This window comes from Lucilia sericata, unplaced genomic scaffold (assembly GCF_015586225.1).
Source record: "Lucilia sericata isolate MDLA Ls3-8-SP2 unplaced genomic scaffold, ASM1558622v1 Contig001356F_arrow, whole genome shotgun sequence".
Taxonomy (NCBI): domain Eukaryota; kingdom Metazoa; phylum Arthropoda; class Insecta; order Diptera; family Calliphoridae; genus Lucilia; species Lucilia sericata.
The window spans coordinates 7,335-79,423 of NW_023995300.1; the positions used below are offsets into that span (position 1 = coordinate 7,335).

The following is a 72,089-nucleotide window of genomic DNA, read 5'->3' on the forward strand; positions in this document are numbered from 1 at the left end:
TATACTCAATGCACAGTTTTTTTTTTATAATTTAACACATATTGTAGTAAAAATCGTTAAAATTGTATTAAACAATTTATGTATTTTACAAAAAATTATTTTAATTTTCTTTTTAATTTCATTCGTTATGATTAATTTTCACAAACTCATGTTAATTAACAGAAGAAATAATATAATTTTAATGATCAAGTATTTTGTTGTTTTGAAAAAAATATGGTTGCTATAGGTATAGTGAGTGACGTGTTAAGCAAAATGTGGTTAAAATTCGGAAAAAAATATGGTTAATATAACTTTAAAAGCCGGCTAAAAAAAGAGTTGTTTACTTTTTTTTATATAACTCGTGTAGGAATATTTTGTATTTTTTTTTATGTAGCAAAATATAAAGTGAGGCTACAGTGAGGTGTAAATGTATTGATAATCAAATGATCAAGTTAAAGATTTTGTACGATCACTGTGAGTTAACTCCTTGACTGGATGTATAGCTTTATCCTGTATTCAAGATAGTTTCTTTTCTTCTTATATAGTCGTCATTACGGTGGCCAATTCATAGAAACGTAATTTATGGATTTATTAGTATGAGAGCTAGAGTCAATTATGAAATTGGAAATGTTCAGCTTTGTAGCTCATTCCATTTGAAGCTATAATTTTTTGAATAGACAGACGGACAGACAAACAGATGGACAGACAGTCGGACAGACAGAAAGACAGACAGACAGACAGACAGACAGACAGACAGACAGACAGACAGACAGACAGACAGACAGACAGAAAGACAGACAGACAGCAGACAGACGGACAGAAGACAGAAAAACAGATCAGTATTTTTTAGAATAATACCCAATAATAGCTTCTGAAATTATTTATAATGAATCATAGAGTCAATTATGAATCAATTCCCATTAAATTTTGCAAAGAGTTGTTGGTCCTTAAAGGACTTGTTTGTGTCGAATTTCATTGACTGTTATTGTATTTTGAAGCCAGTTATTTGTATTAAAGTCATTTTGTGAAAGGGGACTTTTACGGGGTGTATAAAACTTTCATGGGTTAAATGTTATCATTATCACTTCATAATTATTATATTAATGAGCATGTATTCAGTATTTCGGAGAGTAACTTGTATGGGGTTTAGGTGAAATCGTGAACCAATAAAGCCCTTTTTCCACAAGTTGCATTAATAGGGAATATTTTTGGAAATGTTCAGCTTTCTAGCTCCTTCCATTTAGAACCTATCATTTTATGAATAGACAAGCGGACAGACAGACAAACAGATAGACAGGCAGACAGACAGACAGACAGACAGAGAGACGGACAGACAGACAAACAAACAGATGGACAGACGGACAGACATACAGACGGACAGAAAGACAGAAGGCAAATCTTTTTAGAATCTAATAAGAAATCAGAATATACATCCCAGATAATCTATCGTAGTATCAATTTTCAATTGAAAAAGATTTAATTCCTCTATAGATCTGATGCTAATTTAATACAAAAACCCAATATGAATAATTATAACACAATATAAAAATATACACTAACTAAAAAATTAAATACTCATATGAAAAAGTACATAAACAAATACACATGTATTTGTATATTTATTCATGTTTGCAAGATTATATTTTAGTATGAGTGATTTCCATATAAAATGTATCATTCTAACTCAGTAGTTTTCGAAGGAGTCGAGGTACCTCTTTTCGTAAAGGATTTTTTCTCAAATAGCGAAAAATTTCGAGAACTACTAAGCGAAAATCAATAGCGCTAGAGTAATGAGATCACCACTTTAATGTCACCAAGTAATCTGAAGAGTGGGCTTTTTAAATCTCTTTTAAAAGTAGTTTGTTCACCCATCAGAAGTAATTTGTTGCAAGATCAATTGTCTAGTTCTAATCTGATAAAAAGCACCGACTACATTTACTTTTATGAGAGTGAAAGTCTATCGTCACTTTAGTGTCCCCAAGTAATCTAGAGAGTAGCCAATTTAAATCTATTTTAAAATTAGTTTCTTAATACTCCAGCAATAATCTATTGCAGTATAAATTATCCATTTTAAAACCTAGTTTTTAATAGTTGTCGATCATTGATTTGTTTCTTAATTAAAATCTCCAACTTGAGACAATCACCCCTAACTGCAGGGTCACTGCCACTCGTTTATTTGCATTTGTGTCTGTCATATCTATGTATGTGTGTGTGTGTGTTTATTTAATAACCACACACATGTTTATTTTTTTTTATTTATTCATTTGATTTTATTTTCAAGTTAAAAAAAAACAAAGTTGACAAAAGAATAAAAACACAGTGTTTACCCTGAAATTCACTTGCACAAGTTTATTAATAAAATAAATAAAAATACAAAAACACCTGAGTTGTACTTGTTCGTAATGTTCTTTCGCCTTCTTTTTTTTGGAAAAATTATTAAAAATAAAACTACAATTAAATGAAAATTTGTAAGTAAAACTAATTTTTATTTTGTTATTTTATGGTCTGTTGCGATTTGTATGAAGTTGTTTGGCTCTAGGGTGTCGAAAATAGTAAAACATTTTACCAATTTGTAGTTGAATTTGTTAATATATATTTTTTTTGTGCTGGCAAGTACATTAGGGAGGCCTTAAAAGGGGCCAGTCGAAATGAAAATATTGTTCATTCTAGTTTCATAAACATTTTTGTTCTTCACTCAATATTTGTTGAGCAGGATGAAAGGATAACAATGTCCTTTATTGAGGTTTTAATGATTTCTCCACAGAAAATATGAGCAAATTATGTTGTACCAAACATGAAATATGAAAGATCTTTGAACAGGACCTTTCTGTCCTTTGTCCCACCTCACCAAATAGTCATATCAGAGATTATAGATTGTCAAAAAATCAGTACCTTCTTTCTGCGCCATAAAAACGGAGCCTATCTAATGCACTTATTTACATATGTCTGCGTGTACTTGTTGTTTTTGCTAATTTTGTGAACTTTGTCATTTTACATTATGCCCTCAATTGACAAATATGCTTATGTAGTTGTATGTACATACATACATATACATATGTATTGTTTTTTGCGTGCTCTACACTTTTATAGTGGGTATTATATGATTCCGTTGATTATGGAATGCTTAGGTTAGGTTGATAGGAGGATGTATACTACAACAAGTAGGAAAGTATAGTGGGGCATGGCCGACCATATAACACCCTACACCATGAGTATATTTAAAAAAATTTTATTTTTCACAAAGAAACTTTTATGTTGAAATTTACCTTAATTCCAAAGTATTTAAGCAATTTATTGATAAAAACCTAATTTTCTAAATGAGACTTTTTAAAGGAGTATAGGTCAAACATGGGCCGATCCTCATTAAATTTGGGAAAAGGATATATTTTAAAATAATAGTTAATTATGTTGAGTTTCATTGCGATGCAAATGGTTACAAGTCAATTTTAGACTTTTAAGACATTTTTTGAAGGTTTGTATGGGGGCTAGGGTCAAATAAGGGGCGATCATTACGAAAATCTGCAGTGTCATTTATACTTATATAGAACTTATTTGAGCCAATTTTTAGAGAGATAGTAGTATATTTGACGTAATTATGGCATAAAAAGCCCAAATCGGGAGGTACGGTTGTGTGGGGGCTAGGTGAAATAATGGACCAATTTCAACCATTTTCAATAGGCTTCGTCCTTGTGCCAAAAAAAAACATGCTTGGTCCAAATTTCATCAAATTATCTTGAAAATTGCGGCCTGTACCTTGCGCACAAGGTTTACATGGACAGCCAGCCAGCCGGACAGACGGACGGACGGACATGTCTTAATCGACTCAAAATGTGATTCTGAGTCGATCGGTATACTTTGTGTGTTTCAAATATCAGCACAAACGTATAATACCCTCCCCACTATAGTGGTGTAGGGTATAACAAATCCAAAGAAATACACCTAGGCCACTATCGGGTCTGTTGTGCGCGCCTTATCATGCAAAAAAAAAAGTTCACTAAATGAATTATTTTTCAGTGTTCAGAAACTCAGTTTCCTGAACGTAATTCTTAAGAATCTTCCAATCAGTGTTAGTCAGGAATATTATTTTCGGAATAACATCACTTCCAAGATACTTGGATCTATGGAATGCTTACAACGTTAGACTTTAAATTCGAATTCCAGAGTCCAAATTACAGCATACGATATCGATCGTAATCTCAATAGAATCTAAATGGAGATTTCGGTCGATATCGTATGCTATAATTTGGGCCCAGGACTAAGCAGATGACATACTCAGCAATAACTTTGTAATGACTTTGTACTTACACAACAACTAACATTTCAATGATAACTTCTTTACTACTAAGTGCAGACACTGCTCAGAGTAGCAGCAGTAGGGGCCGAACTTGAACTAGTAGCAAAAGCTAACAAATCATGGAACACAATCGTTGCTTAAGTTAACGAAAGGAAAACTTCGTAGCTATGTACCTTTTTCGTAATATTTACGAAAATTTCATGCATAACATGAAATATTATTTAATCAAATTCCTTTCTCATTTTACGAAAGTAGGAAAAACTTTTCTAATACCTTTTGTTCGTATATTTGAAGAAACTTTGTTTAATTTTACAAAAATAATTTCCTTAAGGCGTCTGAAAAAGAAAGTTTTTCGTAATACAATTATTACGTAAATAAAAAAAATTTATAACGATTTGTAATTTTTCTAAAATTTTTTTGCATTTAACTAAAATGTTTCATACAATTTCGTAGATATTACGAAATAATTTCGTAGTGCTAAACTACGAAGTATTTCATACAATGTATGAACATTTTCGTATGTATTAGGCAGGGATTATTTTCAAAGTTAAAACAATATACATTTTTATAAGTATGTGTTTATGTATTTAGATGTACATAGCTGATAGAGGGTACCAGAGATTCGGTTATGCTGTATTGTTTTTATAAGCTATTTTCGTTTATTATTTTTCATTATAGCTGTTGTCAATAATGATTGTATGAAATTGTGGGTATGTGTGTCCGATTTTTCCAATTCTTCGTTTTTGTTTTGTCATTTAGCCTGCCATGGAAAATGAAAAAAATTGTATCCACTATTACGTGCTTAGTTTATTGGCTGTGCCATCTATATTAGGTTATAAAGTTCTATAAAATTTGAATATTAAAATACTATATATATATATTGATGTGTGTATTACGACAGGGTTGTCCAATTCCTCGACTAGAAGAAGGGGCCGTTGACACTTAACTTCAATTGGAAGAATGTATTTCTATGAATCTCTTGTAAGGGCATGTTTGTCAAATAATCATTTTGTGTTGATGCCCCTAAAGCTGTTCAGAAATGTTTAGTACATTATCATGATTTTAAGTATGGATTAGACGGCTCCGTCTATGCAAATCAATGATTCAGGAAAATACTGAAAACTAAGCCAAAATAGTGTATTTTTATAGTTTTAATAGCCTAAGTGCACATAAATACTTGTCTAATTTCCCTTCAGTTTTAAAAGTGACAAAGTGTTCCTTTAAGAAAGTGCATACACAGAGGAAAAAAAAATATACACGCCTGGTACCAAATTGACACCAAATTTTACAAAAACATCTTTTGTCAAGTATATACGTACATACAATAACAACATGTAATTTAGACCATGCAACTTTGTCAACATTGCAACAATTCGTTGTAGCAATCTAAACTTTATGCACATCCGTTGTCTAAAAGTTGACGAACGTGGTAAGCTCAAAATGCGTAGTAAATAGTGAGCTTACCACGTTTGTTAACATTTAGACAACGGTTGTGCATAAAGTTTGGAAGCCAGTCGTCACTTTAATGTTCCCCAAGTAATCAAGAGAAAGGCAAGTTTTAAATGAAAAGAATCATTTCCATGACTTGAACTCATTTGGTCTGGCTCTAGGCTTGTCACTTTGTAATCTATAGAGTGACAATTGACTTTCTCTTAGGACAGGCATATGTTAATATATTTAGTCTCTTGGGTAAATAACTATTTCGAAACTGCCCCCCCCCCTGAACTGCTGGAGCCTGGTTGGCTCTAATTCGTCTTTGGTTACGGATGTACTCTTTCGTCACTTTAGTGTCCCTTTTGTAAGCGAGAGAGGGGACACTTAAAAAACACTTGTCTGTCTCTTCGTAACCTATGGGGTAACGATTGACTTCCTCGTAGGACAGGTACATGTTAAAATAGCTAGTCACCTGGACAGCCGGTAGGTTAAATAGGGAGTTCGGGACTGTCCGATTTAACTGTTGGGTAAAGGCCTATGATAGAATGTAGTAGTGTGTGTGAGTGTACATGCACACCAGCAATAAACTCTTATTAAATTCATGTTTATGTTTATATGCAACATACGAACAATTTGATCCCATAAGAATGAAATTAAATTTTGTCGCGTCTATAAAACATACTGAACAAATGAATGAATGTATAATCAACATTTTTTCTTATATAGCTGTTGTGAGTGTGCGTATGTATGCATTTGGCCAAAAACAAAACAAAATTTTCGATTTGAATATAAAGTTATGAATGTGGCAAATAAATTGAAGAAACATACACACTCAAAAATGATCAAATATAGGATCTGTACTAAGGCCCTACACATTTATAGATTAGGGAAAGATTTTATAAGTTTGTCGCAGTCTATTAGAATGAACTCATATCTTTCCTCAAAAATATAAATATGAATTATCAGAGGTCAGAGTATTATGTATTTGTGCTGATATCATACACCCACCTTAAATTATACCTATCGGTTTAGAATCACTACTACGTCCGTCCATCCATGTAAACATTGTAACTTAAACTAAAGGTCTTACCGTTCAAATTGGGATCAGTTTTGGATCGACAAACTTTCTATTCATAGCTTTTGTAGGATATTATATAGTTGTATATATTCAGTTGAAAATCCTTTCTATATTATAAAAGGTTTTCCTGCTTCCGTTAAATAATATTACATATTATGCACGAAATTTTCGTAAATATTACGAAAAAAGTAGTAAAGTTAAGCATGGATTATTATCACTGTAGTTTTGTTGCTGTATTTCAGTTGTTTCTGTTATTCAAATTCCCTCTTTTCCAGTGCATGATTTTAATTTTATTATACCCTACACCACTTTAGTGGGGAGGGTATATTGGGTTTGTGCTGATATTTGTAACGCACAATAATATTGGTCCTATACCTTAAAGTATACCAATCGGCTTAGAATCATTTTCTGAGTCGATTTAGCTATGTCCGTCCGTCTGTCCGTCCATGTAAACCTTGTAATCAAACTACAGGTCGCAATTTTGAAGATAATTCAATTAAAATTTGGAAAATGACCTTCTATTGTCCCACAGACGAAGCCTATTGAAAATGGTTAACATCGGTCCATTATCTCACCTAGCCCCCATACAACTAAACCCCAGAATAGGGCTAGTAAACTTTCTAATCAAACTACAGTTCGTAATTTTGAAGATAATTTAATGATCTTCTATGGTACCGGAAACGAAGCCTGTTGAAAATGGTTAATATCGGTCCATTATTTCACCTAGCCCCCATACAACTGAACCGGACGAATAGGTCTTTTAAGTTTATAATTATGTTTAATATACTCGTATCTCGACAAAAAGCTGCAAAACCAAGTTCTATAGTAGCCTTGATGACCCTCATGAATTTTATAATTATAGGGTCTCATTTGACCATAGCCCCTATTCAAAGCCCTCTTCAAAATTTTACTTAAATGTCCACAATTTTATTCAACAATAAGTATATCTGAGGCAAGGTACAATTCAACTTAAATGCTTTATTATGAAAACTAAATCACATTTTTTTTAGTAACAGGTGTAGGGTATTATATGGTCGGCCTCGCCCGACTATAATTTCTTACTTGTTTTATTTATAAAAGAATTCTAGAATAGAATTTTGTTTATACCTAATCAATTTTTAATATTATTTTATGAACTATCTATATGTGTACATTAGAGTGGCTCCCTTTATATAAAGTTGAAATAAGATACTGATTTCCCCAAAGAAAATAGAAGTTTAATTCATTCTAAGATACCGTTTCTGAAAACTTGGTAAGCTGAGCCCAAGGATAAAAAGGTCTTGTATCAAGGTTTTCACAATTTTGTTCACAATTCAAACAAATGAATGTTATAAAATATTGCCAACAAATTTTTAACCCAGAGGTCAAAGTACACTTTTCTAAAGAACTGAATTGCACTGAATCTGGACTCTAAATTAATTCATTACATCAGATTTTCCAGATATCGTGCCATTATGTCTGAAAAAACATCTATATTTACCATATTTTAGAAGTTTTGACAGATCGAAGACTAAGGTGTCAGCACAATCTATCGGCTTTATGATAAAGATTAAACCTCTTTTATGGATTTTTTTTTAAATTGTGGCAAGTTTAAAAGTTTATATGTATAGATGGACGGACTTTTTTTGATGTAGGGTATAACAACAAAACTTTTCTTATTTCGTCTTCTTTTAGCAATCAAGCCTACATTATATGAAATTTATAAAACATTAACATGCTAAAATATTATTGCTGTTTTATTTTGCCATTCCAGGTATAAATACCCCAATAGTTAGACATGTCAGTTAGTCAGTCATTCAGCCATACAGTTAGCTATGTATGTATATATTTATGGTTATTTGAAAAGACATTTTACAAAATCGAGACAAATAGATGGATAGGCAGTTAGGCAGGCATGCAGACATACATTCGCAATGTCTGTTAAATGTTTAATACTTTTTAACAATGCCAGCAAATAAACCTAAAAATAAAAGAAATGCAATATTCCACTTTTTCCCCTGGTGCACTAAGAGTATGAGAACGAAAATATTTTCAAAACATGACTCGCATTTCTAATAAAATGATTCAAATTTATATATAGTAATAAAATATTGGTGTTTTAAAGGTTTTAACAGGAATTTGCAAATAAACGAAGATGAAGGAGGAGGATTAGTTGTTATGGTTTTTTAAAGTTAATTGTTTGGAATATTTCTAAAAGGTTTTATTAAAAGAATTTGAGAAAGATATACTTTTTGATAATATATACTTATCTTAGGTCAAGCGTTATTAAAAACATACCTGTAATGAGAGAGAGAGAAATAAAATTTAGTCAATGAATTTATTTTAAATATAAATTTTTAAATTATATTCAACCTAATATTTTAGATTTGCTAATTTTCTACTTTTATAATATACAAAAACACAGTGACATTATGTCCATGGTTTACAAATACTCCATAGGTCAAGAATATCGATGCCAGGTCATAATGATCAATGTCATAACTAACCTGGATATTTTCGAAATCATCGTAATATCCATAGACACTGCAACACTTTGTGTAAAAGAAATGTATTTGACATTTTGTATTAATTGTAATTTCACGATTTCAATTTTATATTCAGTTCATTAGCTTTTTGTATCGGTTATTTTCTTTCTAAACAATGGTTTAGTTTAATTATATACATTGCACCATGTACCGTTAATTATTTATTGTGTACTTCAAACCTTTGTTAACGGTATACGAGGGTCAACTAAAAAAATCAGTCAGATGGCAAAATGTAAATTTTTTAGAAACAAATGTAAAGGTCTAGATTCACTAGCTTAATAAAAATTTAAAATTTGGCTAAAAAAATACGTTTACATATTTAAGTTTCTGTAGTTTATGATACTTTCTAAAGAAAGAATTAAAAAGTACCCAAGAGACTTAAAGGGTCTTATTCCTTGTTAAAACGTATCTTTCTAAACTGAAAATAAACCAAGCTTAACTTTATCCATCTCTATACTCGTACTTTTAAGTCAGTAATGAGCGTTAAAGTAATTATCTAAAGGGGACCTTATACAGGGGGTCAATTATGGACTGCTCCATATAAAATTTAGTAGAGAGTATTTTGGCTCGCATGGAACTTATGTGTGTCGAATTTCATCGCTATACTCGTATTTTTAAGACAGTAATTAACGTTAAAGTCTTTTGAAGGGGACCTTATATCAATTATTGACCGATCTTCATAAAATTTGGTAGAGAGAGATTTTGACTAGCATGAAACTTATGTGTTGAGCATTAAAGAGATTTTTTGAAGGGGACCTTATATGTGGGGCCTATTTTCAATATCAATCAAACCTTACCTATAGAGAATATTTGTGGAAAAATTTCAACCCTCTAGCTCTTTCCGTTCGAACTCTATCGTGCATTCAACAGACAGACAGACAGACAGAAGGACAGACAGACAGACAGACAGACAGACAGAGAGACAGACGGACGGACAGATGGACACGGCTAGATCATCTTAGAGTTTAGTAAAGACCCAGAATATATATACTTTTGTGGGCCTATGACCAATATTTCCATGCGTTACAAAAGGAATGACAAAATCAATATACCCCCCATCTTTTTTGATGTTGTGTATAAAAAGTACCTTTTGGTGAAGCAACAAGTACCAAAAAGTCGTATACACTATTACTCCGTTATAACCGTACATATTAAAATGTACCATTTGTAGAACGAAGAGTCGCCACTTATAGATTCCCATTCAGCCATATAATTTTTCTACGTTCAATATTAAAGAAAATACAAAAAAGTACTATTTGAGTAACGAAAAAAATAACAAAAAGTTCCACCTTAAACAGTCTTTATTTGTAGAACGAAGAGTACCAAGGGGTCGCCTCTTATGGATTCTTATTCAGCTATATAAAGTTTCTATGCCCAATATTAAAGATAGTACAAAAAAGTACTATTTGAGTAATGGAAAAGTACCAAAAAGTTCCACCTTAAAGCTGAACATACATATCTGCTTGTAGCGCAGCTAGGCTTAACTCAGCCGGAAGTTGGAGATCAAGAACATATGGACACGCTAAGATTTTAAAACTATTACCTTCAATCTTGAATCAACCATCGGATTATATTATTCCACACACGGACTTTGATAGAGTTTTCAAAGTAAGAGTTCCTTTTAGGAGAGAATTGTGTAGAGGTAACCTACCGAGCGGATATAGTACCAGAATTTTTACTGATAGTTCTAAAATGAATAGCGGTGTTGGTTCTGGTGTCTTATATGAAAAAGCTTGGGTAAGTATATCTCACCATCTTCCCAACAACTGTAGTGTCTTTCAGGCTAAAATATTTGCGATAATGTCGGGTACTACATGACCTCAACATAGGAATCTTTGTCAATAGAGGCACTTCCCTATTATTTAGACAATGCAAGAAGGATCTGTCAAGGCTGGGTGGACTGTCTGATATTACCCATGTTTGGGTCCCAGCGCATAGGGACTATTATGGTAAAGAACAGATGAGGCAGATGAGCTTGCCAGAACGGGATCTGCTCTTGATATTTCCAACGCCATTTCAATAGCAACTCCGTTAGGTTTTATCAAGAGCAGTATCCCCAGATTCTTTCTTTAAAAGGCTGAAAATAGGTGGAATAACCTAGACAAAAACGCACAAAACACCTTATAAACCAAAGTAGGCGGGACATATCGAGGTTGATAGTAATAGGACATTGGGTTTTAAGCAGACATGCAATTGGGCTTGGGATCCCCTTCAACGAACACTATCGCAGTTGCAAAGACAGGGAAAAGGAAGAATCGCTCTTCCGTCTTCTCTGTGAATGCCCTGCTCTTGCCGTAAAGAGAAACTGCTTTCTTGGCAGTTACTTCATATCTAAACTTGGTGTGATATCTGGGTCTAAGCTTAATGATATCCTGAGATTTCTTATAGCTACAGGCTGGATCTAATACTATAAATACTACATCTGACGAGTAATATAGAAAAATTCTCTAATGAAATTTATGTCTAAACAAAATTTTCTAAAATAATTTATATCTAGATATAATTTTTCCAAAAAGTTTATGTCTAGACAATTTTTTCTTCGCTAATACAGACCATTCATGATGAGAATTTGACGATCAAAAATTTGTTTACATACTTTTCAAATTACCCTCGTGTATCGAATACAAGCACCTATTGGTAACATTTATGTACGATTTAGAATTTTGAGTGTTAGTTAAAGTGTTTGTGAGATGTAAGTACATGTGTCGTGCGTACACATACTCACGTAATAAGCAAATAAGTATTGCAGAGTATTGTTGTTGGTACTAATTACCTGGAACTAAATATGGGGCTGGATTTGGTGCAGGTTGCCAATATGTTGGTGTTATCGAAGGATAAAGTTGTTGTTGTTGCTGTTGTTGATGCTGCTGATTATGCTGGTGATGATGATTATGATGATACTGCTGCTGTTGATGATTTTGAGAATGTTGATGATGGCCATTTGTGGTCAGACTTATAGGCGGTGAGGTGGGTGTGGTTGTTGATTTGTTTGTTGTTTGCATTGTGGTAATTGACGATACAATTGTTGGTGCCATAGCAGATGTAGTTTTTGTTGCTGTTGTTAGCTTTTCTGTTGGCATTATTGAATTTATAGAATTTAAGGATAAAACTGTTGTTGCTGCTGCACTTCCCAACTCTGTGCAGGTGGCTGTTGTTAAGGTAGTGTTGTTATTATTATTATTATTGTTGCTAGTAATATTATTGCACATAGAGGTGGTCGTCATATTATTGCTGCTGTTGAATTCGTTAGCATTTCCGTTTCCGTTGTAAGCCATTATGTTATTGTTATTATGACTGTGTGGGTGGCCTAACGTTGTAACATTGTTTTTAATATTGCTATTATTGTTGTTGTTGCTGCAATTATTTGCATTACTTGCTAAACACATTGTTGTTGCTACTGCTGCTGCACAATTACTTGACGCCATCGAACCATCCAGTAGATTACGATTTTTCATTATAGTTTTATATTTTGTTATTTAGAATTTATTATTTTCTCTTTTCTATTGTTTGTTTTATTTAAATTTTTCTTTCACTTCCGTTTTTTTTTTTTTGGTGTTGTTAATTTTCTAGTTAAATTTTATTGTAGTTTTATGTTGTTTCTATTTTAATTATTTGCTTTCATTTGTTGTTATTTAATAATGTATTGAAATTTATTGCAAAATGTTTGCTCTTTAAATGTTTTATTTTTTCAAATCTGTTTATTTGCTAAATTTACTTCATAATTATTTATCTCTAGCTAAAATATTATATTACACATTACTGGTTTTGAAAATTTGAGAAATTTACTTTTAACATTTTATGAGGTAATAACCCAGCAAAGAATAGAATACCGAAATCCGGATTATTTATTATGCTATAACAGAATATAACATAATACCGAGAATACTTTAGGGTAAACAATAGACCAGATCGCAATCTAGACATTAGTCTATAGTCAGGACTACAGTTCACTTTACTCCAGACTATAGCCAATAATGTAGTCCAGCTTATAGCAAGCTATAGGCCAGGCAATATATGAGAAAGTAAACCTCACTTTCGACTGGACCATAGCCCAGTTATAGTACAAACGAAACTACAGTGCAGATTATAGGGAAGACTGAAGTTTTAGAGCATACACTCTAGTTCAGACAATAGAAATACTATAGTCTAGACTAAAGACTAAACTAAAGACTAAACTAGAGACAAGACTATAGACTAGACTAGAGACTAGACTATAGAGTAGACTATAGACTAGACTATAGACTAGACTATAGACTAGACTATAGACTATAGACTAGACTATAGACTAGACTATAGACTAGACTATAGACTAGACTATAGACTAGACTATAGACTATACTATAGACTAGACTATAGACTAGACTATAGACTACTATAGACTAGACTATAGACTAGACTATAGACTAGACTATAGACTAGACTATAGACTAGACTATAGACTAGACTATAGACTAGACTATAGACTAGACTATAGACTAGACTATAGACTAACTAGACTAGACTATAGACTAGACTATACTAGACTATAGACTAGACATAGACTAGACTATAGACTAGACTATAGACTAGACTATAGACTAGACTATAGACTAGACTATAGACTAGACTATAGACTAGACTATAGACTAGACTATAGACTAGACTATAGACTAGACTATAGACTAGACTATAGACTAGACTATAGACTAGACTATAGACTAGATATAGACTAGACTATAGACTAGACTATAGACTAGACTATAGACTAGACTATAGACTAGACTATAGACTAGACTATAGACTAGACTATAGACTAGACTATAGACTAGACTATAGACTAGACTATAGACTAGACTATAGACTAGACTATAGACTAGACTATAGACTAGACTATAGACGAGACTATAGACTAGACTATAGACTAGACTATAGACTAGACTATAGACTAGACTATAGACTAGACTATAGACTAGACTAGACTAGACTATAGACTAGACTATAGACTAGACTATAGACTAGACTATAGACTAGACTAGACTAGACTAGACTAGACTATAGACTAGACTATAGACTAGACTATAGACTAGACTATAGACTAGACTATAGACTAGACTATAGACTAGACTATAGACTAGACTATAGACTAGACTATAGACTAGACTATAGACTAGACTATAGACTAGACTATAGACTAGACTATAGACTAGACTATAGACTAGACTATAGACTAGACTATAGACTAGACTATAGACTAGACTATAGACTAGACTATAGACTAGACTATAGACTAGACTATAGACTAGACTATAGCTACTAGACTATAGACTAGACTATAGACTAGACTATAGACTAGACTATAGACTAGACTATAGACTAGACTATAGACTAGACTATAGACTAGACTATAGACTAGACTATAGACTAGACTATAGACTAGACTATAGACTAGACTATAGACTAGACTATAGACTAGACTATAGACTAGACTATAGACTAGACTATAGACTAGACTATAGACTAGACTATAGACTAGACTATAGACTAGACTATAGACTAGACTATAGACTAGACTATAGACTAGACTATAGACTAGACTATAGACTAGACTATAGACTAGACTATAGACTAGACTATAGACTAGACTATAGACTAGACTATAGACTAGACTATAGACTAGACTATAGACTAGACTATAGACTAGACTATAGACTAGACTATAGACTAGACTATAGACTAGACTATAGACTAGACTATAGACTAGACTATAGACTAGACTATAGACTAGACTATAGACTAGACTATAGACTAGACTATAGACTAGACTATAGACTAGACTATAGACTAGACTATAGACTAGACTATAGACTAGACTATAGACTAGACTATAGACTAGACTATAGACTAGACTATAGACTAGACTATAGACTAGACTATAGACTAGACTATAGACTAGACTATAGACTAGACTATAGACTAGACTATAGACTAGACTATAGACTAGACTATAGACTAGACTATAGACTAGACTATAGACTAGACTATAGACTAGACTATAGACTAGACTATAGACTAGACTATAGACTAGACTATAGACTAGACTATAGACTAGACTATAGACTAGACTATAGACTAGACTATAGACTAGACTATAGACTAGACTATAGACTAGACTATAGACTAGACTAGACTAGACTATAGACTAGACTATAGACTAGACTATAGACTAGACTATAGACTAGACTATAGACTAGACTATAGACTAGACTATAGACTAGACTATAGACTAGACTATAGACTAGACTATAGACTAGACTATAGACTAGACTATAGACTAGACTATAGACTAGACTATAGACTAGATAGACTAGACTATAGACTAGACTATAGACTAGACTATAGACTAGACTATAGACTAGACTATAGACTAGACTATAGACTAGACTATAGACTAGACTATAGACTAGACTATAGACTAGACTATAGACTAGGCTATAGACTAGACTACACTATAGATGAGACTATAGACTAGACTATAGATGAGACTATAGACTAGACTATAGATTAGACTATAGACTAGACTATAGATTGGACTTTAGATTAGACTATAGTTCAAACTGAAACCTAGACTTAAAATTTAATATGTATATCATAGTTCAGTTTATGAACTATAGCATTGTCGCTACTATAAAATATAGACTATAGGTCAAGATCCTTCGTTTTACTTTAAACTGTTGCTGGTTTACAGACCAAATTTATCTCAAATATCATTGTATCTCATTTTTCCTCATTTGTATTTTCATAATTATTTGTTAGTTATTTATTATTGTTATATATTATACTCTTTCACTGTTTAATAAGTTTATTTATTTTTATTGCATTTTGTATACTTAATTAATTTTCAACATTTAATTATATACAATTGTATATTTATTATTTAAATGTAATTTCTATTCAGAATTTCTATGATCACATATACATACGTACATATAATTGTGTTTGTTTTTAAAATTTTCAAATTTATTTTAAATATAATACGTTATTTTTACTTTTTTTTACATGCTGCTATAACGTTCCGCCTTGTTTTTCATTTAAATTGAATTTTTCATGGAAATGCCTGAGTACGTGTATTTAATAATTAATATTTATTTAATTTTATTATTTGTTGATGCTTTAATAGAATTTAGAAAACTCAGCTTTGAATTTCAGTTATACATGATTTATTTAAACTTTGATATATCAGCCGCTAATTGAAATTATTTCTATTTCTTTTGAATGAATTTCCCATTAATTTATGCGATTATGACAGTATTTTGAAGTGCGTTATAGTTTCTGTTTTGACTCCAGTGCAATGCATGCAAATTAGTTTATTAGCATACATTTTTACACAATTTATATTAGAATCTGTTTAATTGAAAGCTTTTGCAGTGATATGTTAACAAAATCAATCGTTTTAAAATCATTTTAAGATTTGTTTCAAATATGTTCGTCTGTCAGTATTGGTATGTTATTAGCAGGGCAACCAAAAATATGCTCTAAAAAAAGTGTTTTATGCGCATAAAAAATGCACTTAAAAACTAAAAATATGCTCTAAAAATATGCAGAATATGCACTTAAAACTTCTCATTTTCAAAATGAAATCCCCGTTTTTTACCATATTTGAGAGCACATAAAAAAGTCCAATCTGTCGATTTAAAAATAAAGGTTTAACTCTTGTCATATCTCTATATTTCTTCGAGATATCTTAACTTAAAGCTTGGGACAACCATAAAATTACAAAAACTCAATTTTGCCTTTATTCTATGCCAAACGTATTTGCCTCAATTTGTTCAACCTTTATTTTAAAGTCGACAGATTGGACTTTCGGACCACACAACGGATTTTATAAATGAAGGTGTCTTCTCGCATTTATAAGGTCTTAAATATGGCCAAAAACATGGAGAATTGGATTCGGATTAAGCGATGCTCAATAATTCAGAAAAGTAAACTTAGGTCTCTGGGTTTCGACTTTTTTTAAAATTTTGTTGGCTATGTAATTTTCTAGGAAATGATATATAAGCTTAATTTTTTTGCTTTACATTAAATTGATTTATTTTTTTATATTTGAAAAACAAACAAGTAAGAATGTATAGTCGGGCATGGCCGACCAGTGAGTAGGGGGCCTTAATTCCGAAATATTTAAACAAAGACAAAACAACGCACAGTGGTATAGGAAAAAAAAAGAGGGAAATAATTCGGTAACTTCTAAACGGTTAATCCGATTTTGATTTGGTATGCACAAAGAGGAGGTGTTGTCGAGTTTAGGTTTTGAATTTGGACCTTATAGGCCAACCAGGGGCCCGGCGGGGGGTCCTCAAATTAGGACACATCGGCTATATTAAATTTTTAAAACGATCCTATTTCTTCATTTGTGTTCCGATTAAAAAAAAATTTCGTATTTAGAATCTCCTCATCGAGCACTATAAAAAATGTCGTCGGAAAACTCAACATCTTTTAGAAAATTTACATGGCACTATTATTTTCATCCATATATGTAACAAATTTAAGAGTTAACCTTATGGATGAAAATAATAGTGCTAGGTAAATTTTCTAAAAGATGTTGAGTTTTCCCTAATTAATTTGTCACTTAAAAAACATTAGGTAGGCATGTTATATATCAATGGAGAAGTAATTTTGTCTATTTTTTTCAAATCTGTATATAATTTTTGAAAATTAAAAAATTCGCGGAATACTTTAAAAAAAAAAAATTAAAAAATGTTTTTTATTCAGTTTTTGCGAAGATACAAATTTTTCAAATTGCAATAAAAATTTTATTTATGAATATTTTTTGATGAAATTTTACAGTTAGGTAGATTTTTTTACTCAAAATCCAAAATTAAATAAAAATTTCGAATTTTCTTATTAGAAATCCCGGAATTCCCAAAAAAGTTTTAAAAAATGCCAAAAATGGGATTTTTTGGTTTTTTGCCTATTATATCCATACCAGGGGCGGGGTTATCGAAACCCGTTGCAAAATGATTAAGAACATATTGGGTCATATAAAACAGGTCACTATAATTTGATATCGACTATGCGATTTGAGAATTTTTGTCTCAAAATTGAATTTTCATAAAAAATAGGGTTTTTTTGGATGGACCTGGTCCCCTCGGTATCAAAAATTTTTAGGTTTTGATTCATTTATCGTATTTTATGTAAAGTCAAAAGTATAAATTCTATATACATCTTCCTAGAAACTTTTTAGACAACTTAAAAAGAAAAAGATACTTTTTCCCCAAAAAAATGACAAAAAATCGCCTTTTTTTAATTTTTTAAATTAAATTTTTTAAACTATAACTTTGGACTCAGTCATGATTTTTACATAATTCTTTCACTGCTTGATATATAAACTTGTTGTTAAGCGAATAAAAAAAAAATGCGAAAATCGGGAATATTTGGACCCGCTATTATCAAAAAACTAAAGTAAGGACGGTAAAAATTTTAAAATTTTAATTTTCAAATGCGAATATCTCCTGAACTATAAGAGATAATTTACTGCTACGACATTTTTTATAGTGCTCAGAAGAGCTTATAAACGAAATTCAGGATTGGAGAGTTTCAGACGAGCACTCCTTTTCTGATCATCGGTACATAAGATTCAAAATACTAAGGCCACCACCAAAGCCGATAAAGTTTCGGAATAAGTCTAAAACTAACTAGAGGACAGTAAAACTCTGGTGCACTTTCTTTGCCACTGTCAGGCATTCGTCGAAGTATTAATGCAAAATTTCTCGTGATATTAGTGTTTATAAGTGAATTATTGACTTTCATGTCCTTTTCTGAAGGGGACTTTGTATGGGGGCAAGGGTGAAATGAGGTCCGATCATTACGAAAATTGGCAGTTTCGTATAAGTTAAAATACGAAACTAAGTTGTGCCGATTTTTGTAGAGATCCTGAAACATTTAACATAATTATGAGCTCGAGGGCCCTATTCGGGGGAAAGTGATTCTGAGCCGATTTTCGGGTGTTACAAGCATCAGCACAAACGCATAATATCATCCCCAGTATAGTGGTGTAGGGTATAAAAATGTTATTGAATTATAAAATAAAGCTTTATTTCAATCTTTTTCAAAGTGAATGGGTCAAAAAAATTTGACAAACAAAATTTTATCAATTAGAAGGAATTTAATTAAAACGTATGGGTTTAAAAATTTATGATTGGTGGAATTAAAAACATTTCATTTAAACTTTTATTTTCTAAATAAAATTTTCTAAAAAAAATCTAATAAAAAAATTAAAAACATTTTCTATTTATTAATTTCCCAAAAAAAATTTTGAATCTATTTTTATTTAAAAATTATAAAAAATATGAAAAAATTAGATGAAAACAACGAAATATGCAATAAAAATATGCGATTATGAGTAAAATATGCGGGACTATGCTGTAAAATGCAAAATAAGCAAAAAAATGCTGTAAAGAACAAAATATGCAAAAAAATGCTCTAACAAACCGATGCCAAAATTCATTAAATTTTCTGAAAAGGATAAATAGCTAACTCACGTCTCCACACGACGCGCAGCAAAAAATATGATATTGCATATTTTTGGTTGCCCTGGTTATTAGACTAGACAAAAGTTTAGTTACGTTAGGTACTAGTCCTCTTTTCCCTTTACTTTAGGTAATTTTTCAAACATTTATATTTAATATTATGTAAATGGGTTTGATACAAAAAACCGACTGCATTAGTTCAGTTTATTTTTTATAACTCGTTCACACTGATTATGAAATTTCACACTGAAGTGTTAAAATATTTGAAGTATTAACAGATACAATAATTTTAAAAGAGATAAAAGTTGCCAGACAAAATTCTGATAATTAAATCAATCATAATTTATAATATTTTGTTTAATTTTTATTGAAAAAATCTCAAATAAATCCAAGAAAAATTATTATTCTTAACTTTCATTAACATTATTCCATTTCCTTTTAAAATAGCTTTCATTTGATATGCATTTTGCTAAAATTTCCAAAACAAAATTTCAACCGATTTATTAAGAATATGAAAATTTCATAGACAATATAGGCAATATGGGTATCAAATGATAGTAATTTAGGAGTACTTGAAGAATCCCTTATAAACTATATAAAAGAAGAAAAATTTGTTCGATTTTTTTTATAAAATTTATTGAATTTCTTAAAAAAAATCGAAAATAAATCTTTTTTTTTAAATTACTATTCTGAAAATGTGTTAAAACAACTTTAAATTTTTTAAAGAGTACTGTATTTAATAATTTCAGAAAAAAGTTTAGCACCGATTTATTAAGAATACGATAGATTTGTGGATAAAGTAAACAATATGGGTATCAAAATAAAGCATTTTAAGACTACTTTAAGAATTTAAATAAATTAAACTATAAAGTTTAATAATTTTTTGGAGAAAATTAATTTTGGAAAATTTTATAAAATTTGTTTTACAAAAAATCTTAAATAAACCTTGTAAGAAGTATTATTTATAATTTTTTTATCACAATTTTATTAAAGTTTATATAAGCTTTCATTTGATATGTATTTTGCTAAGATACCTTAACATTTTTTTTCAGCCGAATTATTAAGAATATAACAAATTTAAGGGTTATATAAGCAATATGGGTGTCAAAGTTTAGCATTTTCTGAATACTAAACGAAATTTAGATAAATTATAGAGATTATCAATATTTTATGGAATAAAATATAATTTTTTTAAAATTTGTTTATATTTTTATAAAAAATTAAAAATTTGATAAAAACATTTTATTATAAAAATCTTTAATTATTTGCGAGCATAATTTTTAGCAAAGAAATTAATATCAATTTTAGATTTTTTCAGGAAAAAGAACTTAAATTTTTATATATTTTTTTATAATTTGTTAAAATTTTTGTTACAAATTTTGCAATAACTTTTAAAAAAAATATTATTTTTAAAATTTGTTATCATAATTATATAACCCTTTACATTAGCTTTCATTTGATATACATATTGATTGAATCTTTAAAAATTTTTATTAAGACCGATTTATTAAGAATGTGAGTTATCTTTAGATAATATAAGCAATATGGGTATTAAGGTTTAGCATTTTATGAGTACTCAATGAAATTGATATAAACTAGGTATTTGTAAGTACTCTTGGCTAAAAAAATCGACTTTTTAATAAAATAATACATTTTTTTGAAAAATATAAATTTTTAAGTAAAATATTTTTTTTGTAAAATATCAATATTTTAATAAAATATACATTTTTAGATTAAAATTTTTTTTATTCAAAATAATTTTTTTAATCAAAATATTTTTTTTTTTAAATTAAAGTTTTTTATGAAAAATCTATAATTTTGCGAAAATAACTTTTATATCGATTCCCTATATGTAGCAGTAACTGTTATAACGCTTCTATAAAATAACAAGTGCGTGCTTTCTGGTTGACAAAAGTTTACTTAAGCTCAACTAACAACTACATCTACAAATAACAACAACAAATCTAAGAGTTACTTGCCTTATATGGTACACGAAATTATGCGAAGCGCATAGTAAGCATTGCTTTTGTCTTTACGCTAAAGCTAGACCTTTTTAAGAGAGGTGATTTTCAAGACTTATATCAAAGCTCAGTAAATAGTTAGATATGACATATTATATATCACTGGAAAGGTAATTAAGTCTAGTTTGCAAAAATTATCATTATCAATAAAAATTTTTATTAATGTGGAGTAAATATGCCGGGTAAATGAAAAAATATTTATTTCATTTAACAGATTTACTTATGTATGCAAATCTGATTAAAGTTTAGTCTTGCTGAAAAATCGTTTCAATTTTTTCCCTAATAATAATTTCATTTTGTCAATATTGTTCATGTATCTTAGAAATATGGTTGTCTCTATAAATTGCCAATCCAGTAAACATTGTCCAATCATGTTTTTATCGTTTAAACAAAATCTAAACTTTTTTTTTGATAATGTAAAATAAGCAAAAAATACTTTCCTGTATACAAATGAATATTTTTGTCCACATTTTTTTTTTGTTTTTGCTATTTTGTAAAATAGCACTTTATGCTTTTGCAAGTCATTTTTCTTATTCTATGTAACAAAAAGTGAAAAAAAAATGTAAGTAAAATGTGTTGAAATCTCTAAAATACATCTTGTTATTGGACTCTCTTCTTTGTTATTTCATCTTGTTCATAACCACACATTTATTTACTTGAAAACATGTTCGAACATTTTGCCATCGAACATATTGATTCATTGATGTTAAAGTCAATTCTTGCTTGTTCAATAACATATTTTTTTCTTCTATCTTCTGTTAATAATTTGAAATTTTTACTTATGTTTTTTCTGTTTTTTTTTTTTAATAAATACTATATAGTTGTTGTTACTTATTATTTTTTATTTGTATTTATTGACTGAATGTGTAAATTGAAATATGTCTAATGTTTCTTGGCCAAAATGACATTTAGTACTTTTCATTTACTGACCATTAGCTTGTTGCTGAGGCTGTTGTCTGTCTAGCTGTTAATGTGGTTGTTTTTATTACATATCAAACTATATGAGGGTATATTGATTTTGTCATTCTATTTGTAACACATAGAAATAGGCCGATATAAGTATACATATCGGTCCATGATTTCAACTAGCCGCCATACAGAGAGATTTTGTACAAGTTTACATATAACACTGTTCCCAGTTTTCTCGACGGTAACAATCATCCTAAGGCAGACAATTTTTATACAAAAACAATGCTTCTATGGAAGATAGTTCCAAGACGTAAACAATCTTTGAAAGGCAAACAATTTATATATGAAAGTAGTCTTCTTAAGGAAGACATTTTCTAAATGAAAAACGTCTTTCTAAGGAAGACAATTTTTATACGAAAACAGTCTTCATAAGGGAGACAACATCTAGATGAAAACAGTTTCTAAGAAAGACAGTTTCTAAACAAAACAATCAATCTTAAGAAGACAGTTTCTATATGATAACAGTCTTCCTTAAGAAGACAGTTTCTATACGAAAACAGTCTCCCTAAGGAAACAGTTTCTATATGAAAACAGTCTTCCTAAGGAAAACAGTTTCTATACGATAATAGTCTTACTAATGAAGACAGTTTCTATAAGAGAACAGTCTTCCTTAAGAAGACAGTTTCTGTATGAAAACAGTCTTCCTAAGGAAGACAGTTTCTATATGAAAACAGTCTTCCTAAGGAAGACAGTTTCAATACGAAAACTGCCTTCTTAAGGAAGACAGTTTCTATGCGAAAACAGTCATCCTTAAGAAGACAGTTTCTGTATGACGCATAACAGTCTTCCTAAGGAAGACAGTTTCTATTCGAAAACAGTTTTCCTTAAGAAGACAGTTTCTATATGAAAACAGTCTTCATAAGAAGACAGTTTCTCTACGAAAACGGTCTTCCTTAAGAAGACAGTCTTCCTAAGGAAAACAGTTTCTCTACGATAATAGTCTTACTAATGAAGACAGTTTCTATAAGAGAACAGTCTTCCTTAAGAAGACAGTTTCTGTATGAAAACAGTCTTCCTAAGGAAGACAGTTTCTATACGAAAACAGTATTCCAAACAAAGACAGTTTCTATACGAAAACAGTCTTCCTAAGGAAGACAGTTTCTATACGAAAACAGTATTCCAAAGGAAGACAGTTTCTATACGAAAACACTCTTCCTAAGGAAGACAGTTTCTATACGAAAACAGTCTTCCTGAGGAAGACAGTTTCTATGCCAAAACAGTCTTCTTAAGGAAGACAGTTTCTATACGAAAACAGTCTTCCTTAAGAAGACAGTTTCTGTATGAAAACAGTCTTCCTAAGGAAGACAATTTCTTTAAGAAGACAGTTTCTGTATGAATACAGAAGAAGACAGTTCCTATATGAAAACAGTTTCTGTATGGAAACAGTCTTCCTAAGGAAGACAGTTTCTATACGAAAACAGTCTTCCTTAAGAAGACAGTTTCTGTATGAAAGTAGTCTACCTAAGGAGACAGTTTCTATATGAAAACAGTCGTCCTAAGGAAGACAGTTTCTATACAAAAACAGTCTTCCTATGGATGACATTTTCTAACGAAAACAGTCTTCCTAAGGCAGACAGTTTCTATGCGAAAACAGTCTTCCTAAGGCAGACAGTTTCTATGCGAAAACAGTCTTCCTAAGGAAGACAGTTTCTATACGAAAACAGTCTTCCTTAAGAAGATAATTTCTATACGAAAACAGTCTTCCCTAAGACAGTTTTTATATGAAAACAGTCTTCCTATGGTTCGATTTATAAAGACCTATTCGATGTTAGGTATTTAAGATTCGGCCTAAACGACTATAACACTTTTACTGGGTACTGTTGAAATTTATTTTACATTTGTAAGTGTGAACATCTGTCTGTCAGTCAGTCTTTTTTTATTTATTTTGTTAACAAATGTTATTTGTCTTTCAAAGAATTTAGGTTTTCTTTCCATTTTTCGTGATGCTTTTGCTTTTTTAAAAACAATTTTTGGGTAGTTTTAGTTTTTTTTTTAACGAGAAAGTGCAAACAAAGTATTAAAATCAATTTTGTGTATAGAAAATAAATAGTTGAATTATGAATTTAAAAAAAAATTTTAAATAAAATGGGGTTATATATTAAAGAACTTATAGGCAAAATCATGTCAATGGACAGACAGATTTATATAAAAATATAAGCTCTTCTCCAACAGAAGAGTAGTTACCGAGATTTTTTTAGACATTTCTTCCCTGTTAAGTGACCATTATTACATTCTTAATCCAATATTTTAGTCAAATTCTGTTCATTTTAACTACAACCTTAACTTATCATCATTCACATGCATGATTTTTGACAACCAATATAAAATTTAAAAAAAAGTTTTTATGATTTCTATTTCATTGACATGTAAGTTACATTTTGTCTCCAAAAAACATGTAAATCAATATTTACACTTACATACACATACATACATACATATATATTACTTTATGTAAATGTGTCACATACATACATTCATATGAATATCTTTGTAAAACATCATCATACATTTCATGCTCGAAGTAACAAAATATCGCTCTTTTGAACTACTATACCCATACAGAATTTTTTTATGAATTTTTATGCTATTTTTTCATATATACATAGTACTTTTAAAACATATATTGTTAAAATATTCAAACAAATTTCATGCAAAAATATTTTACACTAAAAAAGAAAGATATGAAAGTGAACAGAGAGTGAGAAGTGAAAAAAAAACAAATATACATTTTAAATAGAATTTTAAAATGTCATAAAGTTTAATAGATTTTATAGTAGTTGGTGGAAAAAAACTAATAACTATGGTCATTGACAGTTAACACTATATATTTTTTGTATATACTTTTTAATAAAAATAAATATCAAATTGTAGTTTTCATGTAAATTTATTAAAAAATTTATTTGCCACATCTAAATATTTTATGAATAAATACTAACGACTGGTTGTACATAAATAAATTTTATGGAGACTTTATAAAACTGTTATATTTTTTAATAAAATATAAAGAAAATTTGGGGCAAGGGTAAATATATAGAAAATATATAACATTTTGTGATAAAAGTAGCTGAATAATAAAATAGTTTAAACCTTTTCTACAATGGAAATATTATATCAAATTTGATTTCGAAAAAATGTTAAAATACATTATTAAATCTATTACAAGTGGCTAGAAATTATATATTTTTAAAATTTTTTTTATCTCCATTTAATTCCCCTTTAAATTACCTTTCATTTGAGATACATTTCGTTAAAATCCCTTAATTTAGATTTTTACTCCGATTAATTAAGAATAAGTGAACTCATGATTTAACATATACAATATGGGTATCATAATTTAGCATTTGGCAACAACTATTAGAAATAAATATAAGTCTTACAAAATTTCAAAGTTTGTGGAAGAAATTTATCAAATATCTCTATTTTCTAAATTTATTGTATAATCTAGTTCAAAACTTTAAATTTTATTAAAAAATCTCATATAAATTAGCGGAATTTATATATTTTTTTATAGTTTTTATCATAATTTTACTCCCCCTTTGAATTATCTTTCATTTAAGCTACATTTCGTTTAAATCCCTTAATTTTTATTTTAACACCGATTTATTAAGAATGAGTAAATTCCTTATTTAACCTAATTAATATGGGTATCAAAACATAGGATTTGACAACAACTTTTAGAAATTAATATAAATCTTATAGAATTCCAAAGTTTGTAGAGCAAATTTGTTAAATATCTCTATTTTTAACATTTATTGTTGTATATAGAAAAACTTTAAATTTTATTATAAAATTAAAACAAAATATATTTTTGAGAGTTTTTATTTTCTTCTTTGAATTACCTTTCATTTAAGGTACATTTCAATGAAATCTAGTAATTTAGATTTTTACACCGATTTATTAAGAATGAGTAAATTCATTATTAAACATAGTTAATATGGGTATCAAAATTTAGCATTTGACAACTGCTTTTAGAAATCAATATAAATTTTATAGAATTCCAAAATTTTTACAATAAATTTGTTAAAAATGTAAATAAATTAATAATTATTTAAAATATTTATGAGTAAATATTTATTTTTTCAGTAAAAATTAAATATTTTTGAAATCATTTATCTCTATTTTACTGCCCTTTGAATTACCTTTCTTTCAAGATACATTTCGTTTAAATACCTTAATTTTGATTTTTACTCCGATTCATTAAGAACAAGATATTATAATAGTTAGTACAAGCTTTAGGGGTATCAATATTTAGCTATTTACAAGTATTTTAAGAAATTAATATAAAACCTACAAATTTTGAATAATTTTAAAATAAAATCTTAAAAAAACTATAAATGCTAGCAATTTTTTTTCTTAATTATTTTTGATTATAAATCACAGTAATATTAATATTTTTAAAATATTTTTCCATATTTTGAAATACTTCCAAAATAGCTTTCATTTGCTGTATATATCACAGAAATCCCTTAATTTCCTAAACTATACCGATTTATTAAGAATGAGTAAAAATTAAAGTTAACATAGGCAATATGGGTATCAAACTTTACTGTTTTGTGAGTACTTTCAGAAATAAATATAAACCAGGTGTAATTATAAAATTATTAGAAGAAAATATTTAAAATGAAATGCAGAACAAAAAAACGGTAAACAAATAAAATATCTAAATAATAAGCTAACTTTCCATAAAATTTTAAATTTTACGTTAAATTTAATATAAATTGACACATTTTTTTTCGTTTTGTTTATTTGTACTTCACTTTTATTTTCATGCATATTTTATACATGTGCGAGTTGCTAGTGGAAGACAAAAAATAAATATATGAAAACTCGTTGAAAATAAAACATTTTTTCCCTATATTATTTATTTGAACAAACATTATTATTTAAAAATTTTATTTATTTTGATTTACTAGAGCATAACAATATTTTATGTAGGTGTGCGTAAATTTATACAGACACACACTTAAAAGTAGGGGAATATAAATATGTTTGGTTTTTTGGAATTGAATGACATAAACGTGTGTAATTTTATTTCAGACAAACAAAGTGTGTATGAAACATTTTATTTTGTAAAGAAACAATTTTGATAAGACTGTTGACATAAACTGAGTTTAATGATTTAATATTATTTTGGTAGAAAATCTACAAAAATTAAAACTTTTGAAAAAACTCAAGTTTTTACAGGACACTTGCTTGAGTATCACAATACTAATAAAAATGCAACAGAGCAAATGAGTGCGAATAAGTAGTTACCGCTACTTTGAATTAAAAATTTCATTTAATGTTTAATTTTTTTACATTTTAACATTTATTTTTAATTTAAATTACATAAATCTTCTTTAATTGAAAATTTAACAATTTGTTTTCTTTTTTTTTTTTTTTGTCTATAATTTCTATTATTAATTATTTTAACAAAAGTTGTGTTTTTTATTTAACAATTTATTTTTAATTAGACATTTCTAAAACACACATTTTTTTCTCATTTAAAACACAAAACACTTTATCAATTTATGAATATGTTTTTTGTGTATGTAACTAATTAAAATACACTCAAAAATTTAATACAATTATAGCAAATCAACAGGTGTTTTTTTTTTTAAAGAAATAATAACTTTATTACGTCTTTAATTGTTAACGTTTTAATTTAAGTTATTTAAACAGTTTTTTTACGCCATTTTTTTTAATTAAATTGTATGGCTTTTAAGGGTAATTGTCATGGAAAAATAAAGTAAATGAAGTGCATATACATAAGTGTTAAATGCAACAGAGATGGCAGTAATATATTAATAATATATAAATTTTAAATTTTATAACAAATTAGTTGGAAAATATGGAAAAATAGCAGATTTATAACAATAAAACTCTAAAAACTGGTTATTTATCGTAATAAAGCCTTGAAAAGTTATTATTTTCGAAATTCCTTAACATAATTTTAATCTCCCTTAAACTAGCTTTCATTTGATATGCATTTCACTAAAATCGCTTAAATTTATTTTTGCCCCGATTTATTAGGAATATACGAAATCTTTAGATAATATCATCAATATGGGTATTAAAATTTGGCATTTTGTATGTACTTCATGAAATTTATATAAACCATTATGATTTTGATAGTTATCAGAAGATATATTTTTAAAAATATTATGTGAAAAGGGATTTTGTTAAAACTTTGTATTGCTACAAATAGTAGAATAATTATTATTATGAAAATCGTTTTATATAACTTTATTTTCCTTTAAATTAGCTTTCATTTGATATGCATTTCACTAAAATCGCTTAAATTTATTTTTGCTCCGATTTATTAGGAATATACGAAATCTTTAGATAATATCATCAATATAGGTATTAAAATTTGGCATTTTTTAAGTACTTTAAGAAATGTCTATAAACCTTATTGATTTTGGTAGTTTTTAGAAGAAATATTTTTAAAATATTAAATGAAAAGAGATTTTATTAAAACTTTGCATCGCTATAAATCTCAAAGTAATTATTATTTTAAAATCATTCCAACATAACTTCTTTTTCTTTTAAACTAGCTTTCATTTGATATACATTTCAATAAAATCCCTTCAATTTATGTTTCCCCCGATTTATAAGGAATATGCGAAATCTTTATATAAAATCATCAATATGGGTCTCAAAATTTGGCATTTTATAAGTACTTTAAGAAATCAATATAAACTGTACTGATTTTGATAGTTTTTAAAGAAAATATTTTTAAAAGTATTAACAGAAACATTATTTTATTAAAATTTTGTATCGTTATAACCAGTAGAATAACTATTGTCATAAAAATGTTTTTACATAAATTTATTTTCTTTAAAATTAGCTTTCATTTAATATGCTTTTCAATAAAATTCCTTTAATTTATGTTTGAACCGATTTATAAGGAATATGTGAAATCTTTAGATAATATCATCAATATGGGTATCAAAATTTGGCATTTTGTAAGTGCTTTAAGAAATTAATATAAACTGTAGTGATTTTTTTAGATTTTAGAGGAAATATTTTAAAAATATGTAAAAAGAGATTTTATTAAAACTTTGTATCGCTATAAATCACAGAGTAATTATTATTTTAAAATTATTTCAACATAACTTCTTTTTCTTTTAAACTAGCTTTCATTTGATATGCATTTCAATAAAATCACTTAATTTTAAGTTTGAACCGATTTATAAGGAATATGTGAAATCTTTAGATAATATCATCAATATGGGTATCAAAATTTGGCATTTTGTAAGTGCTTTGCGAAATTAATATAAACTGTACTGATTTTTTTAGATTTTAGTGAAAATATTTGAAAAATATTAAATGAAAAGAGATTTTATTAAAACTTTGTATTGCTATAAATATCAAAGTAATTATTATTTTAAAATTCTTTCAACATAACTTATTTTTTCTTTTGAACTAGCTTTCATTTCATATACATTTTAATAAAATCGCTTAATTTTAAGTTTGAACCGATTTATAAAGGATATGTGAAATCTTTAGTTAATATAGTCAATATGGGTATCAAAATTTTGCATTTTGTAAGTACTTTAAGTACTTGATATAAACTTAGGGTATTTTTATAGTTTGTAAAGCAAATATTTAAAAACTTTTAACAGAAATGTAATTTTATTAACATTTTATGTCATTATATATATCTTAGAGAGTTTATTATTTTGAAATTTGTTCAACTTAATTTCATTTCCTGTTAAATTAGCTTTTATTTGATATATATTTTAATAAAATCGCTTAATTTTAAGTTTGCCCCGATTTATTAAGAATATGCCAAAACTAAATATAATAGCATCAATATGGGTATCAAAATTTGGCATTTTAACTATGCAATCAATCAGCTACACATGTATATACAGACATCATTAAATTCCCAAAATATATTTAAAATCAATAACAATTTAATACCTCCAATATAGGGTAGGTTTATACTAAATAATTTGCATGATTTAATTTTTAGAATTTTGTTTTTAAATTGCTAATTTCAAGTATCACATTAATTTGCAAAATCACGCAAAGTTTGAAAAACTATTAAAATTGTTTTCGGTACGTTTTTGTTTTGTTTCAAAAAACAATCGAGTAATTTATTGTGATATTTTTTTTTTAATGAAACGTACACTTAGTTAAATACACTATAATATGCAAAGTAAACAATTGAAAATTTAAGCGGAGATTAGTCAGTTTTTGGAGAAAAATAAAGAGAGAGTCTACTATGTACTTACAGTCACATAGATATAAATATTAGGGGGGTTGTTTTACAATACATTTTAGTTTAGAGAATTTCAAGCAAATCTGGTTGGATTGTGTGGAAAGTTTGAGTCGTATTTTTTCGCCAATTATAGGTACTAACATATTTTGAAACCTCCCTAATATACCCATTCAAAATATTCCAAACTTTGTGAGACTTTTGCCGACACAATTTTATTTGAAATAATGCATTTTTTTGTCAGTGTATTGATGTTTTTAAAACTGCTAATTTAAGCATTTTTTCAAACTTCAAGGTAAATAAATGAGTCCAAAGAACCAAAAAAAACCTAAACACCTTTATGACACTTTACTTGTCAAGAGAGAGAAGAAAATGGGGATATAAATAACAAAATTGCAGACAGCGAGAGAGTGAGCAGTGTCAGTGTAAATATTGAATTACATTAAAATAAACTTCAGTTTTAACTGACGTGTGTTTATTGAAATTTAATTATAACCCTATGAAGAGTACAGAAAATAAAAATTAAAACAAAAATATTTTTTTCTAAAAAAAAAGTGTCATAAAAATCAGTCACGAATAGAGGAATTTGAAACTATACGTGGTATATGGTTTTTGGAATGACAGTAAAAAAAATGTCTTTAATTAAATAATAACTATTAAATTGTTATTAAATAATTAAAATGAAAATTTAGCAACAAATATTTAATACACTTAAAATAAATGTTTTAAGAATATTTTCGTACTCCTTGTCATTCAGTTAAAAGTTTTTTTTTTTTTAATAATTTTCTTTACGTACAAAAGTCAAGGTTTCACCTTTCAAATTTGAATTTATATTTTAAACAGGCTTTTTTGTGTTTCAATTAAATCGATATTTATTGAAACAATTTATTGCGTTTATTTTATAAAAAACAAATTGTACTTTGAATTTAAGTACATATGCATTATTTATTGCAATGAATAAGTACTAAAACAGAATAAAAACTAAATAATTATGAAATAAATTTTAGTAAAATACATGATAATTTCCTTATTTGACCTTTAAAAGTGCTAAGCATAATGTTAGTTTCAAAAATATTACAATAAACAGTCAATATGCATCGAAGCATGTGTTGTAATTTTGTGAATCGGAAGGCGGCCCTATATACATACATATAAACACAGGTTATATACTTTTGTTATCATGGACAATTATTGCCCATTTTCTATATCCAACAAACCTAGTCTATATAGAGTAATTGTGAATAGAGCAATAGGTATAGAGTAATAGGTTTAGAACCTAATATGTTTTCAATAGACCGACAGACAGACAGACAGACAGACAGACAGACAGACAGTTTGAAGTACGAACGGATGTGGCTAGATAGTCATTGAGTCAAATAAACACTCTCAATATAAATATTTTTGTTGTTCTACGATCAATATTTCAATATATTATGACTATTCTACCAAAGTTATTATGATTTTTCTCAGCAACATGTTGCTGGATAGTCATTGAGTCAAATAACAACTCTGAATATAAATATTATTGTTGTTCTACGATCAATATTTCGTTATGACTATTCTACCAAAGTTTTTAATATTTTGCTCAGCTTCTATCATAGCAACATGTTGCTAATAAAATATTTATCAACATCTTTTTTTTAATAATAAAAAGAGGTCAATTTGTAAAGTGTTGTGAGTTAAAGAGTTCAAATGGTTATTATACATTAATAAGGAATCGTTTCTATAAAGTTAATTTTTGGAGATTTCTTAGCAACATGTTGCTTAAACATAAGAAATTTTTCTGTATTTTTTTAACAAAAGAAATATTTTTTAAATTAATAAGGTTTAAATATGTTTTTTTAAATCGTATACATGTATTTTGAAGTAAAACTCGCTATTTTTATACCCTTCACCTTCGTGAGAAGGGATATATACCCTTCCGTTTGTAATTTTCACAATATAATTTTCCGACCCTATAAAGTATATATATATATATATTCTGGATCCCTAGAGATAGTGGAGTCGATTAAGTCATATCCGTCTGTCTGTCTGCCTGTCTGTCTGTCTGTCTGTCCGTCTGTCTGGTGAAATCAGTTTTCTGAAGACCCCAGACATCTTCGGGATCCAAATCTTCAATACTTCAATACAGACATGCTTTCGAGAAGTTTCCTATTTAAAATCAGCAAAATCCGTCCATAAATAACGGAGATATAAGAAAAATCCCAGACAACCTCTGAACATTTTATCAAAAAAAGATAATTTTTTGCATTCTTTAATAAAAAAGCAACAACAACACTGCTTATTTGAAAAAATATGTATGTTTCGATGTATGTTTTGTGATGTCCTACAAAATAGGACCAAAAATATTGGTCCTACACCCACCTAAAGTAATATAGCTATGTCCGTCTGTCCCTCCGTCCGTCTTTGTGTCCATGTAAACCTTGCGCGTACTGTACAGGTCGCATTTTAAATCAAAGGAAATATCTGTAAATTTCTTTAATTCATTCATTAAATCAGAATGTTTTAAATAAAACTCGTATTAGTTTGTTAAAAAGAATATCTTAGCAACATGTTGCTTATCTAGTTTTTATTCAAAAACTTAAGAAAACAACTGAGTATTTTCTACAATTTATTATAGAGTTTAAACAGATTTAAGTTAAAATTTTTTAAATAAAATTTTTATTAATTTAATGAAAAAAGCTTCTTGTCAACATGTTGCAAAAAATAATAAAATAAAGTAAAATAATAAACTTTTTCATGGATTTTTTCTACTTTAGACTAAAATAATAACATTTATTAAAGAATTTTGTTGTTTCTATAAGAATTTACACTTTTTATTTTATAGCAACATGTTGCATGGAACAATTTTAACCTTAATATAACTTTTTAAAGAATTCTTTGTCGGAACATTTTTTAAAGATTTTTTTTTTAAATCCTTCATGTAAAAAGAGTTATATTTCGGAAACCATTTTAGTTATCAGTTTAATGCAACATGTTGCTGAAATATTAAAGAGACAATATTTTAAAAAATTTAACAAAAATTCCTTCTAGTGTAAACAAAAACTCTGTAAACAAAACGCTGAGATGTTTGTTTTAGCAACATGTTGCTTACAATTAGAAATTTTTGGTCATATTTCAAAATAAAGTTCTTTAGTTGAAATTAAATGTTTTAAAAATTTTGTCTCTTTCCTAGAAGAATTTCAACCTTTATTTCATGGCAACATGTTGCTAAGAAACATTGATATTGATGTTCTTTAAATTTGTTTCGTCTTGATAATTGTTTCTTAATTTAAGAACTTTTCAGTATTTTTGTTAAAATATTGTTTCTTTAAAATAAAAGGAATTCACTCAAATAATAGTTAATATCATGTAACAAAATTTCCATATGTTAATGAGTTGAAGCAACATGTTGCATACAAATATTTAGTGTATTTGATTTTGAAATAAAAGTAACACCTTTTCCATACAAAAAATTTAAATAATAGATTATTTTGCTTTAGTTTTTTCGTTAATTTTCTTTAAAACGCACAAATCACAAATTAAATAAAATTTTTCTCAGCAACATGTTGCTAACAAGATTTTCTTCAGTTTAAAAACACTTGTTTTTTTATGGTATTTGTAAAAAATTCTTTTAACATATTTTCAAAATCTTTCATAATCCCTTGAAATTGATTTCTTGACACTGACATGAAACAATATAAAATATTCTCACGCCAACTTTTTTTTTGTTTTGTTTTAAACACTTTAAACTAATAGATTTAAATGCATGGATAAAGCAATTAACTTTTACGAGATCTACACGATAATATGACATAATCTTTCATTCAGTTTAAGTTTTGGCAGTAAAAATTTTATCACTTTTTTATGTAAGAACTGTTGAAAAATTTGTTTTTTTTTTTTAGTTAATGGAGTGCACTCCTTTAAAGTTCTTATTTACACATGTATTTGATATGAATTTTAAATATTTTTTTTATTTATTTTCTTATATAGAATATTTTCTTATATAAAATTTTTTCTTATTAGTATTTTTACGTTTTTTTATTATTTTTCTTGTTTAAATTCCAAACACACACTCCCACTATTAATATGACAATATATTTTTCTTTTCTTCTTTTTAAAGTTGTATTTTTCTGAGTGTATATTTAATTAATTTATTTTTTTTTCACAGGTATTAAAGGCAAAAAAAGGTTTTATTGTTTATTGCAAAAATATTTATTTTCGTTTAGCGTAAATTAGGCGAATTAAACATAAAACTGCTGACAACCGCAAAATTTTGTATTTACAAAACCTTGGAGTTTAGTAAATTTTTTTCTTTTTAAGTTATATAAAAATGAAATAGAGATAATAATTGGCGGCTTTTTTATAAACTGAAAAACAATAACACTTTTAACAAATATATTTTTATTTTGAAATTTTACAAATTTTCACTATTTTCATTTAATTTCATTTAATTAAAACATTTATTTCATAATTAATTTGTTTAACCTTAAATTAATTTTTTAAACCACCTCTTTAAATAACTTTCTAAGCACTTTTTTCTCCGTTAATTTGAAACTAAAGTACAAATAGGCTCAATTTTTTGTAAACGTTGTTTGCAATATATTTCCCGTGTTTGGTCCGTTAACGTTTATTTTTCGAATTTTAAGCTTTAAACCGTGACTTTAAAGTACAATGGAAAAATAAACTAAATAAAATTTAAACAAATTATAAAAGTTGAAATGTAAAAAACAATTAAAACAAACATTGACACTGCAATCGTTCATAAAGAGAGAGACTAAATGAAACAGAAATTTCAAAAAAAAAAAAAAAAAAAACGTCGAACGAAGAACACAACAAACGATCGACAACACAGACAACAAGTGACGATTTCAATTTCAGGTAATAACTAACAGATACAAAATATATTTTTGTATCTAATACCCTCCGCCTTCGAAATTCAGTCGAACAGTCAGTACTTCACACAAAAATAATAATAAATAAATAAATACTCAACAACAACTACAATATATAAAAAAAAAACAATACAAGTGAACGACAGAAAATAATGAAAAAAAAAACCCAAACCATACATTAAACTGAGAGCCAGAGCACAGCGGAGCGGGCCATGACAACCAAATGTGAGAATAAGCTTTACACGTTTTTTAGTATTTTGTCGTATTTAAATGTTTTTCCAATGTATTCTTATACACCGTTTCCCATGGGTAAGGGATTAACTAAGATTAACATTTCAGACCCGCATACCAGAAACTACGTACTTTTGAATGTTTGTTACTTTAGAACTGACCTAGAACTGATCTATAACTGAACTAGAACATAACTAGAACAGCACTGGAACTAGAACAGAACTAGAACAGAACTAGAACTGAACTAGAACAGAAACAGAACAGAACTAGAACTGAACTAGAACAGAACTAGAACAGAACTAGAATAGAACTAGAACAGAACTAGAACAGAACTAGAACAGAACTAGAACAGAACTAGAACAGAACTAAAACAGAACTAGAACAGAACTAGAACAGAACTAGAACAGAACTAGAACAGAACTAGAACAGAACTAGAACAGAACTAGAACAGAACTAGAACAGAACTAGAACAGAACTAGAACAGAACTAGAACAGAACTAGAACAGAACTAGAACAGAACTAGAACAGAACTAGAACAGAACTAGAACAGAACTAGAACAGAACTAGAACAGAACTAGAACAGAACTAGAACAGAACTAGAACAGAACTAGAACAGAACTAGAACAGAACTAGAACAGAACTAGAACAGAACTAGAACAGAACTAGAACAGAACTAGAACAGAACTAGAACAGAACTAGAACAGAACTAGAACAGAACTAGAACAGAACTAGAACTAGAACAGAACTAGAACAGAACTAGAACAGAACTAGAACAGAACTAGAACAGAACTAGAACAGAACTAGAACAGAACTAGAACAGAACTAGAACAGAACTAGAACAGAACTAGAACAGAACTAGAACAGAACTAGAACAGAACTAGAACAGAACTAGAACAGAACTAGAACAGAACTAGAACAGAACTAGAACAGAACTAGAACAGAACTAGAACAGAACTAGAACAGAACTAGAACAGAACTAGAACAGAACTAGAACAGAACTAGAACAGAACTAGAACAGAACTAGAACAGAACTAGAACAGAACTAGAACAGAACTAGAACAGAACTAGAACAGAACTAGAACAGAACTAGAACAGAACTAGAACAGAACTAGAACAGAACTAGAACAGAACTAGAACAGAACTAGAACAGAACTAGAACAGAACTAGAACAGAACTAGAACAGAACTAGAACAGAACTAGAACAGAACTAGAACAGAACTAGAACTAGAACAGAACTAGAACAGAACTAGAACAGAACTAGAACAGAACTAGAACAGAACTAGAACTAGAACAGAACTAGAACAGAACTAGAACAGAACTAGAACAGAACTAGAACAGAACTAGAACAGAACTAGAACAGAACTAGAACAGAACTAGAACTGAACTAGAATAGAACTAGAACAGAACCAGAACAGAACTAGAACAGAACTAGAACAGAACTAGAACAGAACTAGAACAGAACTAGAACAGAACTAGAACAGAACTAGAACAGAACTAGAACTGAACTAGAACTGAACTAGAACTGAACTAAAACTGAACTAGAACTGAACTAGAACTGAACTAGAACTGAACTAGAACTGAACTAGAACTGAACTAGAACTGAACTAGAACTGAACTAGAACTGAACTAGAACTGAACTAGAACTGAACTAGAACTGAACTAGAACTGAACTAGAACTGAACTAGAACTGAACTTGAAGTAGAACTGAACTTGAAGTAGAACTGAACTTGAAGTAGAACTGAACTACTAATTAAGGAGAATCGAAGACATTGTTTTCAGGCATAAAACTGATGATTTCTGATTCCAAAATTTGCCAAAGTTGTGCAAATTTATAATTTTGGTTATTCTCCGAAATGGTGTTGAACATATTTAATTATATTTAGTTGTTTTTTATTTTCAAAATAAAAGAAAATAAATAAAAAAAATTAAATAAAAATGTATTGAGTTATTTTGTAGTTTTTTTTTTTTTTTTTTTGTTTTTATTTCTTTCTATTTTTCCCGTTGACGAATGACATACTGAAAAATAAAGTACTTGTTGAACAAATGTGACGTTTAACTAAAGGTTGTCAGTAGAGAGCACAAGTTCTACAAAATGTAGTTGTTGTTTTGGTTCAATACCTATGAAGAAATTCATTAAAATGGATAGAAATACACAAACACAACAGAACTGTGTCAAATTTTTTTAAATGAAGAAGAAATCATTTAAAATTCTAAACATTTAATACACATTGAGTTAGATTATAATGATGATAATAATGATCTTCATTATCATTATTATCTAAGTGACAAATAGATCTTTATGCTTTTTTAAATTATTTTGTGGATATAGTTTCTATATATAATTCTGGTGATGTTATTTTAAATTGTTTTCAAAAAAAAAGTAAACAAATTTAGTTTTTTTTGTTTAAACAATTTATGTTTAATATTCCTAGTAGTGAGTGACTTTGACAGACATCACTTGTTATTTTAGTTTTTTTTTTGAGTTTTTGAATTTTTAATTTGTTTATGTATTTGTAACGGTAGTTCCTTTTTTTTTTAAAACAATTTTAAATTTTACATGTTTAAATTTGCATTAATTGTTTAAGTGTTTTTTAGTTTAGTTTTTTTTTTTTCAGAAATAGGTCACAAGTTATTTATTTGTTTTTATTTAGCTTTTTTTGGTGTAATAGTTTTAGTTAATGTTCAAATTAATAGCGTTAATATTTGTGTTAACAATTTTCTAAATTGTAACCTTTATTATTGAAAGCATGAAATAATTTCAAAATTATTTCAAAATTCTTTTTTTTTAATATATTACTTAATACTTGAACAGCAGTATTTGGTAAGATTAATATAAAATTTAGACAGACGGACGGACATCATTAAAACGATATTGAGTCCGATCCGATAGATTTTTTAACTAAAACTAAGAAGGTGGAATTGTTTTTTTCATCATATACATATTTGTCATAAATAGTAAATTTTTTTAAAAAAAGTTTGAAAATAATGTCAATTCCCTTATATGCCCGACCTAATTGAACAACCTGCTTCAATACCTTTAATCACTTAAATTTTCAACAACTCTTCCAATTTAATACATACAATTAAAATGTGTCCGTACTTCCATTGTTCATTTAAATGGCGCCTAAATGTTCAATATTTATAATTATTTTTAGCCACAATACAATAAATTACATACAATTCAATATAATTTTTATCTTTACGAAAAAACAAAATTAAAATTCTCTTCAGAATTTTTTTTTTAATTCTGCTATTCTTTGTGTAAACTGGCAAAAACATATGCCCTTTTTTGAAATAGCTTACAAAAAGTAAAAAAGAAATTAAGATAAAAAATCAATATAAATTTCTTTTCAAAATTCAAATAAATAAAAATTACTTTTTATACAAATATTCAATATTCAAGCCAAACAACCAGTACACACATATACACAGGAAGAACGCCCCTAATTAAGAGAGGAAGAAGCCATAATGATTTTTAATTTCAATATATAATTTGTATGGCCAGGGCGCTTGATTCCGCTATTGGGGATATTGTTCAAGTGTCTCTGGCACACACAAACAAAAAAACAATCGTTTTAAATAAATTTCAAAGAAAATTTGTATGTTTATTTGTATGTATGTGTTTATTATGATAATTGAAAAGTATAATTAAAATTCTGATTGAGCATTTGTTATTTTGGTTGATGTTGTTTTTGGTTGGTGTCTTGTTACTGATACTTGTTGAAAAATGTTGTTGTCTCAATTTTGTCAATTAAGTACAAAAGAAAATCATATTTCAGCTTTATTTTTGAACTTTTGTATGTACAACTTTGAACTTTTAATACAGCCCAGGCTTGACCGAATTGCTAGAGTTCTCCCTTCTCAGATTAAAATATATGATTTTTTCCGTTTTTAAATTATTTTTAATTTTCGAGTGTACAGATCAGCGGCCGGCACAAAGAGTAATCTACTACTATATTTATCAAACTATAGCATTGTTTTTCGACCAATCTATAGAGGAACTCATTCGATAATCTATCGACTAGTCAAAGCCTGTGGTCTATCAGCTAGTCTATAGACGAGTCTATCGACCAATTTATAGTATAGTCTATCAATAAGTTACTAGTCAGATCTATCGACAGGTCTATAATCTAGTCTATAGACCAGTCTATGGCCTAGTCTTTAGACATGTCTATAATCTAGTCTATAGATCTGTCTGTAATCTAGTATAGATCTGTATATAGACTAGTCTATAGACCTGTATATAGTCTAGTCTATAGACCTGTCTATAGTCTAGTCTATAGACCTGTCTATAGTCTAGTCTATAGACCTATCTATAGTCTACTCTATAGACCTTTCTATAATCTAGTCTATAGAACTCTCTATAGTCTAGTCTATAGACCAGTATAGACTCTGTGGTCTATCAGCTAGTCTATCGACCAATTTATAATATAGTCTGTCAACAAGTTACTAATCAGGTCTATCGATATATCTATAGAACTGTCCATAGACTACTCTATAGACCTGTTTAAAGTCTAGTCTATAGATCTATCTATCTAGCCTAGTCAATAGACCTATCTTAGCCTTAGTCTAGTCTATAGACCTGTCTATTATATAGTCTATAGACCTGTCTATTATCTAGTCTATTGAACTGTCTACAGTCTAGTCTACAGACCAGTATATGGTCTAGTCTTTAGATCTGTCTATAATCTAGTCTATAGACCTCTCCATAATGTAGTCTATAGACTTGTATATAGACCAGTGTACAGAACTTTACATATTTTAGTCTATAGACTTCTTTATAGTGTAGTCTATAGACCTATCTATACAGAGATGTCTATAGACCTGTCTATAGTCTAGTTTATAGGCGTGCCTATAGTCTAGTCTATAACCTGTCTATATTCTTGTCTATAGGCCTGTCTATAGTGTAGTTTATAGACATGCCTATAGTCTTAAATCTAGTCTATAGACTTGTCTATAGACCTGTCTTTTATCTAGTCTTTATACCTGTCCATAGTCTATGGACCTATCTACAATGTAATGTATAGATCAGTCTAAAGTCTAGTGTGTTGACCTGTCTATAGCATAGTATAGTGTGCAGACCTGCCCTTAGTCTAGCCTATAGACATGCCTATCGTATAGTATATAGACCCGTCTTCAGTTTAGTCTGTAGACAAGTTTATAGTCTAGTCTATATACTAGTGTAATATTATCCAATTCATAATACATTCTATAGACCAGTCTATATTCTATTCTGCAGTGCAGTCTATATTTTATTCTATAGACCAATATATAGTCTATTGCATAGACCCTAGTCTATTAATCAATCTGTAGTCCAGTCTATAGACCAGTTCCTAGTCTAGAGTCTAGTTCAATATCTAGTCTAATCTATACATCAGTCTCTAGTCTAGTCTATTAACCAGTTTCTTGTTTAGTTTATAGACCTATTTCTAGTCTAGTCTAGTTATCAGTTCCTTGTCCAGTATATGAACTGATATCTAGTCTAGTTTGTAGAGTAGGCCATAGTCTAGTCTATGGATCGACCAGTCTCTGTTCTAGTCTATTGTCTATTATATCAGTATGCTTTTATTACGTAGTCTATCGAATATTCTAGTGAGACAGGACTTTTCTACTGGATCTATCAACAAGTCTACGCTCCAATCTATTTAGAATACAGTGTTTATTTGACATTTGCCTGTTTTTAGCTACATATTTGCATGAGTCTTTTCTGGGCCTCTATTACCTAGAACAGCCGATCACAGTTATATTTAGTAGATAGCATGTACATTTTGTGTATATGTATGTATTCTCCCGTATGTGTAGCTCTGCTGAATTTACTCGTATTTCATTAAATATGCGTGTCACATTTTTCTCAATAATTTGTACGTTCTTCTTGATTATTGATCGTAGTGTGGTAGTGGATAGATGTGGTTGTTATTATTATTGCATTGTTCCTATAAACACATTTTATTATAATAAGTCAGCATTGTATGTTTTTACGGTCTTTTTTTTTTTAAATTTTATTTCGTTTGTTTATTTATCGTTTACTTTATTTTAGTTAAAATGTAATTCCAATAATTATGACGATCAGCCAAAAAATGCTTTAACATGAGTATGTATTCGTATTTACTAGTGTGTAGTGTTTTTAACGCACCTTTTTTTTCTGACGCACCCAGAAACAAATTTTGGGTTAAAAAGCGTAAGAATGATACCCTACACCCCATAGAGAGCGGATTAATGAAGAATATCAATCCATGAAAATCTTTTAAACAAACTATAGGTGACAATCTATCTAATAGGTAAAATCAGATTGTAAAAAATGGTTCCAGTTGAAACATAGAGAGCTCTAGTCCCCATACGGATTTACTTCGAAAAATAACTGTTTAGGTCTATAATTGTCTTACACATATTTATGAGTGTAAAAACACGCATAATTTTTATAAAGTTTTTTTCTAAGTAATATTTTCATTGTTATTAAAAAAAAAACACATTTGTTTATTATTTTACTTTTGTTGTAGTCTTTTCCAACTCTCCAATTACTCACAACAACTTAATAATTTTTTCTTCTCCTTCATTATTAAAATTGTACGTCTGTCTAGATAAACTGATGTGTGATTTTCCCCCAAGAGTTTAAGGTCTTGTGACTTATTCTACTATAGACTAAATGACAGACTGACTGCCTAACCGACTGAAGTTTTTATATTATTTAACTACGTGTTTAGTTGCTTCATTATGAATTTAATTTTTATAATGATGCATTTTGTTGAGAAAATTAAAATTTTTGAGTAATACGTTATTTTGTCTCACTGTATTTTCCAGTATTTTATTTTTTTTTCCATTTTTTAATTTGCAATTAAGTGAGAGTGAAATAATCAACTTAATTTAATTGTTTATTAATTTAATCACTTATTGTTATTAAGTTGTTATTTAAAGTATTTACTTAAAGTAGGATTAAATTAGTCTGTTTGAATGCAGTTTGTAGTATGACCATTAACTTTTGTATTATGGAATATCGTTTGAGTTATTTAAATGCTTCGAATGCTAATTCTGTACAATTGCTGGGAGCTTTAAAAAGTTTTTATTTATAAAAAAAATAACTTATAATAACACAAATAAAACACAAATATTTATTATTGAATATATAAGCGCAATATTAGCGATTTTTACTAAAAATTAAGACTTTTCTATGGCCTAGTCTTTCATAGTCTAGTCTATAGTCTAGTCTATAGTCTAGTCTAGTCTAGTCTAGTAGTCTATAGTCTAGTCTATAGTCTAGTCTATAGTCTAGTCTATAGTCTAGTCTATAGTCTAGTCTATAGTCTAGTCTAGTCTAGTCTATAGTCTAGTCTATAGTCTAGTCTATAGTCTAGTCTATATTCTAGTCTATAGTCTAGTCTATAGTCTAGTCTATAGTCTAGTCTATAGTCTAGTCTATAGTCTAGTCTATAGTCTAGTCTATAGTCTAGTCTATAGTCTAGTCTATAGTCTAGTCTATAGTCTAGTCTATAGTCTAGTCTATAGTCTAGTCTATAGTCTAGTCTATAGTCTAGTCTATAGTCTAGTCTATAGTCTAGTCTATAGTCTAGTCTATAGTCTAGTCTATAGTCTAGTCTATAGTCTAGTCTATAGTCTAGTCTATAGTCTAGTCTATAGTCTAGTCTATAGTCTAGTCTATAGTCTAGTCTATAGTCTAGTCTATAGTCTAGTCTATAGTCTAGTCTATAGTCTAGTCTATAGTCTAGTCTATAGTCTAGTCTATAGTCTAGTCTATAGTCTAGTCTATAGTCTAGTCTAGTCTAGTCTAGTCTATAGTCTAGTCTATAGTCTAGTCTATAGTCTAGTCTATAGTCTAGTCTATAGTCTAGTCTATAGTCTAGTCTATAGTCTAGTCTATAGTCTAGTCTATAGTCTAGTCTATAGTCTAGTCTATAGTCTAGTCTATAGTCTAGTCTATAGTCTAGTCTATAGTCTAGTCTATAGTCTAGTCTATAGTCTAGTCTATAGTCTAGTCTATAGTCTAGTCTATAGTCTAGTCTATAGTCTAGTCTATAGTCTAGTCTATAGTCTAGTCTATAGTCTAGTCTATAGTCTAGTCTATAGTCTAGTCTATAGTCTAGTCTATAGTCTAGTCTATAGTCTAGTCTATAGTCTAGTCTATAGTCGTCTATAGTCTAGTCTATAGTCTAGTCTATAGTCTAGTCTATAGTCTAGTCTATAGTCTAGTCTATAGTCTAGTCTATAGTCTAGTCTATAGTCTAGTCTATAGTCTAGTCTATAGTCTAGTCTATAGTCTAGTCTATAGTCTAGTCTATAGTCTAGTCTATAGTCTAGTCTATAGTCTAGTCTATAGTCTAGTCTATGTCTAGTCTATAGTCTAGTCTATAGTCTAGTCTATAGTCTAGTCTATAGTCTAGTCTATAGTCTAGTCAAGTTAGTAGTCTAGTCTATTCTAGTCTATAGTCTAGTCTATAGTCTAGTCTATAGTCTAGTCTATAGTCTAGTCTATAGTCTAGTCTATAGTCTAGTCTATAGTCTAGTCTATAGTCTAGTCTATAGTCTAGTCTATAGTCTAGTCTATAGTCTAGTCTATAGTCTAGTCTATAGTCTAGTCTATAGTCTAGTCTATAGTCTAGTCTATAGTCTAGTCTATAGTCTAGTCTATAGTCTAGTCTATAGTCTAGTCTATAGTCTAGTCTATAGTCTAGTCTATAGTCTAGTCTATAGTCTAGTCTATAGTCTAGTCTATAGTCTAGTCTATAGTCTAGTCTATAGTCTAGTCTATAGTCTAGTCTATAGTCTAGTCTATAGTCTAGTCTATAGTCTAGTCTATAGTCTAGTCTATAGTCTAGTCTATAGTCTAGTCTATAGTCTAGTCTATAGTCTAGTCTATAGTCTAGTCTATAGTCTAGTCTATAGTCTAGTCTATAGTCTAGTCTATAGTCTAGTCTATAGTCTAGTCTATAGTCTAGTCTATAGTCTAGTCTATAGTCTAGTCTATAGTCTAGTCTATAGTCTAGTCTATAGTCTAGTCTATAGTCTAATCTATAGTCTAGTCTATAGTCTAGTCTATAGTCTAGTCTATAGTCTAGTCTATAGTCTAGTCTATAGTCTAGTCTATAGTCTAGTCTATAGTCTAGTCTATAGTCTAGTCTATAGTCTAGTCTATAGTATAGTCTATAATCTGGTTATAGTTTAGTCTATATTCTAGTATATATTCAAGTCTATAGTCTAGTCTATAGTGCAATCTATAGTGTAATCGATAGTCTAGTATTTGGTACCCTTTAAAAGCTAATGATTACATGGTATATTATATAGAACTAAAGTATTCAGTTTAGTACTTTTCCACTTAAAAAGCCATAAATTAATTACAAATTATTTTTATTATGCGGGCCACTTATGTCACACGCCGGCATTATGCAAAATCCCCATTAAAAAACTAACAAAACATAAAACGTCATAATTAAATACAAGCGCCTCATTTTTCGTATACAATTCTCTTCAATTTGTTTTAAATTTAAGTTGAAAAAAACTAAACGGCAAAATTGAAATAAATAAAAATCTGTCAACACTACCGCTTACACACAGTAATATGCCTTTGGATGAGATTTAAGCATAAATACAATTTGTTGTTATTGTTTTATTTATTTATAAATTATGTTTTTAGTTAAAGTGTAGCTGAAGTTGTTGTTTTTGTTTTGATTGCTCGTTTTGTTGGTCTCAAATTATTTAATGGAAAAAAGGCGGTAATAGTTTTTTTTAGAGAGAGATTAGGGGATTTTAAAAGTTTGGATATAATTGGGTATAAATATGTATAAAATAAATGTACTTTTTTGGCTACAATTAATGTTTAAAATTATAAAAGTACCAAATATAAATTTTTTTAAGATTTCTAATATTGGTTTTACTAAACCATTTTGATAAGGGCCTCATAGATTATGTGGTACTTTTTGGTGGAAAAAAGTACCAAAAATTAATTTTCTTTAAAACCTCTCAACTCTTTCTCTACACTTGTTAAAACCACTTAAGTGCGTAAATATTTAAGTATGTACGTTTGTTGTACATTTATGAATACATACATATACATATTTATTTATTTTTTTTAACAAATTGTAGAAAAAATATATGTTTTATTTAATACCATTAAGTACTTTTTCTTTCTGTTGTAAAAGTAAATGTGGTTGATATTTATTTTTATTATTTATTTATTTGGTTTTTACGTTTTTCTGTTGTATGTATTTCTTTACAAAGTGGATGGATAATGGTTTTTTAAAAATAATTTTTGTGGCACGTTGTCGCGGTTTAAGTTTCAAATGTTTCTTTATAATTTTATGACTAAAGTAAAAATGTATCGGTTAAAAACAGGGACTTAATAATATTGTAACTACAAAAACAAACATTTATGTGGTTTTGAACAAGGAGAAGGGGGGCGGCACGGGGGGGGAAAGAGAGGAAAGAAGGGGGGGGAAAGGAAAAGGAAAGAAGGGGAAAGAAAGGAAGAAAGCAGAAAAGAAGAAAACAGACGGACAGACAGAGGGACGAACGAACGAAGAACGAACGAACGAAAACGAACGAACGAACGAACGAACGAACAACGAACGAACGAACGAACGAACGAACGAACGAAAACGAACGAACGAACGAACGAACGAACGAAACGAACGAACGAAACGAACGAACGAACGAAACGAACGAACGAACGAACGAACGAACGAACGAACGAACGAACGAACGAACGAAAAAGAACGAACGAACGAACGAACGAACGAACGAAACGAGAACGAACGAACGAACGAACGAACGAACGAACGAACGAACGAACGAACGAACGAACGAACGAACGAACGAACGAAACGAACGAACGAAACGAACGAACGAAGAACGAACGAACGAACGAACGAACGAAAACGAACGAACGAACGAACGAACGAAAACGAACGAACGAAACGAACGAAAAACGAACGAACGAACGAACGAACGAAACGAAACGAACGAACAAACGAACGAACGAACGAACGAACGAACGAAAACGAACGAACGAACGAAGAACGAACGAACGAAAACGAACGAACGAACGAACGAACAACGAAAAAACGAAAAACGAACGAACGAACGAACGAACGAAAAACGAACGAACGAAACGAACGAACGAACGAAACGAACGAACGAACGAACGAAGAACGAACGAACGAAACGAACGAACGAACGAAAAACGAACGAAACGAACGAACGAACGAACGAACACGAACGAACGAACGAAGAACGAAAACGAACGAACGAACGAACGAACGAACGAAACGAACGAACGAACGAACGGAACGAACGAACGAACGACGAACGAACGCAAACAAACAACAACGAACGAACGAACAAAGAACGAACGAAGAACGAACGACGAACGAACGAACGAACGACGAACGAACGAACGAACGAAATAAGAACGGAACGAACAACGAACGAACGAACGAAAGAAAAGAACGAACTAACGAACGAACGTACGAAAAGAACGACGAACGACGAACGAAGAACGAAGAACGAACGAAGAACGAACGAACTAAGAACGAACAACGAAACGACGAACTAACTAACGAACGAACGAACTAACGAAAAACGAACTAACAACAAACTAACACTAACGAACGAACAACAACGAACGAACAACGAACGAACGAACGAACCTACGAACTACCGAACTAAGAACTAACAACTAACAACTAACTAACTAACTAACGAACTAACTAACTAACTAACTAACTAACTAACTAACTAACTAACTAACTAACTAACTAACTAACTAACTAACTAACTAACTAACTAACTAACTAACTAACTAACTAACTAACTAACTAACTAACTAACTAACTAACAATATGCATCAACTCAAATTTAAGTACTTACTTCTAAAGTTATCTGTAAGTTATTACTAGATGCCTTATAAGTAAGGCATACGGTATGTAGTAGTCATTGAAAAATTTGTTCTTAAGTAAGTCATTATACGTATGTGTGTCAGATACTACGATATTACGAATCCCCCAATATACGCATACATAAAAACTAAAGCATCTCAATGCTATTTAATGCCATGCTCAGGAAATTTATTATTATTTGTTTTTGTTTTTCAATTAACACATCACATTGAGTCACGCCCATTACAAAACACTTTTAACATACAATCTCTAGATCTGTACATCAAAAAGACAATAGAACATATAAATGCAACAAAATTGTTTTTCTTACTATAAGGGTCATTATTATTAGCTGCTGCTTTAAAAAAATTTTTTTTCAACACTGCATAGTGAAATGATATCACCACACCTTTAAGTTGTAAAACTCATAAATGCAAAAAAAAAAAAAAAATTAAGAAAATAAAAACCAAACAAAAGATTGATTCATACACAAGATGAATTCATAATAATACAAAAAAATTTATTTAAAAATTTTTGATTTTAACACCAAAGACTATTGACTTGTAAAATATGTTGGTTTTGCAGTTTTTTAACCAAAGTTTAAAAAGTAATAAGGAATTTTTTATAGTTTTTATTTAATTGTTTTTTTTTTTTTGAAAATTTTATGGTTTTAACAAATTTTAACACTATTTGAAGTATTTTGAGAAAGTGGTAAATGAAAAAAAAAAAAAAACTATAAAAATTCTTTTAAAGCTAAATTTTTAGTTTAAAAAGTATTGCAATAAGTTTATACATAGCTACCAAGAAAGTATGTATATTCGACTATGAAAATAGCTATATACTCCTCTCTATAATGATACAAACATACATTTCTTTTCATTCATTAAACCACTTTTTGCCAATATTTTTTTCTACGCACATAGAATGATTAAATTTATAATAATGGTTAAACTAGCTTTTTGCTAGTTGCGCCAAACAAAATTTCTATTTCTTGCAATGCATTTTTTTAATACACGTTGTTAACATGGCCTAAACAAGAAAAAACTCAAATTACAGATATAATAATTCATCAAAATAAAAAAAAAAAAAAAAAACACTTTGCCTGCGGTAATTGTTAACAATGTACGAAACACGAGCTTAATAACCTTTAACCAGGCCCCCACTTCTGGAAATAATTATTTCATACAAATACAGGTGTTTGTGCCGAACAATCAGCATTGGTTACAATGTTTTTTATACCCTACACCACTTTAGCGGGGAGGGTATATTGGATTTGTGCTGATGTTTGTAACATACAAAAATATTCGTCCTAGACCCACCTTAAAGTATACCAATCGGCTTAGAATCGTTTTCTGAGTAGATTAAGCTATGTCCGTCCGTCTGGCTGGCTGTCCATGTAAACCTTGTGCGCAAGGTACAGGTCGCAATTTTCAAGATAATTGGATGAAATTTGGCACGGACGTTTTATTTGACCCAAGGACGAAGCCTATTGAAAATGGTTAAAATCGGTCTATTATTTCACCTAGCCCCCATAGAACAGGTCCCCCCGAAAAGGGCTTCTGAGCTCATAATTATGTTAAATATACAGATATATAAATAAAATACGGCACAACTAAGTTTTATAGAAGTCTTGATGACCCTGCCAAATTTCATAAAGATTGGGCCCCATCTGACCCTAGCTGCCATACAAAGTCCCCTTCAAAAAATTACTTGAATGTCCCAAATTAACTTATAAACACAAATATCGCGATGAAATTCAGTACAATAAAATATTATGTAAATATAAATATATTCACAAAATTTTATCGGGCTTGGTCCATATTTGCCCCTAGCCCTCAAATAAAGCCTCTTTCAGAAAATTAGTTTTTCATCCATAAATTGCTTAAATGTATCGGAACAAGGGAATATTGAAGATAAATGCTTTATTATGAAAAATAAACCACATTTAATATTCATAACTGGTTTAGGGTATCATATGGTCGGTCACGCCCGACTATACTTTCTTACTTGTTTTTTTTGCACATTTGTTTACACTTTTGGTTTTTCTTTACTACTAACGTAAATATACACTATTGAGTAGTAGTTTCTTAGTTTTTCCATATACAAAAGCATTAATCTTAAAAAAAGAAGATATAAAGCCAAACACTCAAAGAATTGTACTCAGATTAAGAAGTTTTTGAATAACCTTTAGATATTTTCCAACAAGTATCTAATTACTAACTTGTTTTCCCTCAATTAATGATCTTTATCTATAATTTTTCTCAGTGTATACCACATAAATAATACATCTAATAGTTATACCAACCATACATCAACAAAATATGTGTAAATAAATCTCTAGAAATATTATTATTAATAACAACAACAAAACACAAAACTTCAGCGGCACACACAAGCCAAAACAAACCGATCAACAAACAGCTGATTGTTTGATCAATTAACCACAAACATAAAAAAACAGCCGGTAAAATAATAAAAACAAAAAATTTACAATAAAAGTGTTAACCGGTTATCTAAAGTATTAATATCTGTATTTCTCATTAATAAGAAACATGCAGCACAAAAAAACAAAACAACTCTCCACTCAAGTTGGCATCATTTCGTTTAACTAGTATCTTACCGAGTTCGTTCATAATGTATCTGGAAGATTTGAACTCTCAAACTCAATGTTTTGTTTTTCAGTCATTAGAGCAAATGTGTGTATGTGTATATGTTGTTGTTGTTGTTATTGTTTTTTTCACAATTATTGCTGTTTAAGTCATTACAATGAATTAGAAAAAGATGCAAATGATTAAGTGGTAGTGTTTTGTTGGCAAAAACAAAACAAAAACACGAACAAACATGTGCAAATAATTAAGCTGCATGAAAATGAAAAATGTGGAAAATTTTGATTATTTTAGAGGAATTTTTCCAATTTACAAAAGGAGAAAGGAAACAACTAAGTTTCGGGAATTTTTCATATGAAAAGAGAATCAAGTGAAAGTTTTCTTAAAAGTCACAATTTAGTAAAATTTAGTAAATTTTATTTAAAAAAATTTAAAAAATTTTCTTCTAAGAGAAAAATTTAGTAAAAGTATTCTATAAGAAGAAAATTTTGTGAGGTTTAGTTAATAATCCATATTATACACTAGAATATAGTATAGATTTTGGAGTGAACTACAGTACATACTATGGACTAGGCAGTAGTCCACAATTTAGACTGGAATAAAGTCCAAACTTTAGACTAAACGAAAGTCCATAGTTATATAAGACTAGACCAAAGTTCAGACTAAGAATAGATCAGGAATTAGACTAAACTATAGTCCAGATATCAGAATAGACTATAATCAGGTCTATATATTAGACTATAACCAGTTATATATATCAGATTATAACCAGGACTGGACTAAACTATAGAATATACTACAGTCTAGTAAAAATACTAAATTATAGTCCAGAATACAGACTATACTAGTCTCTACAGCCATTAGACAAAATTATATATAAGGCTATTGACTAAATTATAATTCAGACTATACGCTATAGTCCAGTTTAAAGATTAGGCCATATCCTACATTATACTGTCGACAATTGTCTAAATTATAAACCAGAATGTATACTAATGATCTAGTCTATATGATTATACCCCAGATTTAAGACTGAACTATAGTCCAAATTATAGACTAAACTACACTCCAGACTATAGACGGAGTTATATTGCAGATGACAGACTGTCATACCATAGACTATAGTCTAAATTATAGCCTTAACTGTAGTGCAGATTTTAGCTTTAACTATAGTCCAGACTATATTCCACATTACAGACTATAGAATATTGTCTACATTATAGACTGTACTATAAACTTAATTATAGACCTGAATGTATACTAGATTATATCCCCGATTATAGACTAGTTGAGACTATAGACTGGACTTTATAGTGGACTAGAATACAAACTATATTATAGGTCTGTCTATAGTCCAGACTTTAGACTAGGTTGAACTATAATCCAGAACTTAGACTAGATCGGATTACAGTCTTGACCCTAGCCTAGGCTATGCTCCAGATTATAAACTTAGTTATAATCAAGATTGTAGACAGATATATATTTTAGATGAAAGTCTAGACTATAAGTCACATTAAAGGTTGGACTATATTCCAGATAATAGATTTCACTATAATCAAGATTAAAGGCTGGACTGGATGTCACTATAATATAGATTATACACTTGACTAGAGTCTGGATTATAAACTATACTATAGTCCAGATTATAGACTGTTCTAAAGTCTAGATTATAGATAAGACTACAGTCTATATTGTGGAATCGATTACAGACTAGATTATGCAATTGACTATATATACATATATAGACTTATAATTATTGTCCTGACTGTATACCAGACTATAAACTAAACATTAGTTAAAACTAAAAATTATATTATAGTTCAGAATATTGTTTAGACTTTAGACTATAGGTCATTATAAAATGGACTCTAAACTTAATTATAGTCCAGAATGTAGACTAGATTATATCCCCGATTATAGATCAGTTCCAACTATAGTCTGGACTTTATGGTGGACTAAAATACAAATTAGATTATAGTCCTTTCTATAGTCCAGACTTTAGACTAGGCTGAACTGTAATCGAGACCATAGACTAAACTGTCTTACAGTCCTGGCCTTAGACTAGGCTAGGCTCCAGATTATAAACTTAGTTATAATCCAGATTGTAGACAGATATTTTATCTATTATCTGGACTATACGCCAGTTAATAGATTTCTCTATAATCAAGATTAAAGACAGGACTGAATTTCACTATAATTAAGATTATAGACCGGACTAGAGTCTGGATTATAAACTATACTATAGTCTAGATTATAAAGTGTTCTTAAGTCTAGATTATTGATAAGACTACAGTCTATATTGTGGAATGGAATGGAATAGATAATGCAGTGGACTATATATACATACATATATAGACTTATAATTATTGTACCGACTGTATACAAGACTATAAACTGAACATTAGTTAAAACTAGAAATTATATTATAGTCCCGAATATTGCTCAGACTTTAGGCTAAACTATAGGTCAAGATTTTAAATTATAATAAAGACTAGGAAAACAGATTACAGATAATACAAACTATATGCCACTAAATATTGAAGAATATTATAGAAGAACATTTTTCAAAAATTTTCTGTAATTTCGAATTATTTAAAAAAATTTTCTATAATTTTAAAATTTTTGAAAAATTTGCCAAAAATTTAAAATTTTTATAGAAATTTAAAATTTATCTACGATTTAATAAAAATTTCAAATTTTGCTAGAATTTGAAATATTGAAAATTATAAACAAATTTTTTGTTGATTCCAATTTTTTTTAAATTTAGCTATAATTTTCAAAATTAAGTAATTATGGAAATACCCATATAAATAAATAAAAATTTTAATTCCGTTTATAAATCTTTTTATTTTGTTTTGATTTTTTCTTTGATTTATATTATATATCTTTTTCTCTCCATTCTCCTTTATACGTTTTAATTAAATTCACATTTTGCTAAATCTCTGCTGTGAGTAAGTAACTTTAAGTTGTTTTTAATTTTATTTTAAATAGTTACACTAAGTTACCGAGAGCATGATGATGAACTCAACGTTATTGTTTTTTTCTAAATTAAAAAAACAGAACGTTTATGACTCAGTAGCATCGATATGCAGATGATGAAGATATTAATGCATACGATAAAAAATAAGACAATAAAAACGATTGGAAAAGACGACTGATGGGGTCTCTATATGGGGGTGTTTTCTAAATATAATCTTCAATTAATTTGAAATTTTCTCAATTTGGAAGAGCTTAGTAATAATAACAAAGGATTTTAAAATTTAGGTTTTAGAAAGAAACCCATTTACATATTAATTATTTCATTGTAATTATAAATTTCCCGATTATTTTTTTGTTGAAACTTTAGGCAAATTTTTATTTACGTAGTTAGATAGGTTTAGAATTCTGCATATTCAGTTCTGTGTATGTGCAACTTTTAAAGTATTCACCACTTCGTACTATATGACCCTTTCGCGGGTAGGGTTGTTTCATACAAATTACAATTTATCGCGATTTCATTTTATAAAGATTAAAATGTGGGTTGGTTTGACAATTATATTTTATAGATTTTTTTATTTTAATCATACACTTTCAACGATTTATTGAGCGCCAAAGCAGTGAAAACAAAAATTCCATGAACATTTTTTTAGAAACAATAAAACTAATATCAGGCGGTAAGAAATAAAATCAATTGATATTTTATTTCATTATTAGTTGAACATAAAACGAAAAAACAAATACACACATACACATGTATATAAATGATAATTCAAATGAATCAGTTCGACTTTAAGGTGGCCTAAATTATTCATGGTACAACTTAAATTATATACAACAGAAGTGACTCAGAGAGTGGTTAAAACTATGAACTAGACTATAGACTAGATTATTGGCTATACTTCAGACTGGAAAATAGTCTAGTCTATAGTATATTCTATTATATACTCTGCAGTTATAGTCTATAGTTTAGTATATAATCTAGTCTATAGTCTAGTCCATAGTCTAGCTTATAGTCTAGTCTAATCTATAGTCAAATCTATAGTCTAGTCTATAGTCCAATCTACAGTCTAGTCTATAGTATAATCTATAGTCTAACCTACATTCTAATCTATAGTCTTGTCTATAGTATAGTCTATAGTATATAGTATAGTCTATAGTCTAACGTACAGTCTAATCTATAGTCTAACCTATAGTCTAATCTATAGTCTAATCTATATTCTAATCTATAGTCTAGTCTATAGACTAGTCTATAGTCTAATCTATAGTCTAGTCTATAGTCTAGTCTATAGTCTAATCTATAGTCTAATCTATAGTCTCGTCTATAGTATAGTCTATAGTCTAGTCTATAGTCTAATCTATAGTCTAGTCTATAGTCTAATCTATAGTCTAGTCTATAGTCTAATCTATAGTCTAGTCTAGTCTATGGTCTAGTCTATAGTCTAGTCTATAGTCTAGTCTATAGTCTAGTCTATAGTCTAGTTTATAGTCTAGTCTATAGTCTAGTCTATAGTCTAGTCTATAGTCTAGTCTATAGTCTAGTCTATAGTCTAGTCTATAGTCTAGTCTATAGTCTAGTCTATAGTCTAGTCTATAGTCTAGTCTATAGTCTAGTCTATAGTCTAGTCTATAGTCTAGTCTATAGTCTAGTCCAGCGGTTCCCACCGATTTTTACTTCGCGGACCCCTTGAAGAACTTATTTAATTTCGCGGACCCCCATACATATTTTGATATTCTATTGTTCTAAATAATTGTCCATTTGACCTAGTCCATTAATCCCTAGGTCTAATAAATGTAGAGATGTCATATCTATAAAATATTCCCGTACATTGAGAATATATAATATTTCAGATAGGTTTTCAATTGCATGTTTTGAAGATAGAATGACTTCTTTGTTGATATGTTAACATGATGTTTCATTTTATGATTGTGAGATCTTTCATGTTCATTTTTCTTCAAGGTAGCGAAAATATCAATATCAAATATTGTCACATGTGCTTAAGGAGTTACGTTTCAAAAATTTGTTGCGATTGCAAAGGGTGAACTGAGTAAGTGAGCTAAGTTTTCGGGAAAATAATATAAGAAAGTTGGACTTCTTCTACGTTGTTGCGGAATGCGTTATCCGCATAATATATGATTTGAACTCTTTGTTAAAGTACTGTGAATTTGGAACTTAAATTTGAATTTTAAAATACCAACGAATTATTTTACTTCATGGTTTTTGGCTACATATTTACGCGAAACGCTATGGATTTTCTGATGTTAATTTAATAATATGTATTGGTCGACAAAATCAAGTTAAAATCTGTGTATCACGTCGGATTGGAATATTTATAAAGAGATGCATAAAGAGTCACCTCTGTTTTGAAAATATATAATTTTAGTCCTTTCAAACAAGAACACTTTTGCTTACAATTTGATAAACTTAAATCTATAATAAGCTTGTCTTTGAATTGAACTTCATACTCCAAATTAATTTAATTGTAAGGCAGAGTATTATTTGTCTGAAATAAAAACCATTATTTCAGTACATATACAGGAAATAAAAATTACAAATCACGCAATACTTTACTTTATAAAAGTTATGCAATAAATTTGTACGGCCTAGCTTCTTCCTGATAAACAACCGAAAAAATAAAATTCAAAAAGTCACCAAAAAATTTAGGATTAATGCACAAAAATTGGAGATATTTGTACATACATATAAAAGAATATTGTTTATTCATGTTTTTTTCGTTCGTCTTTGCGGACCCCCTAGGATTTTACTACGGACCACTAGGGGTCCGCGGACCCCCATTTGGGAACCGTTGGTCTAGTCTATAGTCTAGTCTATAGTCTAGTCTATAGTCTAGTCTATAGTCTAGTCTATAGTCTAGTCTATAGTCTAGTCTATAGTCTAGTCTATAGTCTAGTCTATAGTCTAGTCTATAGTCTAGTCTATAGTCTAGTCTATAGTCTAGTCTATAGTCTAGTCTATAGTCTAGTCTATAGTCTAGTCTATAGTCTAGTCTATAGTCTAGTCTATAGTCTAGTCTATAGTCTAGTCTATAGTCTAGTCTATAGTCTAGTCTATAGTCTAGTCTATAGTCTAGTCTATAGTCTAGTCTATAGTAGTCTATAGTCTAGTATAGTCTAGTCTATAGTCTAGTCTATAGTCTAGTCTATAGTCTAGTCTATAGTCTAGTCTATAGTCTAGTCTATAGTCTAGTCTATAGTCTAGTCTATAGTCTAGTCTATAGTCTAGTCTATAGTCTAGTCTATAGTCTAGTCTATAGTCTAGTCTATAGTCTAGTCTATAGTCTAGTCTATAGTCTAGTCTATAGTCTAGTTATAGTCTAGTCTATAGTCTAGTCTATAGTCTAGTCTATAGTCTAGTCTAGTGTAGTCTAGTCTAGTCTAGTCTAGTCTAGTCTAGTCTAGTCTAGTCTAGTCTAGTCTAGTCTATAGTCTAGTCTATAGTCTAGTTTCAGCATATCGCATAGGGTTCGAAATAGGCTCCTGTCATAGTTTTTAATTTAGACGCAGCTTACGCATTCTTTGAACTAAGAGAGCGATTTACCTATCAATGATATAAACTTAAAACTTTACAAGCTTTCTCCTATTTTCTAGCACCCTATATTTATTAATTTAAGTTTTATTACTAAAATATTTCATTAAAAACCACATTTTAAATTTATTTTTCAAAATCTCAGTTATTTTAATGCAAAAGGTTAAAAGATCAGTATTATGTTAGTTTCGATTATTATAATTAGCAAATGTTTTTTATTGCACTTTTTAAACTTTTAAGTAAGTAAAAAAGTAAATAATTTTTTATATAATAGTAATATAAACACTTTTTGTTTATATTAGTTTTAATAATATATATTTTTTTCTAAATATACACATTTTATTTATTTCCATTTAAAATTATTAAAAAAATATGCTTTTAGTTCATTCAAATTCTTCACTGAACCGAAAATTGCTACTTTTTTTTGTCAGATTTTATAGAAATTAAAATAAATTTTTAGTTATCCTACATATGCACATAAAAATGTAATTTAAATCAAAAAGCATATAACTGACAAAAAGTCATAGTTCTAAAATATCTATGCCATAGTCATTTCATGTTACGAACTAGTATGAAGCGTGTTGTAATAAAAGTGTATGAAGTTGTTTTTTTTTTTTTGTTCAATTTTATATTGATTGTTTTTCGGGGGGATCTTTTCATTTGTGCACTCACTCCAACGACATGTAAAAAAGGGAAATGAAAATAAATAAACGAACAACAAAATAACAATGAGATCAACAGTATTTGATGGTGATTTGTTTTTGTTTTTATTTTCTGCTGTTATTCTCCAGCAATAATTGTTGCTCAATGATGTGCAAAGTTTTCAATTAAATATCGAATATTAAAAAAATACAGAACGACAAAAAACGAAAACTATGGAATATGAAAAAAAAACTTCTACCCAGAACTGGGGGTTTATATTCGCATGACAATAATGTGTCAATTTGTAATGTACAGTGGAAAACATTAAATTGTGTTTTTTTCATTTGGTTAAAATAATTAAATTCTCGATCAGTTGGCATATAAAAAGCTCTCGACTATTGAAATGATAAGGCTTTATTTAGAAAGCTTTTTTGTAGCAAATGATTTCTTTAAAAGCAAATATTTGCTATTGAAACCATAAGAAGAGTTTTATTTTGAAAGCTATTTTTTTGCAGTGCGATCAAAAGCAAATGCTTTTCTATAATATCAAGAGTTTTCTTTAGAAAGTTTTTTGTTATATGTGAAATACCGAGAAAAGTTCAACTTTATGCTTATTTTTACTAAAAAGGTAAAAATACTTAATACTAAATACTTCGATCAGTAGCTTTCACGAAAGCTTTTCAGTATTGTGCTTTTATTTAGAGTTTTTTTGCTTTGTTTTTATTTGTTATTTAAACCATAAGAAAGGCTATACTTAGAAAGCTTTTTTTTGCAGTTGGAATATAAAAAGCTTTCAACTATTGAATCTATCTATAATGCTTTATTTAGAAAGCTTTTTTGTTGCAAATGATTTCTTTAATAGCAATTATTTGCTATTGAAACCATAAGAAGAGTTTTATTTTGAAACATTTTTTTTTTGCATGGCGATCAAACGCAAAAGTTTTTCTATAATATGAAGAATTTTGTTTAGAAAGCTTTTTTTTGTAATTTGTAAAATATAGAGAAAAGCCCAAAATTATGTTTTGTTTTTTGAGCAAAAGGTCAAAATACTTAATGTTCGATCAGTAGCTATCGATAAAGATTTCCGGTATTGAGCTTTTATTTAGAGTTTTTTTTGCTTTGCACTTATTTGTTATTTAAACCATAAAAAAGGCTTTACATAGAAAGCCTTTTTTCTGAGAGCTTTCTTTAAAAAAGCTTTTTTTTTTTGTTATATTTGAAATGGAATATAGGAAACTTCTAGAACTTAGAACTGAATTAGAACGATTAGTAGCAAGATAGAAAGCTTTTGACTATGGAAGCTATAGAAAGGGCTTAATTCATTAAGCTTTTTACGTTAAAATCAATAGTAAAAACTTTAATTGGATAGTTTTATCCATTCTATCAATGGCAAGTGTTTAGAAAGCTTTTCCGTTATTGATGAAATAACATAAAGCTTTTGTCTACATTTATTTCGGCAACAGTTTTCTATATGAAGCTTTAAGCTATTCCTGAAATATTTTTCAGAAAACTTTTTGCTTTTCGTTTACAACGCAAAGTTTTTTTTGAAAGCTTTTTTAAAATTAATAAAATAACAAAGCTTTTCTTTAGAATCTAGGTCCATTCGATGTTCGAGGAATAATATAGCTTTTGTATACTTTTGTTTCGGCAAGAGTTTTCTATATGAAGCTTTTTTCTAGAAAACTTTTAGCTTTTCGATTAAAACACAAAGTTTTTTTGAAAGCTTTTTTGTTGTTTATGAAAAAGGTCTATTAAATGTTCGAGAATCTAGGTCTATTAAATGTTCGAGGAATAATACTTTTAGTTATTCCTGGGTAAGCTATAGTTTTCCTTAGAAAGCTTTTGGAATAGCAACAGTTTTATTTAGAAAGCTTTTGGCAATTTCTTGAGAAAACAGTTTACTTTATACTTTTGGCTATTCCTTGAATAGTATGAGTTTTCATTTGAAAATATTTGCTCCTCCTGTAATGATTTGTTTTTTTTTTTTCAAAATTTAATACAATTTTCTGAGAAATCTATTCCAAAGTTTACCATCTGTTTAAATATTTGCATTTATTATTTATTCATTTTATAATATCTGTAATATTTTTATTATTTATTTCACAATTTTATCAAATACAAATGAGGAAAATTTTTCTTATTTATATCTTTTCTCTTAATCTATTTCAAATTATTTCATTTTACTTCTTTATCACTTTAAATTTGGCGGTTTATTATGCTTTTAAATTTGTTGTATATTTAAAAGCTTTTGCTTAAAATATGATCTTTAGCACTATATTAAGGCAGCAATTTTATCAAAAAACAGATTTTTTATTAAAACTTTACAAAATAATTTAAAATTTTTTATTATATTTAATTACTTTTTTAATAAATAATTCATTAATATTTTATTTATTCTTAAAAAACACTAAACTTTATGATATTTTAAATAACGCAAGGACGGAAATATTTTTTATAATAATTTTTAAACGCAGTTTGTCATTTAAAATTAACTCTCGCGTTATTGTTGAAAAAAAATAACAAATTAATTAAATTAACAGAAGAAAACGTAAAAAAATAAATAATAGTTAAAATAAATAAAAGGAAAAAAACGCGCACTTGCATCGATTGTTGATCGAAGTCTATTGACTGGTTGTTGGTTGGTTGGTTGGTTGCCTGCTTGATCATCATGTTCGTTCTTCAATCGTTTAGTTTTTTTTTAATTCTACACAGCAAACACTCAACTCAAACACAACAAATACAAACGACAATCAACCACAAAAAAAAAATAATAATAAAAAACAACAAATTATTTTTTTGCTTTTTTTTAAACAATTGCTCATGCAATTCATATTTTCTGTTGTTAGCAATTGTGTTTTTTATTTGTGGTTGGCAATGCTGTTTGAAAATAAAATCTTGTTTAAGAGTAAATTTATGATCCTACTCTTTCTCTTTCAAAATAGTGACTCTTTATAAAAAAATATATTATTATTGTTATTGGAAGTGGTTTATTGACTTGACTTTGATTTTGAGCAAGTATACCCAGCAAACATTTACATAGAAAAGTGTTTGGCTTTCTCTAAAAAACAAAAAAAATAAAAAATCTAAATAATAAAGTTGGAAAAGTTTTCTTAAGAAAATAGTTGCTATTTGGGGGAATAGCAAAAATTTTCTATAGAAAATAGGAATAGCAAAAAATGTCCAAAGAAAACAATTGCTATTCGGGGGAATAGCAAAAATTTTCTAAAGAAAAGAAATGCTCTTCGGGGGAATAGCAAAAAATTTCTAAAGAAAACAATTGCTATTCGGGGGAATAGCAAAATTTTTCTAAAGAAAACAATTGCTATTCGGTGGAATAGCAAAAATTTTCTAAAGAAAATAGTTGCTATTCGGTGGAATAGTAAACATTTTCTAAAGAAAATAGTTGCTATTCGGGGTAATAGCAAAATTTTTTGCTATTCGGGGTAATAGCAAAATTTTTCTTAAGAAAATAGTTGCTATTCGGGGTAATAGCAAAATTTTTCTAAAGAAAATAGTTGCTATTCGGGGGAATAGCAAAAATTTTCTAAAGAAAATAGGAATAACAAAAATTTTCTAAAGAAAATAGTTGCTATTCGGGGGAATAGCAAAAATTTTCTAAAGAAAATAGTTGCTATTCGGGGGAGTAGCAAAAATTTTCTAAAGAAAATAGTTGCTATTCGGGGGAATAGCAAAAATTTTCTAAAGAAAATAGTTGCTATTCGGGGGAATAGCAAAAATTTTCTAAAGAAAATAGTTGCTATTCGGGGGAATAGCAAAAATTTTCTAAAGAAAATAGTTGCTATTCGGAGGAATAGCAAAAATTTTCTAAGGAAAATAGTTGCTATTCGGGGGAATAGCAAAAATTTTCTAAAGAAAATAGTTGCTATTCGGGGGAATAGCAAAAATTTTCTAAAGAAAATAGTTGCTATTCGGGGGAATAGCAAAAATTTTCTAAAGAAAATAGTTGCTATTCGGAGGAATAGCAAAAATTTTCTAAGGAAAATAGTTGCTATTCGGGGGAATAGCAAAAATTTTCTAAAGAAAATAGTTGCTATTCGGGGGAATAGCAAAAATTTTCTAAAGAAAATAGTTGCTATTCGGGGGAATAGCAAAAATTTTCTAAAGAAAATAGTTGCTATTCGGGGGAATAGCAAAAATTTTCTAAAGAAAATAGTTGCTATTCGGGGGAACAGCAAAAATTTTCTAAAGAAAATAGTTGCTATTCGGAGGAATAGCAAAAATTTTCTAAAGAAAATAGTTGCTATTCGGGGGAATAGCAAAAATTTTCTAAAGAAAATAGTTGCTATTCGGGGGAATAGCAAAAATTTTCTAAAGAAAATAGTTGCTATTCGGGGGAATAGCAAAAATTTTCTAAAGAAAATAGTTGCTATTCGGGGAAATAGTAAACATTTTCTAAAGAAAATAGTTGCTATTCGGGGGATTTAAAACCTCAATGTTTGCTGGGTTGTGTATCTATGTATGTGTATGGCTAGATATCTTAAGTGTGTGAGTTTATGTTTGTTTCTTGTTATTGTTGTGGTTTTTAATAAGAATAAAAAATCAAAACAAAAAGTACATTTTTGCTGCTATTGGTTATGAGTAAACTAGTGACGTATTTTAAACAACATTGTTGTTTTTGTTATATATTTTCTACGATATTAATTTATTATTATACCCACCATCAAAAAAGATGGAGGGGAATATTGTTTTTGTCATTCCGTTTGTAAAATATCGGTCACAGACCCACAAAAGTATATATATTATGGCTCCTTATTAAATTCTAGCCATGTCCGTCTGTCTGTCTGTTGAAAGCACGATAGAGTCCGAACGAGAAGAGCTAAGGAGCTGAAATTTGGCATACAAATTTTTGTTTGGTATTGAAAATGGACCATATCGGTCCATGTTTTTGCATAGCCCCCATACAAGTAGCCTCCTGAAAAACAGTGTAAACAGTCATATATGGTTTAAAAACACATTGAAATTCTACATAAATAAGTTTTATACGATTCAAAATCTCCCTACCAAATGTTACGAGAATCGGTCCATAATTGACCCTTCTCCCCATATAAGGTCCTCTCAGAAAACGACTATAACGGTCATAACTTTCTTCAATATTATAGCAAGACAACGAAATTCGATATATAAAAGTTTTAGAGGAACATAAATTTCTCTGCTAAATTTGGAAATCGGCCCATAATTGACCCTAAGCTTCCCTTCAGAAAATGACTTTACGAAAATCAACGTAAATAAGTTTTTGGGGAACTAAAATATCTCCCCCATATTTTATCGAGATCGGCTCATATTTGACCCAACCCCCTATATTAGGTCCCTCTCAGAAAACGACTATAACGGTCATAACTTGTTTCAAAATGATAGCAATGCAACGAAATTCCACATATACACGTTTTAGGGGAACAGTAATATATCTGCTAAATTTTTTGGAAATCGGCCCATAATTTATCCTACCCCCCATATAAGCAACCCTTCAGAAAATGACATTAACTCTTATAACTTGCTTCAAAATGATAGTTAAGCTACGAAATTAAACATAAGCAAGTTTTTGGGGAACTAAAATATTTTCCCCCATATTTTATCGAGATCGGCCCATATTTGACCCTACCCACATATAAAGTTTCCCTCAGAAAATTACTTTAAAGCTCATAACTTTGTTCAAAATCACAGTAAATCAACGAAAGTCAACGTAAATAAGTTTTAGAGGAACTAAAAACTCTCTGCCGAATTATATGAAGTTCGGTCCATAATTGATCTACCTCCGATATAAGGCCCCCTCATAAAATAACAATAACGCTCATAACTTGCTGCAAAATTATAGTAAAGTAATGAAATTCGATGTAAATAAGTTTTTGGAGAACATAAACCTCTCTGCCAAATTTTATGGAGATCGGCCCATAATTAAAAAAAATCTTTGCAAAATCTTAGAAGGATCGGTCCCTAATTGACATAAGTAAATTTACCGGAAATCAAATAGTTAAATATGATCAAATAAGTACTACCATCACCCTGACTATATTGCTATTTATATACGATAAATCTGTTTAGAATAAATCTAATAAACGATTAAATTGTGGGTATATAAGATTCGGCACGGCCGAATATAGCACTCTTACTTGTTTAATTTGTTGTTGTTGTATATTTTTAATTTGTTTATTTACTATAAGATTTGTTTTATATATTTTTTTCTGTTAACTCATGTTTATTTTGTTTTAGTTTTGATGTACGATCAGATTTCGTCTCTATTAATTTAACATGTTGCGAAGAATGAAAATGACAGAGAAGAATTTTTTGGTACAATTTCTTTTAAAAAAAAGTACCATAATTAGAAATTTTATTAAAAATTAAGCAGAGCAGTTAAAATATAATAAAGTTAGCTATATTTTTGAAATGAAAATCGTTCCGGAATGAAGATAAGTACTGTACTTTAACAAGGAAATGTACCCTTTAGTAATAAAAGTACTATTAAATACCTCTAGTACTAAGTTTATGTTGTTCAAAGTACAAATTTCTTCTTTCACTGCTCAACCCTAATCCATTGAAATATTCTTAAAGTAGAAAAAAATGCATATAAACTATATATAAGTTTGTGTGTTTTATTCTACAAATAAATATGATTAATGTTGGGTGTAAATAAACTGTCATTTAATTTGTTGTCATAATCATTTATAATTTTTTTTATTTTATTTCTATTATTTATTTCTTTATTTTGTGAGGTACTTTTAAAAAATACTTATACTCGTTGTGTTATAAATATATTTGACAATTTGTCAAATATTTGTCTTTTCGAAAAGGGATCTTAAGAATTTCTCAATATTAAATGGTGTGTACAAGAAATGTGTTAAACATTAAATTAAGCAAAAAACATTTTGAACACGTTTAAATTAAAGCAAGTGAGAGTGTTATATTCGTTTATGACGAATCTAATATACCCTTTATCTAAACATTATAATATAACAAAAATAATATTAGTTTAGAGTGATTTTAAGAAGAGTGTCTTTTATGGGGACTTGGGTCAATTAAGCAACGAACTGTTTTGAATTCGACAGAGTTATAATACCTGAATTTTTAAACAATTTAATGACAATTAAGTGAATTTCTGAAATGATCCTTATGATATTTGGTCTAGAGAATTTTGTTAATAAAAAGTCATTTTCTGAAGAGGCCTTCATATGGGAGGTTTGCTTATTCTGGATATCAAGTAAACTGCATCAATAAAGAATAATTGTCAGCCCTCTAGCAACTTCCATTAAGGCTCTATTGAGCTTTCAATATACAGACAGACAGACGGACGGACGGATAGACTGACGATATGTCCGGATTGTATTTGACTCTATATATACCTTTGTGGGTATGTGACCTATATTTCGATGTGTTACAAACATAATGATAAAACGAATATTCTCGCCATCTTCCCCCTGGATCCCATCTTGTTGTTATTGCAACACGGGGGAAAAGAAATAATACCAATACTACTAGTCTGACAGGACTATAAACTGGTGAAGTCAAATGTATCCTCAGCCTTTGTTTGGAATCATTCGACCTGGGATCGAACCAGGGAGCCTTATAATCTGGTACCACGGGAACCGGTAGCCCACTGGGCAGAGTATAGGAGAGTTCCTTGTTCCCGGTTATTGGAAAGGTCACTTCGGGTTGCACGCGGTGGCTGTTAGTTAAAAGACTGATACACGGTGAAATCTATATTTAGGGATAAGTTCGCTGCTGTTGCCGAAAAAGGACAACCGATAACCCACAGAGATGTGACTGTAGTAGTAAAGCTGCAATACGTACATTCAGTGTTAAATGATTAAGATACAGAATGAATCCGGTTTATATCGGCCTAGCCATGCCCATATATTCGTTTGAATATGCCTGATATTTTCTCTTGAATATGTCGGTATGAATGATAATTCGGAAGACACTATAGAAATTACCTTCTCTATCCAGATGTGTTCAGGTTTGTCTCTGTTCATAGCTGATTTACATCAGTGTGTTCTCTGTGAGTAAGAACTTGTCTTTAACAGGGAAGTGATGTTTTTGAATCTCGCAAGTTATCACCAATGGTCAGAGATTAGATAACTCGAGTACTTATACATGGACCGACAGAACCATGTGCGAAAAATGCCACCTGCGTGTTCCTTGTAAGGCATAAAGGAGCGGAGTCGTTTCAAAGCTCACCTAGTGGGTGTAAAGTTAGGTTAGGTTAAGTGGGTTGTTCGCCAGTTAGCGAGTTCACTAAGTTCTATTGTGATACCCTTAGAATTACCATTCTTTTATGTTGTGATTATGGTTTCCCTCCCTAATTTCGTTGACTACTTGGTTCTTGCGGTCGCCTTGAAAACCAGCCGACGCATTTCAGTTCAGATCATGGAAAAGAATTCTACCTAGATATAGTAGTCTGTGCTCTTGTAAGGCTGGGCAGTTACATAGAAGTTGCTTCTACAGTAGCTATAACGTGAACAGCCCATACGTTCCGACATACATATGACCAATAATACAGTGCACAGTAATTATACAAGTGAGAAACCGAATTGAGTTCTTACTAAAAGACAAGAGAGTCCTATCCATTGTCAGAGTGGGCCAAATCAGTCTCGATATTCTACAAGTGGCCATATTTGACCACCTGAGTTCCGTCTCACTTTAAGCCCAGTCATCTATCAATTTTGATAGGATCCCCAGAGGAGTGTGAATATCTGTTTGCTCAAGAGTTAAGTCTAGGGACGACTCTTTGGTTGCGCATTCATCAGATATTTCATTTCCCCGGATGCCGTCATGTCCTGGAACCCATATTAACTCAACCTAATGTTGTGTCAGTTGTGCCAATGATTGAATACAATTGAGAATACATTACGACTTAATAACATTGCAGTTAAGAGCCTTGATTGATGCAAGGCTGTCCTAGTATATGTGTAAAGTCGAATTTTCGAGATTCAATTCGCGGATTCTGCTATCTCTGTCTGAAAGACCGTGCAGATGTCAGGTAGTTGAAGAGAGAGCAGAAGATTCAGTTGTTCGCGAAGATTCCCGATCCCGTGCCCCTTTTTGTCTATGAACCATTAGTGTAGATTGAGATCACGTCGTCCTTTAGGACAGTATTCGCAGCCCAATCATATCTTGTCGGTATTCCGGTCTTTAATGACTTTTGAAGTGGTTGTAAAAGTACCATGTGGAATACATAAGGCCGTCATGGATGATCTTTACGTAAAGCATTTCGACTTAAGATTCAGTTAGTTTCTACGTTTCGTTTCGTTAAGAATCAGCTGATTCGTTCTTGTCTTAGGAAAACCGGTGTAACCGATGTAGGTTTGACTGTGAGGTTGACATTGAGTTTTTGTATGCAAAACACGAATTAGCTGATCCGTTACGGAACGTAATAACTCACTGATCTATGATGATTTATAGATAAGCAAATAATCAGAGATTCAGTGATCCAAACTGATGCAAAAATTCGTCTAAAATGCGATTCTCAATAAAGATGCGATTTTTCACTAAAAAACCAAATTTTAAACAAACACAATCCTGGGTAAAATCTATATTTTCATAAAAATTTATATCTCTTTTTGAAAGCCCTGTTTTTAACAATATCATCTTTCGAAATCTTCGAAATTTATTTTATTAATTATACCCTACACCACTTTAGTGGGGAGGATATATTGGGTTTGTGCTGATGTTTGTAACGCACAATAATATTGGTCCTATATCCACCTTAAAGTATACCAATCGGCTTAGAATCATTTTCTGAGTCGATTTAGCTATGTCCGTCCGTCTGACCTTGTAATCAAACTACAGGTCGCAAATTTTGAAGATAATTCAATGAAATTTGGCACATAATCTTCTATTGTCCCAGGGGCGAAGCCTATTGAAAATGGTTACGGTCCATTATTTCACTTTACCCCTGAATAGGGCTTGTAAACCTTGTAATCAAACTACAGGTCGCAATTTTGAAGATAATTCCATGAAATTTGGCACACGAACTTCTATGGTACCGGAGACGAAGCCTGTCGGAAATGCTTAACATCGGTCCATTATTTCACCTAACCCCATACAACTGAACCGGACGAATAGGGCTTTTAAGTTTATAATTATGTTTAATATACTCGTATCTCGACAAAAAGCTGCAAAACCAAGTTCTGTACTAGCCTTCACTATTCAAATCCCTCTTCAAATTCGACTTAAATGTCCACAATTTTATTCAACAATAAATGACTTAAGTATATCTGAGGCAAGGTACAATTCAACTTAAATGCTTTATTATGAAAACTAAATCACATTTTTTTTTTTATAAGAGGTGCAGGGTATTATATGGTCGGCCTCGCCCGACTATAATTTCTTATTTGTTTTTTCAATTGGACCCATATTGATCAACTCGTTTTACTATTAGATAAATTGTTCATAGTAAGAATCTGGAGCAATAGTATGATCTATTTTATTATCATATCAAAGATTTTATATTAATAGACAACATATTTTTCTTGGCATTTGAACATGTCTTTAATAAAATTTTAATGGGTTTAAAAATTTTCAAAATGACGCCCATAATAGCAGATGCAAATTGACATTCATATACATTTATAGAAATCTAAAAACAAGCATTAAAATTGTTTTAATAGAATTTAAATTTTTCTGCTCGTTTGTACTCACATGGCCCCTTATGATAAATATAATAAAAAAAAATCAAAACGAATAGACTAAACGTATGAATGAGGGACGGACGGACGGACAAAAACCGACAGACTATAAGCGTTTACTGCATATAATTAAAATAAAATAAAAACTATGCTAATGTATTTTGTACGATAAAAATTGTTCAAATAGATCTACAAATATCTATTTATCTGTTTATATGTATGTACTTTCATATACAAATAAGCAAAGTGCATATTTCTAAGTTTTTGTATGTGAATTTGTATGTTTGTGCATTTGTATGAATATATTTTGTATTTGAATTTAAATATAAAATAAAAATAAAAACAATTTGATGCATTTACCACAAAACACTTAAAATTCCATTTTCAATTCTGGAAAAAAAATTCAATTCAATTTTGTGCAATTTTTTTGAAACTAATGTTTTGAATATTGTAGTATTTAATACATTGCTGTTGTTGTTGTTGTTTTTTTCAAATATTTTTCCTCCTAATTGATTGTATTGTAATATTTGTAATGTACTCCGTAAAATTCTAATGAGCAAATGATACAAGTACAAATATTGTACTTGTTTTAATGAGAATGAGAGAATTGGATTTTTAGGACAGTTATGGGTACTTTTCCAAATTGTTTGAGCAGGTGTTTAGTTAAACAAAAATTTTGTTTTTATACAGGTTTTTCTGAGTTTGTCTCTATGTTAAGCGAACTTTGTGACATAATACTTAAGTTGCCCATCACTGCTTTATGGATATTGTTATGTTACATATGTATGTGTAAGTTTTGTTTAGTACTTAGCGGTGGAGAGCTGTTTCGTTTATGTGTGTAAATAATGTAAAACATGAAAATGTATTTTTGGCGGTATAAATTCAAAGAATAATTAAAGAGACATATGCACAATTTGTTGTTTTTTCCTAAAATACTATATAATGTTGATGCTAGAGATGATAATGATGATGATGTTTATGACGATGATGTCTAATAACAAAAACAACAACAACAAGTGTAATGTAATGTAATGCAAGTGTAATTAAAGAGAGTGAACGAAATCAAGTGAAACTAAATTTTCTAGAATGAATTTCATTCAAAGTTTTAACTCTAATCGCGAGAATTTAAGGAGTAAGTAGAAAATAAACTTTTGCTGTTCATTATATTGACTAAATAGGTACGATCTTGTTAAGAAAATTTTGGACATTCTTAGGGGTAATAGTGCACTTCCTGAGTTCCTGTTTTTTTTCAAAAATTCTCGATATAGTGGCCTAATGAATGAGTGAGTATTTACGAGTACTTCCTGAGTTCTCTGTTTCTTTCAATATTTCTCCATATCGTTGCCTAAAATCTTTCTGAGTCTGATTTTAATGTTCTCAACTAAATCGTGTACCAACTTTATCCATTGCTGTGGATGAATGAGTGAGTATTTACGAGTATTAAATAAATAGAGTATGAGTAACAAGTACATTAATGCAATTGCAAATATCAACAACAAATACATACACATTTTAGAAAATAAAATCTAATATTCTATTTAAAGTTCCAAAAAAAAAAAAAAAAAAAAACATGACAATTACGGACTGAACAACATGCCTGCTGATATAATGTACGTAAAGTACTTAAAACTAATGAACAAAAGCCCAGTGAATATTTTGATTATTCAGATTATTAAACTTTTAAACATACATATGGATAGACGGACGTTTCAGACCTCTTGACGGATAGCGTATAGGTCCTTCTTCCAATTCAGCATGATAAAGCAATTCTAAGGCTTACTTAAGCTTCAGATTAAGGGAGTTAGACCAGGAATCTAGACGATAGAAAGAGGAAGAGGAGGGTAAAGTTTTCAGGATAAGAATTAGTTGGGAATCTCTAAGAATCTCAGGTCCCTCTCAAAATGTGATCAAATATGAGTTTTTGTTGTTGTAACAGTTCGAATGTGGCTACTAGTTCTTCCCTGAGAAATAAAACTTTCGGTTGATACAGCTGTCGCTGGGTTGACAATCTTTGACCGAGTATGACTCTAAACGGACGTTTCAGACCTCTCGTCGGTCAAAGTTTAGGTCGTTCTCCCAATTCAGCATGATAAAGCAATACTAAGGCTTACTTAAGCTTCAGATTAAGGGAGTTAGACCAGGAATCTAGACGATAGAAAGATAATGAAGAGGGTAAATTTCTCAGGATAAGAATTAGTTCGTAATCTCTACGAATCTCAGGTCCCTCTCAAAACGTGATAAAATATGAGTTTTTGTTGCTGTAACAGTTCGACTGTGTCCGTAGTTCTTTCCTTGGTTGACAATCTTTGACCGAGTATGACTCCAGACGGATAGACGGACGTTTCAGACCTCTCGTCGGTTAGAGTTTAGGTCTTTCTCCCAATTCTGCATTATAAAGGAATACTAATGCATACTTCAGTTTCAAATTAAGGCAGTTGGACCAGGAATCTGGACGATAGAAAGAGAATGAGTAGGGTACATTTTTCAGTATAAGAATTAGTTCGGAATCTCTACGAATCTCAGGTCCCTCTCAAAATGTGAACAAATATGAGTTGTTGTTGTAATGATTCGGCTGTGGCTGCTTGTTATTTCCTGGGAAAAAACTTTCGGTTTGCTACAGTTGTCGCTGGGTTGACAATCTTTAACCGAGTATGACTCCAAACGGATAGATGGACGTTTCAGACCTCTCGACTGTTAGAGTTTAGGTTTACTTCAGCTTCAGATTAAAGTAGTTAGACCAGGAATCTGGACGATAGAAAGATGAAGAGAAGGGTAAATTTCTTAGGATATGAATTAGTTCGGAATCTCTACGAATCTCAGGTCTCTCTCAAAATGTGATCAAATATGAGTTGTTGTTGCTGTAACAGTTCGAGTGTGTCCGTAGTTCTTTTCTGGGTTGACAATATTTGACCGAGTATGACTTCAGACGGACGTTTCAGACCTCTCGTCGGATAGCGCGTCCTTCTTGATTTGGGGATATCGCATGAATGATCCTTTTTCCATCATTATACGATAATATTCACGATAAAACTGACAATAAATAAGCCGATATTCTTTACAAGTCCTAAAAGTATGGATTAGTCCAAATTTCGTTCATGCATCTCCCTTTTTGAATAAATTGGACATACGGCGAAAATTGGACATCCATTTAAGCGTTCTATAGACGTTCTTAAGATGTGCTTTTTGTGGTCATTGTAGGTAGTGGTAGGCACCAAGGAAAATCCAGCAACCCTGTTGGAATCCAAAGCTAAAGACTCTAGAAAAGTTTCCAACAAGAAAAGATGCAATGAATTGGGGATTTGAAACGGAAACCCGGAAGGGCTTAAAGATAATCATGGGAGACGTTCTGTGGAGATTTGGAAAGTACAATGACTATAATTACGAGAGCTGGGACTTCTACCGACATTTTATCAATACTTTCAAACGGAAAAAAGACAATCATGGGATGAGTTCAGCGACGAATTAGAAAGTACTATGAGAGTACCGAAACAAGGTCTTATACCTAGACACCGACTTCATGGGTTGTAAGGATGATGAGAATGAAATCTCGTATTTCTAAGAATATGTTTGCTGGACAATTTAAAACAAACACACTCTATTAGATACATCGATTTAACAAATGTTTCCAACAATATACTTTTGATATATTTATTGTTTAAAATTAACAATAATAACAAAAACAA

At 29.6% G+C, this 72,089-nt stretch overlaps 1 protein-coding gene across 2 annotated transcripts; it reads right to left on the bottom strand.

The window, feature by feature from the left end:
* Nucleotides 1–7,820: 7,820 nt before the first annotated feature.
* LOC119611080 (putative mediator of RNA polymerase II transcription subunit 29) lies at nt 7,821–36,362 on the bottom strand. Of its 2 annotated transcripts, XM_037966537.1 has the most exons (3): nt 35,499–35,954; nt 12,084–12,876; nt 7,821–9,062 (listed from the first exon to the last, which is right to left on the bottom strand). In XM_037966537.1, the coding sequence occupies exons 2-3, from the start codon at nt 12,763–12,765 to the stop codon at nt 9,031–9,033; spliced, it is 714 nt and encodes a 237-aa protein (XP_037822465.1). In that variant the 5' UTR covers nt 12,766–12,876; nt 35,499–35,954; the 3' UTR covers nt 7,821–9,030. The 2 variants fall into 2 exon arrangements, 1 of the variants encoding a protein (XP_037822465.1); XR_005232038.1 differs by lacking the exon at nt 7,821–9,062 and having other exon boundaries at nt 12,862–12,909; nt 35,499–36,362.
* Nucleotides 36,363–72,089: the final 35,727 nt, after the last annotated feature.

Excerpts from the sequence above, each read along its gene's own strand:
- LOC119611080 (XM_037966537.1), bottom strand. The coding sequence starts at position 12,765 with ATGAAAAATCGTAATCTACTGGATGGTTCGATGGCGTCAAGTAATTGT. Across the intron at positions 9,063-12,083 it reads AGCCCCATATTTAGTTCCAG|GTATGTTTTTAATAACGCTT; the intron begins GTAATTAGTACC and ends CTCTCATTACAG.